This window comes from Copadichromis virginalis, linkage group LG20 (assembly GCF_057382275.1).
Source record: "Copadichromis virginalis isolate Kocher_CV1m ecotype Utaka linkage group LG20, C_Virginalis_male_GT1.1, whole genome shotgun sequence".
Lineage (NCBI taxonomy): Eukaryota > Metazoa > Chordata > Actinopteri > Cichliformes > Cichlidae > Copadichromis > Copadichromis virginalis.
In genome coordinates, this window is record NC_140637.1 from 20681583 (window position 1) to 20742530 (window position 60948).

The 60948-nt window shown below is 38.6% G+C and overlaps 5 protein-coding genes and 1 long non-coding RNA gene across 9 annotated transcripts; 3 read left to right on the forward strand and 3 right to left on the reverse strand.

Moving 5' to 3' along the window:
* Positions 1 to 4642: 4642 nt before the first annotated feature.
* LOC146684708 (transcription initiation factor TFIID subunit 4-like) lies at positions 4643 to 17304 on the reverse strand. The gene is made up of 16 exons (XM_085443760.1): positions 17037 to 17304; positions 16073 to 16873; positions 14399 to 14553; positions 12906 to 13025; positions 11167 to 11322; positions 10916 to 11038; positions 10694 to 10783; positions 9197 to 9424; positions 8899 to 9034; positions 8363 to 8477; positions 7647 to 7816; positions 7421 to 7551; positions 7188 to 7313; positions 6898 to 6954; positions 6674 to 6793; positions 4643 to 6565 (listed from the first exon to the last, which is right to left on the reverse strand). The coding sequence occupies exons 1-16, from the start codon at positions 17302 to 17304 to the stop codon at positions 6398 to 6400; spliced, it is 2964 nt and encodes a 987-aa protein (XP_085299886.1). The 3' UTR covers positions 4643 to 6397.
* A 263-nt stretch (positions 17305 to 17567) lies between these two features.
* On the forward strand, positions 17568 to 21004 carry LOC146684709 (protein LSM14 homolog B-like). Its single transcript, XM_085443665.1, has 8 exons — positions 17568 to 18190; positions 18760 to 18923; positions 19019 to 19148; positions 19248 to 19466; positions 19649 to 19732; positions 19838 to 19999; positions 20453 to 20582; positions 20672 to 21004. The coding sequence occupies exons 1-8, from the start codon at positions 18073 to 18075 to the stop codon at positions 20793 to 20795; spliced, it is 1131 nt and encodes a 376-aa protein (XP_085299791.1). The 5' UTR covers positions 17568 to 18072; the 3' UTR covers positions 20796 to 21004.
* Positions 21005 to 22091: 1087 nt separating this feature from the next.
* LOC146684710 (calcium-responsive transactivator-like) lies at positions 22092 to 31110 on the forward strand. 3 transcript variants are annotated; one of them, XM_085443662.1, is made up of 11 exons: positions 22092 to 22240; positions 22958 to 23034; positions 23128 to 23212; positions 23396 to 23528; positions 23965 to 24213; positions 24977 to 25141; positions 26780 to 26881; positions 27389 to 27481; positions 27578 to 27697; positions 27799 to 27926; positions 29151 to 31110. In XM_085443662.1, exons 1-11 carry the CDS (start codon positions 22172 to 22174, stop codon positions 29175 to 29177), a joined length of 1248 nt encoding a protein of 415 aa, XP_085299788.1. In that variant the 5' UTR covers positions 22092 to 22171; the 3' UTR covers positions 29178 to 31110. The 3 variants fall into 3 exon arrangements, with proteins under 3 accessions (XP_085299788.1, XP_085299789.1, XP_085299790.1); XM_085443663.1 differs by lacking the exon at positions 26780 to 26881; XM_085443664.1 differs by lacking the exon at positions 23965 to 24213.
* Positions 31111 to 31701: 591 nt separating this feature from the next.
* Positions 31702 to 34627, forward strand: mtg2 (mitochondrial ribosome-associated GTPase 2). Its single transcript, XM_085444412.1, has 6 exons — positions 31702 to 32231; positions 32379 to 32526; positions 33215 to 33330; positions 33454 to 33672; positions 33767 to 33905; positions 34037 to 34627. The coding sequence occupies exons 1-6, from the start codon at positions 32001 to 32003 to the stop codon at positions 34408 to 34410; spliced, it is 1227 nt and encodes a 408-aa protein (XP_085300538.1). The 5' UTR covers positions 31702 to 32000; the 3' UTR covers positions 34411 to 34627.
* A 3664-nt stretch (positions 34628 to 38291) lies between these two features.
* On the reverse strand, positions 38292 to 39158 carry LOC146684712 (uncharacterized). Its single transcript, XR_014917186.1, has 3 exons — positions 39075 to 39158; positions 38889 to 38948; positions 38292 to 38620 (listed from the first exon to the last, which is right to left on the reverse strand). It is a non-coding gene; the product is annotated as an uncharacterized LOC146684712 (long non-coding RNA).
* Positions 39159 to 44845: 5687 nt separating this feature from the next.
* Positions 44846 to 54257, reverse strand: LOC146684713 (cadherin-13-like). 2 transcript variants are annotated; one of them, XM_085443972.1, is made up of 20 exons: positions 54128 to 54257; positions 53739 to 53861; positions 53501 to 53647; positions 53268 to 53412; positions 52973 to 53148; positions 52702 to 52830; positions 52435 to 52617; positions 50736 to 51073; positions 50488 to 50630; positions 50168 to 50392; positions 49774 to 49998; positions 49301 to 49422; positions 49022 to 49093; positions 48823 to 48924; positions 48611 to 48667; positions 47731 to 47838; positions 47512 to 47571; positions 46308 to 46418; positions 46127 to 46186; positions 44846 to 45988 (listed from the first exon to the last, which is right to left on the reverse strand). In XM_085443972.1, exons 1-20 carry the CDS (start codon positions 54161 to 54163, stop codon positions 45641 to 45643), a joined length of 2910 nt encoding a protein of 969 aa, XP_085300098.1. In that variant the 5' UTR covers positions 54164 to 54257; the 3' UTR covers positions 44846 to 45640. The 2 variants fall into 2 exon arrangements, with proteins under 2 accessions (XP_085300098.1, XP_085300097.1); XM_085443971.1 differs by having other exon boundaries at positions 53739 to 53876.
* Positions 54258 to 60948: the final 6691 nt, after the last annotated feature.

Consider the following 60948-nt stretch of genomic DNA (forward strand, 5'->3'; position numbering starts at 1 on the left):
TAATTGCTCTGCCATGTTAAATCATGAATTAACTGTGATTAACTACATTTTTTGGAAAGCAACTCAAATTCACTGGCCACACCCAGGTCCGATTACTGCCAGACCTGTTCAATCAGGAAATCATCTAAATAGAACCTGTGTGACAGAGGAGGTGGTGCAGCGCAACACATCATACCACAATCTCAAGAACAGAGGAGGAACAATAGTCACTGACATCTATCTATCTACAAAGCCATTTTTAAGCCTTTGGGACTGCAGCGAACCACAGTGAAAGCCATTATCTACAAATGGAGTAAACTAGCGGCAGTTGTGAACCTTCCCAGGAGTGGATGGCCTACCAGAATTACTACAAGAGTAGCATCAATGACTCGTCCAGGAGGTCACAAAAACCCCAGAATAGCATCTAAAGGTCTAACTTGTTTCATTTAAAGTCAGTGTTCATAATTCAACAACAAAAAAGAGACTGCCCCAGTGTCCGTGGCAAAGTAGCCAAAAAACATCTTGATGATCCACATAACTTGTATGCCGTGGACTGACGAGACAAAAGTTGAAATTTATGGAATGTTTGAGTCCCGTTACATGTGGCATAAAACTAACACACCATTTTATAAAAAGAACATCATACCATCACACCTGGTGGTAGTGGGGCAGATATGTAGGGGGGGGGGGGGGAGCAGAAAGAGGGGGAAATACTTTTTTCACAGCCTTGTGGCTTTTAATTTATTTTCCAGGTTTGTTGAAGAAACACGATACATGTTAAGAAACCGTTTATTTAACAGAAGCTGTTTAGCCGCAGCGTCTGACTCGAGGAATGGCAGTGTCAGCACTGAGCCTGTCTGCCTGTCTGCTGTTTTGGCCACAAATAAAATGTCCAACGCTCACTGCAAAGGTTCCCATGAAATTTGGAACTGATTGTCCCCCGAGGATATTCCTCATATTTTTCCCATTCCCTCTTTCACGATAAAGCTCACATCAGTGGTTTTAAGTAAATTGTCTTACCAACTACGAAAAGGGAGACATTTGAGGCACAATTTAATGCCCCTACTAGAGTTACCTAAATTTAGCACTTTTATGACTTTTTGCCACATGTCATCAACAGGTCAAAACTTGCTTTGCAGCTGATTACAAACTAAACTGGTGTCACCCCTTCATCCTTGGCTATACCTTACTTTAAGTGCTAAGTAGCAAATATTAGCAAGGTGGCACCCTGTTAAACATTAGTATGTTAATACATCATTACAGTATGAGTATGTTAGCATGCTGACATTAACAATGAAACGCACACGTGCTCATTCTTGATGAAGTTTCAAAGTACATGTGAAAGTCATGCATAATCACCTCGGACAGGTGTCCACTATATTTAAACCATATGCAAGCAAGTTCTACTGGGGATCAAAGGAGCCCTGCTCACCACATTTTTAAGTATGTATACTGCACTTCTAGAATATATCAAAATATGTGAAATATATTCGCTCATCTTCATAACTGTCAGTCAAAGACATTATCCTGTGAGCAGCCAGCAGCCTCTCATTATGCAAAATCAAACAAGGCAGTGGAATTGAGTTTGGTGTCCCAGAGTAACATAAGCAAATATAGCCTGACAACTCATATTGGAGAAGACTTAGAAGTCTGCCTATGCCTGGATATCAATACAACAAAGACAATGGTTTGGGCACCTACAGGCATGAGATACCTTGTCTGCAGAGGGAACAGAACAAACAACTCTGTAAGCCTCAAATCCACCAAATCTGAAGGAATACGGGGAAGTGCTTTGGTATGATCCTTCTACGGAAATGTCCATCTGTGTGCGAGTGTGTGTTTTTGTGTATAAATATCCTTAGATCTTCTAAACAGCTAAAGTTATGAAGTCAGTGCTTGTATACAATGATAATACAGCTGTTATCCTTACAGACCAATGTTACACAGAAACGCATTCCCAACTTCCTGTTTTGATGGGTAAGAGTCTCTTTCATTTATTTATTTTTTAAGTAACATGTGGTGATAAAAGATATATATTTAATTAGCGATCAAACAAATTCTCAGGTTCTGCAGCTGTCAGAGATCTCAGTTCTAATGTGGTGCACCAGTGCCCTCCTGTGGAGCTCTGCGCTGCACCTCGGCTACAGCTTGTATCTGCTCTCTTCACTGCTACTTGCTAAAAAGAAAAAGGAATGCTGAGGCATTAAAGTAAGAAAAGAAACAGTGTCCTGGCTTAATAAAGTGCCATAAAGTGAGGAAATGGATGTACGAAAGAGAACGGTAAACAGAATTTTAAGGGGCGAAAAATGTAAATCAGTTTGTGAATCCATTTTCTTTTCTTTTTTAAAATAGATTTTAATTAGTGTAATTACTTATTTAGCTATTTATTTATTTATTTTTTTTAAAAAACGGTTTTTATTAAATGTTTCATGTTATTTCTATATGTCATTTTTATTGATAAACAGTTCATTTTGGAAATTATTATTGTTTTTGTTAAAATATCAAATAATGAATTTTTTTACAAAGAAATTTTTAGATAATTTATTATATTTGTTTAGACATTAATAAAGTAAAGTTTGTAAATGAATTGACTATTGCATAATATTATTGTCCAATAAATCATTAATTCATGAAAAGCATTATTACAATTACTTTTCCCAAGGGGCTACTTAAGTAAGATGAACTCCACTTTGTATTCATTTTATCTCTTTATGAGCTAAATGGTATGGACTTCCACAACAATACCAGTTTTCCATGTGGCCCCTTGGGTTTAATTATTCCCCACATCTGCTCTAGGTCCTCAATACACAAGGACAGCTTCAGGACTGTGGACTGTAAATAAAAGATGGCTGCAACCAAGCAACATAAAAAGAAGACATTTTCCTTTTTTTCGCACATCTATTTATGTGAAAGGAGTCAAGAAAAATGTTGAAGCTTTTTTTATATGAAGGTACATCACAGTGAAATAGTGTAGCATGTAACTTCAAGTGCCAAAGCTGTGTAAACTGTACTGTATCACTTCAAAGTTTGCATGATGTAACAAAACTCTTCTTTAGTTTTCCTGTTGTGGTGAATGAATAGACATTTTTGACTGAAAAATAAGATTACAGTGATGGATCACTAAACCTAAACCTCTTCATGACTTCTGGTCTTAACTTAATCTAAAGACTGGCATTACCTTTACTGTAGTTCTTTAAAGAAGTCAGCAAGAGGTTGGGAGATTAAAAGTTGAAGTTTTATTCTGAGCAAAACATCTTTTGATAACATTTGAAGGTTGGAGGGGAAATTAATTCTTAGTGTTCTACTGTAACAGGCTTCTATTTATGTGATTTTGTGGACCAGGACTCGTCATTCTTGTGCCTAATGGGTGCAGAATATTAGAATTTTTTTAACGTGGAAAGAGAGAAACCACTAAAGGCATGTTATCCTTTTACATCACATTTGTCTTTTTCTGAGAGGACATTTTCCTACCTATTGAAAAGCATGAACAAAAAGCACTGTGAGGAATCATTTTAGAAATATAAAAGATCCCTGAGTTGAGCACGTATTTTATAATTTCTACTTCATGGTCTACTTCTTTGATGCATCTGAATAGGTTGAAAGCTATTTACTATGAGCTGTACACTTTCACACCCAGAAGAGATGGAAAATTCAGATGTTATGATTGGACAAGACATAATGTAGTTTGTCAAATCAATATTATGAATTACAATCAGACCATGAAACAGTCCACCTTCTAACTTCATTAGGACTTGACCACGAAGCTCCCAGCACCAGTGTTTGTGCTGACGTTAATGCCAGAGAAGATTTGGAAGTCTGCAGTCTTGAATCAGCAGAGGGTTGCTAATGTTTTCAAATTTGGATAGGGGCTTGATTTTATGCCTCTTTGGTAATGGGACTGAAAATGTCTGAATTCCAATTCCACATTGTGAACCTGTCAGAAATTAGGACCATTAAGACAGAAATAGTTGTTTATGTTTTATTTGGAGAACTTTTTCTCTCAATCCATTATAAAATAGCAATTAAAAACCTTTTTGTTTGAAAATCCTCTATTTACATATAAACAAGTACCTGTGCAAATTTTACAAGATATTGGCAAGAAAGCATAATATTTTTGTCTCCTTTTGTCACATAATTGTACAAGAAAAATAAGACATTTTTTCGTAATTCAAAATTGTCAAGTAAATCTACAAAGAGCAACTTAAGTATATACAGTAATAAAACTTGCTGATAAACATCTTGTCATAAAATGCTAAAGGTATAAAGACAAAAATTAGTATGTGCACAAAAATATAAACAATTTATAGAAGGTATGTTCATTTGATTGATTAGTTTTAGAAAACTGATCTGTCAAAGTGCAGTTGTTGCTCTGCATTTCACGTTTACCCAAAATAACCTCTATCATTCATAAATAAAAAAAAAGTGTGGACATTCAACTTATTGAAAAAAATGTAATTCACTTAAATCGCTGAAATTAGTAATAATATTAGAATCGATTTTAAAATTGACTTTAAAAATCACATTACAGTAAAAATCCCCCCAACCTGGCTATGTTAAATTATTAAGAGCCATTTCATTTCCAAAATCATAACAACCTAGTCTTACTTAGTAAGTCTTTAGTTCTGTGGGTGATATTAAATAAAGGCATCATAAAAAACAAAAACAAACAAAAACCGGCTTATTTATTTGCGACAATTTTCAAGAAAAGGAGTAAAATTACCATTTTTGTTTTCAGAATTTAAATTTTTCATTTTTCTCTGCTCTTCTAAATATGTGGACCGTGAGCTCGCTTCCACTGCAGAAAATCTGCCGCTAAAAGTTTACACCGATGACTGCAATCACACTGTGATGAATAACAATTTCTTTGGAGAGGATTTTCACTGTGATTCAGTCCTTGACGTAAATGTCGTACTGACATCAGTGAAGAAATGTATTAACGCTACTAGCAGCTGGAGATGGGAAAGGAAATCTCAGTACTAAACAGTTGCAGTCAAAGTTTTGCAGCTCCATCAATAACAGCGTATACCCTCAGTACGCTTTGTTTATCATTTCTACATGCACAAGTGCAACAGAAGTCACATTCTGTTGTTCAGACAAACTACAGATGACGGTGGCAACCTGCTAGCAACTGCAAGGAGATGTTCAGTGCAGCACCATATACTTCTAGGGAACCAACTTCACATTAGCAACAACCTCGAGCAAACATTCACCAATCATTGGCAGAATACATCCTTTTCCCTGGCAACAAGTGGTTACCAAGGGTCACTGACCAGCCTAACTGCTGCCTGAATGGACCATAAGAAATTTATTTCACAGTAGTTGCCAGCAACCTACAGTAAGTACTTGCAACTGGTTGGAAAAATGCGCATTTCCCCCTTCTGACTGGCGATTACCAGATGGTTGCCAACCGATCTCTAGGCTTGTATGTGGTGGAGCGCTCCAGAGGTTTAAAAGGAGATGGCACAAATTTAAGTCAGGTAAAGCTGACAGGTAAAGGGTGGAGTCACGATACCTTATGAGTACATCTTACCTAGTTGCTTTTAATTACTGACGAGCGACATAAAGTATTTAAATTCTCTGTAGAAAATACAAGACCCTAATTAAAAAGACTTCAAAATTTGTGCAAGAACTCTCACCATAAATCAGAAATCCTATGACAGTGAGCTCTAATACCACCTCTACACTGCACACAATACATGACACATAAAATATCATTGATTCCAATCACAGACAAAGATAAAAAAGAAATAAAACAAAACAACAGCCAACCAACAACAACAACTGTATCCCTAAAAAATCCTCTCATTCTACAAATCTGGAGAGAAGTGTTGGATATATAAAATTCCTTGATCAACACATTCTAATCCATATGGCTTAAACTGTTAAGAAGGCAACTCAGCAGATGATAAGACCGGTTAAGATTAATCTCTGTAAAACGATCCACAGGCATTGCTAAAATATAGTATAAATGTACGATAAATTAAAATCTCTGTTAACGACTTAAATAAACAAGAGTGTCTGCCAAGCACTTCAAAGAGATTTGCTGCTACAGCACAGACGCCACTGACACACGTTTTAAATCTGAAGTGTTCGGTTTGGTAAAGACATTGTTCTTTTGTGTAGCATGAGGCAGTGCATCTTCATCGAGTGTGGTTGGTTGTAACTGCAGAGCTGAGAGGCGCACTGAATTCAGGGCCAAGTTCCAATATTTGCTCCATTTCTCCACTGAAAATACAAAAGTCCTTTTCTTTAAGAGGCTTTTAAAAGCCAAGGTCTCTTCAGCATGACTCCCACAGACAGATGCCTCATAATTCAACAGTGGGTGATCAAAGGAAGTACCGGCAGGAAGGGTCGGAGCCGATGGTCCACTCTGCCTCCTTAATGCCACTGAGTGAAACTAGTCATTTTAATGCGGGTGCTATTTGAGGAAGCCTTTATAGAGCAGGTGTGAGTGACTGGTTCCTCTTTCATTCTCCAGACAGAAGAGCAGGTCCCTGAGGTTGACTCTAGTGATGCGCTGTCGCATAAACTGTCTGGAGCCTGTTCCACCTGAGCCTCCAGTCTGAGAGGGACACGACCCTGATCCCTGGAGGGTGAAACAAAGCAAGGACATTCAATTTTTCATCAACTGCTTTTGTGAATCCAGAAAACTTCAAAATAAGCACATTCCTACTTTGGGTTAATCACACCTCACCTCTGCATTGGCACCTCTACCCGGTGAGTCCATTTTCCGCTTTTTCCTTGGGCCGATTGCTGCCAGCGCTGTTAGGTTGGCTTCTCTCTGCCTGATTTGAGCCAGCTCCTGCTGCTGCATCTGAAATACAAGTAGTAACACGTACATTCAACGTACAGGCAAACTCATAACAATGCTTCAAAAAGAAAGCAATCACCCAGGATATTATTTTAGCATATACTTACTTCTTTGGCCTTCTGTTTCAGTCGGAGTTGCTCCGGGTCTTCTTGCCGTGACCGAGACTGAAATAATATCGAGGACATTTTAATATTTCAAAAAGGATATGTAGAATTTATTAAATGACTTGTTTTATTCATTCACTCTCTCAGTTTCCATGTCTGGCATTTGGTGATGGCAGGGAAAATGTATATTAATGACAATGACCCAAGAGCACTCACTTGCCTTCTCTGTATAATTATGCATACAAGATTGTTTCTGTCAGTGATACCGTGTGTCCTTGTTCGAATGCTGTTACCTTGGCAGCTTTCAAGAGGATCTCTCTCTCCTGCTCTTCCTTCCTTTGCTTCTCCATTTGATCCAGCTGCTCAAAGAATTTGAGCTGGGTTCGCACATCGCTCGCCTGCTCATACTGTTCATCTTCCTGGAGTTGGCATGAAAAGCGAGGACAGACAGGAAAATGAAACAAGAGATCTTAAAACACAGTAGTGAGTGGGTCTCCCCTACTCTACAATTGCAATCAATTATCACCTTAAAAGTCAAGTTCTTCTGCTGTGCAACATGCGACACCTTTTCCAGTATGTCTTGCAGGCGCTGCTGTGTGGCATGGGAAATGTAGTTGATCACATCTGTGCCCAACTCACTGACACTGAACTTCTTACCTGTCGCAACAGGAGTGAGTATGGATAAAGCTTTAGACGGTGTCAGCATAGTGAGGAACATGCTGTGCATTTTCTCGACAGTGTACGTCTCTCACCAATGTCCAGAACTATCCGGGTGAGTAAAGAGGTGGAAAGGAAGGTCTCGTCCTTACAGGAACGAGTCACCATGCCAACAAGCTCGGAGTTGGTTGCTAAGATACGGGCACTCTCTTCTGACAAGTTGACTCCTGCCATTGAGGCCACATCGTTGATATCGTCATCGTCCCTGGAGAAGAGACAAAAACAGTTTTCTTACTTTTTGTGTCTTAAGCACATTTATACAGAATAAATACAACATTAAAAAAACCAACACAACACACACAGAGTACTTGGCACTGTATGATGACAAAGAGAGGTGTTATCCTTAATATGGGTATCACAGGTGTACAGCTCTGGCTGTGGTCCCAATCACCTGTTATTATAACCTTCTATTCATGAGGCAACCAATTGGAAGCACTTGTTTAACACAGTTAATGAACTAAGGAGCTGCACAAAGGATAATAAAGTAAATAATTTCTGTTCTGAATTGTGAAAAGCTACTCTAGTAGAGGCCAAGACTGAAAATATGGTGCTGGAAGTCAGTATGACAAGTAAACTTTAAGATAAAAGTAACAACAGCAATAAACTGCATTAATTTATCTTACGGTTGGCACATAAAAAGTTATGACATCACGTAAGTTTCTATGGACACTTAATTCTCTGTGAACGCATATACAGATACTGGTATTTAACAGTGAGTTGGATTTCTTTTTTTTTTTTTGGTCTCTCGTACCTGAAAGTGCCTCCTCCTTCCTTCAGCTTGTTCTTCTGAGCTGCACCGAAGGAAGGCTGACTGAAAGCTTGTATTCCTTTGGGTGCTGGAGCCAATGTCTGCTTCACTGCTGGTACTAAAAATCATAAACAGGAGCAAAAACAAGTTTTCTGTAGTGAATTTAGACTAATGAAAGGCAGCTGCACCTAAAACTATTAGAGCACGCAGTAGAATTTGAATATACACTTGACTCTTGTATTCTTGGACTTTGTGTCTTGCAATTACAAACAGTAGCCACAAGGTGGTAGCACTTCCATAGACGTGTTAAATGCATTAAAGACAGAAGCTAAACTCAAGCGTAACAGCTGCAATTTAGTGGATTTTAGTGATGCTATTGCATTAGTGGACCATGGGGATGTTTTCATGGATATCCATTTGAAACTGTATGAGGTACTAAAGTAATGAAATACAACACTGAGACTGAACATTGAAACTAACTGTACATTGATCAGTAATAAATATCAGTTAAGCATTAAACAAATATTAATATGACCCACTTGTTTGTAGCTGTTTGATAACCTGTGGCTGGCCCACGATGATGCGACTGTGAGTTTGTCCTCTCAGTGTTACCACGGCAGACTGAGCCAGCGTCACCGGTGGCCTCACAATGGTCCCCTGTTGCTGGGGTACTATCTGTGCACATTCAGAAAAAGACTAAGAATGAGAAACCTAAAAGAAAGCACACAAATGAAAGAAGTAGAGACAGGCATATATTCAGAAGCATCCACTTGTTCATACATGTTCATCAATATATTCCGATACAGGTAATAGCAAAAAAAAACAAAAAAACATTACCAGTCCCGGTTTACTGTGAGGCGTCTGTGTAAGGCTGATAACTGTGGTTTTGGTTGTGGCAGGGCTGGTGGTTGTAGTGATGGTGGTGGAGAGAGGAGGTCGCAGCACCACAGCAGTGAGTGCTGTGGAGGCTGCGGCTGCAGGCTGAGGGCTCAGCTGAGGCAGCAGGCTTTGTTGGATGAAGGCCTCTGAATCTGGGGTCATCTGGCGCAGCGCTGGAAGACTTCTCTACAGTCAGAATGAATGAAGTGTGTATGTATTCAGTTCATAATGTGAATGAGTCAGTTAGTTGTGGTTATTGTGCTGGGGTCTTGGCCAGAGTACTCTTTAAAAAGAGAGGCTTTTACCTGGATAAGTAAAGAATATAATAGAAAGAAATCTAACAGAAGCAGCTCTTAGTGATAAATGATTACATTTCTATCATTTCTACACATCACATAGTACTCTAAAGAAACTGCAGTGCATAGAATTTAGTTTATGATGTAAGTGAAGTTCATTATGTAAGTGGAGTTCAGAAAAGTTTTTTTCTTTTTCATTTCTGTTCTTTGACTTTTCAACAAGAAACTATTGCAGAAGCTATATGAAACAACATGCTTTACAGATTTTTAAATATTATGAAATAGCTTTATTGATTTGATTATGAAAGAGAAATGCAGAGAGAATAAATTTGCCCCATCCTTTCTAGATTTTTAAAGCTACCTGCCTGGCTACTACATCACCATGTCAGCCAGCAGAGCAGATATTTCCTCTAGTTTTTCAGTAGCATTTAAGTCCATGTGTGACAAATTGCTATAGCTTTTGGCCTGGTCCTGATTAAGGCTGCAAATCCTCCGCTCACCTGCACTCTAATCTCTGTCATGGAGTGGGTACATGTGTGCGAATGCACACCTAGCAGTAGAAGTCACCAACCACTGGCTTCTTTTTGATACAGTGAATTTTAGGATTAGCGTTAACTGCTGCCTACAAAACAGGTAAAAGATGGCTTGCAAATTTTACTTTCCAAAATGCTGTTAAAAAATTGGTCAAGGTGAAGACCAACACAACCTTCAGATAAAGTTGCATTTGTTTGGCAGGAATGCAAATTAAAGTCCCATGTGACCACAAAGGAGCTTACCTTTATATTGTGGAGCATCTACATTATCAGCTTTCAGCCCAAAATCACATGATAGCAATTGACAACACTGAGTCAACTGTTAAGGGGGAAAATATTCTGCTTTGAGGCTAGAAATAAGGTTTCCATGAAATATTAATCAATTTAAGCAAAAATGCTGCAGTGATCCTAAGCATGCCTCAGAACCATTATTGAAAATCTGTGGGCAGATCCTAAACATACCCAATGGACAAGATGTGCAATAATGTGAGAAAATTCTCTAATCAAAGACAAGAGTCTTGATGGCTTTTAAGTTTGTGAGTAATACAGTGCTCAACTGTAAGTCCCAAAGTTACAGAACAATGTAATAACTTTGGTTTTGTCTGCAGGTGTGTCACTAATCTCACCTTGAGAAAAGGTACAAGGTATGGCTGCGGTGATGAGTTGAGCTCCTGGTATAACCTACTGGTAAAATCTTCTGGCTCTATCTTTGCTTCCTGTTACAAGGAAAAAAGAAAAAAAAAACATGATGGATGAGAATACATCATACATAAATAAACTTTGAAGGAATTTCACCAGGAGAAAGATTAAGTGTCAACCCAGAGAAGGTAAGAGGGAGAGAGAAGTACCAGTAGGTTCTTGACGAGCTCCTTAACATTAGCTGTGGTCTCAGACGACTGTTTCCCGCTGGATGCCAGCTTGATCAGTGTCGACAGAAAATTTCTACATTTTTTCACATTCTCCAGCGTCTCCTGCAAGCACACACAAATATTTTCTCTCAAATATTTACATAATACATGAAAAAAAACCATTAAATAGGGTGTAGGGAAAAAGGTATTTTTTTGCTGTTCATCAATCATGGTTAGCAATTCTCTCTTACAGCTGTGACAGGTGTCGGAGTGACAGGGGTTGCAGTAGCTCCAACGGGCCCCACCCTCTGTGCTACTGCTGTGGAGGCGGATCCGGGCTGCACTGTGGTGGCGGTTCCTAGCGGCTGTCCTGCGGTGGTAGCAACTCCTCCCAGCATGATGGTGTTCTGTATGTGTCAGTGAATATGCACTTGAAATTAGACCCAAGAAAAATGATGAGGTCAGAAACAGCTTTAACACGAGCAGGCCTGTTGAACAGTGCATTTCCTTTTTTTCACATAACACTGGTGTTCTATGAATTTTACTTTTTATATACACAAACGCTTTAGAGCTTACTTTAAAAGCATGATCTGGAAAAAAAAACTAACAAGGTTTAGCAAAAATATATTTAAGGAATTTCCATGGCAATAAGGACATAAAAGATGAATAGAAGCAGCAATGTTTTTAAAAGTGAGCAAACAAGCCAGCCAGAGAGGAACTGAAAACAACTGTGTTGACCTTGTTGCAAAATCCCATCCTTTCACGCCACAGTTAGACCGTTTGGCAGAAAAATTGACCATATAATCTATGAAACAGATTCTGTGCTTGTTTTTTTAAAAACCATCTCACAGTAGGAAATCAGTCCTAACGAGTTCATGGAGGATACATTCAGCTTTTACTTGAGCAACAGTAATAAGAGTCTTACTTTAATATTCTCATATACCAAGAACCTTCTGCACAGCTGTTCTCAGCAGGTGTACAGTAACAGGCACACATTCCCTGACAAATAGAAAAATTATGAAGTGTAATTCATTTCAAATAACAACAACACTCTGCAGACACTTCAGACACACCGCTGACAATTCTAACTGAAGCAAATGTCATGTAAGTAGCAGCATGAGTTAGACTAATTTGGGTCAACTGTGTGAGATTAATGGAAACAGGATGTGACCGAGATCATAGTGAGGACCACTTGTCCAGATGTGGAAGATGAGAGAGTAGTGGTTTTAATCCAGGTCACAAGGGGGTATGAGAAACAATGATAATGAGATTTGTTTGTTTTTTCCTAAAAAAAAAAAAAAAAAACCCTTTAAATTATTCTTAATGTTAAAGATGATTGAAAAGATGCCTGGGTATGGCTATATGTAGGAAATGTTAAAAACAAATTGGGAATGATTCAAAAACTACACAGGAGTTTACGACCAAAATTACATGAAACCATTCAAGGTTCAGAGAATTTGGAAAAATCTCTGCACACAAGGAATGAGGCCAAAATCCAGCACTGAATAGATGTTATGTTTGGGCTGTTAGGCAGACCTACATTAAAAACAGAGATGATTCTGTAGTGAAAAATCACATGAGCATGAGATTGGAAAAGCTTTAAAAACTACAGTTCATAAGTGCATCTACAGGGGCAATTTAAGACAACTTTTTAAGATACTTTTTCCCTTGGTTTTAGTCTATTGTAGGGTCTCAGATCTATAAATTTTTCTAAAAAAAAAAACTTTTTGAAATTTGATCATTTGATTTACAGGTGATTCTATTCCTATTTTAATAATGTTTTACACAGCTTCGCTCTGGACAAGAGTATGCAATGCCTGGGTTCAAACCAGGCCAGGATGTTTGACTTAACCCATTAGGGATAGTGTGAAAAAACAGAGCTTCCCCAGGTAATCCGCAAAAGCATAGGGGGAAAATGCAAACTGAGCCTATGGGTTACACTTGGTGTTATGGAAATGAATCATTTGATTTAAATATAGTGAGAGTTTACCTGCAGAACAGGAGGCCTCTGTAGTGCGGTGGTAGCTGTCACAGTGGTCTGAACTGTGGAACACTGTTTAATAATGGTGGTGGGAGTAACAGGACGAGCCAGCAGTGGTGCACCTGGTGCCTGCAGGACATATAAAAGAAGATGTTACGCTTTTGGCAGACAGTGGAGCAGCAGGGGTTTTTCGGACACATGCTATATTGCTTAATAAAAAATAAATTAATAAATAACAAAAATCAGAAAATATTCAAAAAGTTACATATTAGTAGTAGTAGTATATAGTATATGTTTTTAAGTTGGATGCAACAGTTACTCTGTGGAACGAAAATTAAATCAGAAATACTTGTTTTGTAAATGTTTACCAAGCAGAGGCACAGTATTTATGTTGAAGCAGTAACCAAAACTCAATTATAAACAGAAAGTAAAATAGTGATTAAGTTTATCCTTACTTTGAAGTTACAAGAGAGGTGTAATGTGAAAGAAGTTCAGCACAGCTTTCTTTGCATTACCTGGCATGTCAAAAACTAAAACCCCTGCTAGAAGTGAATGGGTATCACTTCAGTGGTTATCTACTTCCAGTGTTAACGCAGGCTTTCTGCCTCAGGCTCTGTGGACGCTAACAAAAAAAAGGGGGCATTTTACGCATCACGAGTGCCGCCTACTTCGATCAGATGACGATAAAACGGTGATAAAAATCTATAAAGAGCATAAAAATTTAACATGCAATATAAAAGAAAGGAAAATGCAACCCCGTTACAAGTAAGATAGGAAATTAATACAGCAGAAAATTATTAATCTCGGGATTTAGCGCACTGAGGTGTAAAATAAACATTTCTATTTGAGTTAATCATTTTAATGCCGAGTGCACTCTCAGTCCTGCTTAGTTCTAAAATGACGGCTGCATGTTAGAGCTCTGAAACTTTCAACTGGACACATTTAAACATTAAATGGTACTGTCCCAAAGCCTGAAAATCACTTTAGTGAAAATTCAGTGAAAATGTGACAATTTACAGGTGACTTTAAATTAAAAACCCTGAGCACGACCTGCTTCCAACCAGGTTATGTGTTTAGCATAAGTTATCACTGTGAAAACCAGATAAAAAGGAACATATTTATGTATATGTAGCTTTAAAAATGATATGTTAATGTTACTGGTATAGACAGCATTGAATATGTCTATGAGTCACTGTAGATGGGATGTGGATGACCAGAGAAGAAAAAAAAATCAATAAAAGACAACTAATTTGAATTAATATAACTGATGTTGGGAATATAAACAAGTTTACTGGTTTTGCCAGACTGAACTTTATTTCAGTAAAAAGTCACTTGTACTCTTTTACTGTTAAAGACTAATAAATCAAATGTGAATTGGGAGGAATTACCTTTTTTGGGTTCTGAGAAAAAGTCTGAGAACCAACTGTTACAGAAGGTTTACAGAACTGTACAGGTATCTGAGTCATATTTTCTGCGTTTGACTGTATCTAGCAGATCTGTACCTGTAGGGATGTGATCTGGACAGGTGGAGTGCTTGTGGGAGCTGGAGGTCGTGGAGTCATGGCGCTTTGTGACTGCGACTGAGCTTGCATTTGAGCCAAAGCCTGCTGGGGAATCATCAGCAGTTGCCCACTCTCACTGCGAACCAAGACCATTCCTGTACGTGCCAAATATCCAAGGAGTTAAAATATTAAAAGGTCATTATCTTCCTGTCCCAATGAGTCACCAAAAAAAAAAGGATGTATGCACGCATGTATGCATCAATAGTGAGCCCTATTTAGTCCTAAGCCACTCAGCAACTTGTCAAACCAAAATGAGCCACAAGCATGTTAGCAGAGTCTGACTGATATATGTGACAATATTAAAACATTTATTTTGTTAGGAGTATAATGCAGGAGAGAGAGACTTGGGGCAATAAAGGAATAGTTTATACAGAAGAACAGCCCCGTTTCAGTCTTTACAAAACTCTGTCTGCAAAAGAGCAGAGCAATCAGTGATGCAGGGATGAGCAGCGTCTTCAAAGTAAATAGAACTAATAGTAAAGTTAATAAACAATTACCCCACCATTTTCCTGTCTCAACATAACTCTTAAATGCTTAAATACGTATGCCAGTATACCCATATTTATTATTATTGGAATTTTATATTTATAAAAAATTGATATTACCAGAAAAAAACATTATCAGTCAGGGTCTATATGGCAGCATAAATAAAAAAAAAAGTTCAAGTCACAATCCACCATGCAAAAAGCTAAAAACATTCTTGTTCAAGGGGCAATTAAATCTGCCATGGAAGAAATCTGCCATTAATACAGTGGCCTACAACAAAGAACTATATCCTACAGGGAGGCCACAAAGGGGATTTTCCATTCTAAATTGCAAATAGATGCATTTGTCAAAAATGATGTTGTTTGTTTTAGTATTTGTATTTGATTTAGTATCTGTATTTGATCTGGATTCATTTTCTAATATAATAATTCTTTATTTTATGCTATACTGAGCATAAAATAGAATCACTGCACTTTTACAAAACCCTGAAATAACAGTTCACAACTGAGACAAAAATGCTAACCTGAAGACTTTGCATACTCAACACATGCATCCCAGAAAGTTGATTCAGTTCATTTGAACGTGGCATTATCAGTCGGAGAAATGTTTCATTATGCATTCAAGTGACTTTATCAGTCAGTCACTTGGATAAGTGATGAAATATTTCTCCCACTGAAAACAGTGCATCCAGATAGAGGGAATCAACTTTCTGGGACTTCCTTACATGCATTATTGAGCATGCATCAATACATTTTAACACATGCATCCAAACACACATAATGCTTGAGAGATATCCTGTATATTTTATCCAGCTGGTGCTATTATAATAGGATGTAATCGTCTCAGACAAGACAAACTAAAAAGAATCAATAGACTGGAATGGACAGCTACATTGATAAACTATATGAAGAATGTGTTGGCTGAGTTCCACTGAGTCCTGCTTTTAATCTGCTACAGAACCCTGGCCACCTCTAAAGTTGCTACTAAGCTACTACAATGTGTTTCAAATCATCTATTGCCTGCAAAGGCATCTCGGGAAACCGTTAAAGTTAATAATAATAATAATGATAATAATAATAATAATAATAATAATCTTCCACATGCTCTCAGACTTTACAACTCAATTACCTGGAGGCAGCTGAATGTTTTGGATATTTGGGGCGTTTTGTTGAGGCTGAGCGAGTCGAGGAGCTAACACCTGTGGAACAATAGTTCGTATTCCACCGGGAGTTGCAGCAACTGTTGAAGGTACTGAAGTCCTCAAGCCCTGCAAAACAGTCGGACTCCTCGCTGTCGTCCCTGTAGCAACAACTGAAGCCACGACGTGGGCACCAGTAGGCAAGATAACTTTTGGGCAGTCAGTTTTGCTAGCAGGAGAGCCAGTTGTGCTGGTAACACTGACAGACGGTGACGTTAAAACTGTGGTTGGACTGCCTGTACTTGGTGAAGGGTTCATGAAGGTTTGCATAGGTGGCCTCACCAGCGTGATTGTGGGAACAGTTTTCACAGAAGGCTGGGACGAGATAACAGACGAAGTCACAACATTTTGCGCGTTCAAAGTAGCTCGGATAATAGTACTAGGTGTTCCAGGCAGACCTGCTGCGCTTGGTTTGCTCACAGGTCCGTTGTTGAGGAGTGTGACAGCACCGGGCTGCGAGTTGTTGCTGTCAGCGGGTCCGCCTGCGGTTATTTGACAGTTCATCACCACGGCACCTCCATTCAGAGTTTGCGCATCGGTCGCTCCAGGTCTGCCAGCGCCAGCTGTTGCATCTAGTGTAACCATAACAACTCCACTGGCTGCGTCCGACTTGGACTGACTCTGAGTGGCTGTCACACTCGGTCCTGCCGTCGATGTGATCCCTGCTGCCCCATCCATGCTTGAACCCAGGGACCCCGTACTGTTACTGACACCTCCTTGCGCTCCTGTCCCTGCAGCAGCGGAAACACATGAAAACAAGGGGAGTGTCGAGCAACTCTCCGATTCGCTTTAGTTTCGGGACACAGACAAGTGAAGCCAAATAAGCTATAACCAGCTGAGTAACGTGACCAAAATTAGCTAATGTTAGCTAACCGGAGTGCGCAGCTATCTTACCTGCTTTAGCAAGCTCTTGTTGTGAAAGTCCCATTTTGCTACCCTGAACATTTAAACTACTACCTAGAGCTGAGTTTCCGCCATGATTTTCTGCAGACGGGGCCCTAGCGGTTGTGTTATCGCGCCTTGTTTCTGTTAGTTCAGACTCCAGGGATCCATCTAGGTCACTAACTACTTTTTCGTCCACCTCTGTGCTCAAGAAAACATCACCCAGCAAATCGGAGCCCGCCGCCATCTTTTCCCAGCTACGCTCGTTCGTGAGACGCATGCGCCGATTGGATGCATCCTCCGTGACGCGACCTTAACTCGCCTCATGATTGGCTGTTGGATAAAAATAAAACCTGGACCAAATGGTTGCGAGCTGCAGTGCAAAGTGCCACCGCAGTCGGACTATTTCGTTGGAAATAAGCGACATCGCTCACAGAGCTGTGCCTTGTGGAGCATTAGCACATCGAAGAAACTGTCAGATAGTTCTCATGCACTATCACATGATTTCAAAGATGCTTGCATTACACTATTTTACTCTCTGAACAATCCAAAATGGCTGCGTTGATGCTATTTTTCCAGGACACCCGCAGTAACCGCCTAGTGCTCACAGACAGTGATGTGAAACTACCTGGATAGTAAACTTTTGAGAGTGCAGATCAGCACTTAGGCAGCCAGTTTGCACGGTTGTTTATGCATCACAGGACTCAGCCTTTTAACGCCGTGACTGTGACTTTTGTTGCACCTTATAAAAATTATCTAAAAAATGTTTTTATGAAAAAAATATGTACCATAAGCACAATCATAATTATTGATCGAATTCGTAACAAATCATAGATTACGAAAAAATTCAAACGAATGGGTCACAAGTGAGTTAAATCAAGCCGTGGTGATTGGCATTCATTTTATTGCCATCAATGATTGCCAGGTGCTTCAATCAGGTCAGCTGTGTACGCCTATAAATTGTTTCCGGTTTTACTAGGACTCGAAATGTGCCATGTGATGAGTCTTTATAGAAGTTTATAGCAACGGCCCCGGATATTCTCGAGCCATGGCTTCGAAGCCATACATTGGCTGTAAAGTATCACTCCTCTCAAAAGCCCAAAATCGTTATGAAGGGATTTTGTATACTATTGATGCAGCGAACAGCACAGTAGTTCTGGCAGAAGGTGAGTTATTTAGCTATCATCCATCCATCCATCCATCTTCATCCGCTTTGTCCGGGGCCGGGTCGCGGGGGCAGCAGCCTAAGCAAAGAGGCCCAGACCTCCCTCTCCCCAGCCACCTCCTCCAGCTTGTCCGGGGGAATACCAAGGCGTTCCCAGGCCAGCCGAGAGATATAATCTCTCCAGCGTGTCCTGGGTCTGCCCCGGGGCCTCCTCCCGGTGGGACATGCCTGGAACACCTCACCCAGGAGGCGCCCAGGGGGCATCCTTGTCAGATGCCCGAACCACCTCAGCTTAGCTATCAGTGTTCTTGAAAATCTGTCAGCGTTTCAAAAACTTGCTTTTTAAATTTTTTCTCCATTTCTAGTTATTGTCATTTAATCTTAGCTGCTGGCAAAGTTTCTGGGCTGCCTTTCCTCATAACAGCCATCCCTCAAGAGTCTCTCCATCTAAAGCAATGCATTATCAGGGACTTTAACATCTAGTCCTTTTAACTGAATTGGAAAGAAACTGGGCAAGTGAAATATGGGTGGAACTTTCCTAACTTTATCCATTGTTTTTCTTTTCACTAGTCAAGTGTTTTGGAACTGAGGGACGGCCAACAGATAGGCCAACGTCACCCAAAGATGATGTCTATGAGTACATTACTTTCCGGGGAAGTGATATTAAGGATATTACACTGGGTGACCCTCCAAGGTATCACCATGGCCTGCCTCAGGATCCTGCAATAATACAGGTGTACAAAAACTGCTTGGTTACATCCTCCTTCTTCTAAAAACAGACTAAGTATGTATATGTGTGTTTAAACATTAACATATTTGGTTCATCCAGACCTCCAGTTCAGGCGCTTCAAGCATCCAATCTACCGTTGGATCACTCAGCCCTTTAAGGATGCCTGCCTACAACCAGGTTGCTGCTAGCTCTCTGCTTAATCAGCAGTATGTTGCAGCTCTCGGCCTTGGTAAATCAATGACAGCAAGTTTCTAACAAGTTAATTGACTAAAAAAATTAAATTTAAATGGGTTCTTTCTATACTACACACTTCATATCCTTTACCCAGGGCCTTTACTTCAAGGCTTACTTGCTCAAAGAGGTCCCATGGTGGAAAAGGCTGTTCAAACTGTCAGTGTAAAGACATTTAGGCAGAGAAGAGGTGCGAGTGGATCCCAGCAGCAGGAGCAACAAGAAGAACAAGGACAGCAGCAGCAGCGGAATAGGAGGCAGCCCAAGGGGACGAGAGGAACAAATATTCAAACCACAAGGGTCACTGAAGCCACCAGTGAGTAAACAATGTTGCAGCAATGAGAAGGAAATGCTGTTAAAGTACTGTGATGTTTCCCAAGTGAAACAGGTTGATTAACTGTGGAGGAGTATGTATGTTTTGGGGAAAATAATGGGGTATTTTTCTAGGCAGCTACATGCACTTAAAACTAAGTGTAGCTGTTGTGGGTGTCTTTGCAGTGCAATCAGACCCAAGTGGATCCACTTCTCAAGACAGTCAGCAGCAAAATGCTGAAACCAGGCCACCTGCTAGAAAAAGACAAGGTATTAAACATGAACGTTTCCAGTAGACTTGAAAATCAGAAAGGACATCCTTGTATACAAAACAAACTTGAGGTGCACTTAATAAAAAATAAATAATAATCTTAGGACCTCGACGGCGCAGGAACCGCAGAAGAGGCCAGCTGATGGTGGCTAATGCTCCATCTCCCACCCTTAAATTTGACACAGACTTTGATTTTGATTCCTCAAACGCACAATTCATTAAGGAGGCGCTTGAGGAGAAGTTCCAGGAGAGGCTGACTCTAAAAGGTTGGTTATCAGCTGGAGTTGCCAACAATGCACCACTTTTTTTTTTCTTTTTTTTTTTTTTTTTTTTTTTTTTTTTTTTTAAATCACCTGCTTTGTCAGTTAATTCTCTTTGAAGGAATGCTGTCAATTTAAAGGTATGCATTATTAATGTTGTGGCATCTTCATGGAAGTTGTGCTCTCATGTAACTCTGTTTGAATGAGTTAAAGGTGTGGTGACAAAAATGAATGTTTGAATAGAAGTAAATTTGCATTCAGGTAAAATAAGCCTTCTAATGCCATGTTTCTCTCTGGCCTATAGATAGATAGATATAATTTCTTTAGTGGTTGTTTGTGTGGGTTTTTTTTGTTTGTTTGTTTTTTTTTTTTTTTTTTAAATAAATGCAATAGCTGAAAACCAGGGAATTGGTCTGTCCTTCCACTGTCAGTACTTTTTTTTTTTTTTTCTGTTTTCAGATGGGAATTCTGAGGGAAGGGAAACGGAGGGGTTGCAGCTGAGTTCAGGGGAGGATCGTTTTGGTCCAAAGTGCTACTATGACAAAGCAAAGTCTTTCTTTGACAACATCTCATCTGATAATGGGCTCAGGTAATCAACTGACTCTCTTTGTCTTATATAAAAGTTGGTCTTTGTACAGATATGTGCTCATGGCTATTTATGTACATCAATGGTTTCAGACTGACGTGGGCAGAGGAGCGAAAGCGCAATCTGGAGACTTTTGGTGTCCCTGGACGTTTCCTGAGGGGCCAAGGATTCAGAGGTGGATATACCAGAAGAGGACGAGGTGCTGCTCGAGTCTAACTCAAAGAAATGCAACTGGGCGGCTGTACAGATCAGTTTCATACAAAGGCAGTAAAGCCACCTTGACTGATTTCATACCCTATTTCTGGAAGGTACTGGATCCCCTGTAAGAATCTTGCCCCCCTTTTCTTGACAGACCTTTTGATATTTAGTACAGTGAAGAAATCACAAGGGCAATAATGAAGGCTGTATTGCATTTGGAAGAAGTGCTGTGCATGTTTGTTTACAGTCTGTTTACTGGGATACGTGATGGAACTAAGCCATCATTATTACAGCTGTGCTGTAACCAGTCAAAACGTCTGTCATTAAAAAGTTTAACATTATTTCTTTGACATTTGACCTTGTTTTTATGTGGGTAAAATTTACTCCTTTTTTTTTTTTTTTTTTTTTTTTTTTTTGTTTAAAAGGGGGAAACCATGAATGCTTCAGTTTCTACTTTTGTTTGCTACTTGCACATTTGTAAATTCTTGCTTTTGCCTTTTGGGAGTATTAATCAGATTTGTCCATTCAATGTTGCATAGTATTAATATAATGAACAAAAGGAGCTTTCAGACTTAAGACTTAATTTGGTATAATCAAGGGAATGAGTTGAATGTAAATAAAATGGATGTGCTGATACACCTGTTATGAGACTAAAAGACATTTTGTTGCACAAGTAAGCATTTAAAAATTCTTAGTTGTACAATCCTAATTATAAATAATCTGGGATAGTATCTGTGTTCTATGGCTGTTTCTTTGTCCTTTTAAGAAGGATCACTCCTTTAAACAACGTTTGCAATATATTCAAGATTCGATTATATAAACTGGCAATAAAAAAATTTTAAAAAGCGTAAATGTCACACTGAATTATAAGATTACACGTTCCCTGATTCAGCACGTGAGGGGCAAGTGCTGTTGTTAAAAAGTAAACACTCCACAGTGAACGGTGGGATTCTCACATTTCCTGAAATGCTGAAAGCAACTTTGGCTACAGCTGATCCTTAAAGGTTTTGCGCACTGAGCAGCGTGTGCTCCAAGCAGACTGCTTTCTTGAATCAAACGATACCCCGTCTACAGTGAGGGGAAAGTGGTAGGCTACTCACTGCCTGGACTATACCAAAATCTGAGGGAGAGGGATTTGTCCCTTACCATCATATCCCTTTATATGCATGTAATTATTTGCACGCAGATAATAAATAATAGCTTAAGGGAAATCCTGTTTAATGCCATTCAGATAAGACAAGTGTTTTCTAATTTTCCATCTTTCGCGACATGGCTCTGGTTTGGTCAGTACCCCTATTCCTGGTAATGGAGAAACTATGTAACCAAATAGAAGGCTGCGCTCGAGATAATAAATATTAGAATAAAAGCGGCTCTTTTATTTCCCATATGACAAAATGTCGGTGGCGTTTTCATCGGCGCGCCCCAGAAGTAAAGGGGAGGTGACACAGCAAACCATTCAAAAGGTAAAAAAAATCCTAAAACGTCGCGACATTTCTATTTAGATATTCTAGCATGGGAGTATGTGATCCCCCTCCAGTGCAGAGAAAGTAGCCAGTGGTGAATATCAAAGAAATGGCAACTGGTATTGGAACGTTACAGTCAATTGAAGGTGCGAACCAAACAAAGCCATCGCGGTGATGTAGACGAGCGCTCGGCTTAACGCCGGCTGGATCTCTGCTTTCTTGGTGATGCTGTCTGTCATCCTCGCAGATATTTTGAGACGAATGGGTATATTTTTGTGTGAGAAATTGGAAATCAGTTTTATTTCCTCGCAAGATGGTTAACAAGAATTCTCAAAGCAGCAGCTCTGCCCTGGTGTTTAATTAAGTAGGCTATAGATTGAAATTGAAGGCAGGTGTTACAGTATATGTCCTAGGGCACCGCTTTTATCCTTGATTGAACCGTTTAGCGCGAAAGTAAAACGTAAACCCTATCCTTGAAAGCCAGACTTTCAACCGGCGTCCTAAATAAAGACAGTGAAAAATGAGTTCTTCTTTTGGCTCTGTTATATAAAAAGAAAATGAAAAAGATGACCCAGAAAAAAACACTCAAGGGCTGGATAAAGTTCTGAGAATCAAGCACAGCACTGTTTTAATAGAGTATTTGTTAGTTAATAATTTACTATACACTTATAGGACTTCAGATACAGTGGAATGAAGTTGTTTTATTATTTTCCAAAGATGCTGGATGAAAATCATCATTTAATACAGTGCATAATGGATTACCAAAGCAAAGGCAAGACGGCTGAATGCACACAGTAAGTGTTTTTTTCTTTCCTCCCTGACCAATACCTGCTAAATATCAAAGCATAGCACAATTAAGACTGGTTTTCTTCTTCTTCCTCCTCCAGGTATCAGCAGATCCTGCACAGAAATCTTGTTTACTTGGCCACAATAGCTGATTCAAATCAGAACATGCAGTCATTACTACCTGCGGTAAGTGTGATTTGTGACTCCAGTAATGGCAACTATGAAATATAAGTATACACTGTGTCCACTGAGAAAATAGAACATTAATCGAAAACAGAAAATAGATGCATATAAATACAGTGTGAAAAAAATGAACTGCATATCATTTATGACTGCCGCTACTTAAATATTACGTCTCTACACCTTTAGCCTCCGACTTCCAGTATGTCTTTGGGTCCTGGAGGGATGGGCCAGAGTGGGGGACATGCTCAAAGTAACCTCAATGACAACATGGGACCAGCACTGCCCCCGACATCAATGATGCAGAGCCAAATGAGTAATGGTGAGAGTTAATTGCATACCTGTGTTTTACAGATAAGCCCTGAATCACTTATTTCAGCCCAAAGATGCCTCCCGATTTTGTTGTCTGTCCAGTGTCTTGCTTGCTCGTCTGATTCTGACTTAGTTGCATGTTTGTCTGCTGACACAGTACCATGTCTTGTCTGCCACAGTGCCCGCACTTCTATATTGCTTCATTGCCTTTAAGTATCTGTGGTTTTAAGTTCAGCCAATGAGTCAGATTGTTTCACAGTTATGTTACTATATTCCCTCTTCTTGTGAAAAAAATATACACACATCCTTAACGTGCGTTACTCTACCTTTGTTCAACCATGCACGTCTCCTGTGAAGATGAACTGAATGTGGGGCCGTGGTTAACATGACATGGCACCACAGGGGAATGTGTGGTGGCTGCTCTGACTGTGCGTGTGTGTTGTCAGGGCCCAACCATGCCCCCATGCAGCAGCAGTCTGGTCAGGTGCAGTCGGCTATTCCCTCCACCTCCCTCAGCCTGCCAGCAAGCAGCTATGGCAGCTCGGTCCCTGGGTACAGCCACGCTGCGCCCTCCTCCCAGGGCAGCATGATCCAGGGCCCTGGGCCTGGTTATGGCTCTTCCTCCTCTTCTTCCTCCACATCCTCATCCTCTTCTTCCTCCTCCCGCAGCAACCTCAACATGCATTCCAACCAAGGTGAGCCAGGTATCGTAAAGCCCAGTCATCAGGAATTGGTCTCTAAACCATCATGATCTGATAGTCAGGAGTTACCATCTCTCGAGATGCAAGATGCCGTACTTGTTTTTTACTTGTTTATGTGTATTATACAAGATTTGGCATTTAGAGGATGGGAATGATGAAAATAATCTTTTCAAGTTTTCAGGGTGAAATACTGTACATGGTAGCTGTGCCCCTTTTGAGCTTGCATAAAAAACATGCTTGCATGCATATCTTAAACTTTCCTCCTGTGTAACAGACAAATACGAAACACATTCAGTTCATCAGTGAGGTGTCCTGCCTCCCTCCTTCTTCCCTTTGCTTCAGGTTTAACTTCTCCTACTTTTTGAGATGCACCCCTCCTTTCCCTGGATGTCCGTGTGTATTTATCGTACTTCTGTTAATGCGCTGACTTCGCTGGCTTTGTTTACACTTAAAGCAGCATCTTGAAAGCATTTCTTTAAAGATATTTTTTTAAAAGACCCTTGACTGCTGTATGCTATGGATCCCTTTTGGCTTTCCTCTTGTGTCCTGATTGCCTTGGACCTCCTTCTACATTTGTTTGTTTGTGTAACTATACACATTTCTGTCAGGCTCAGATCTGGAAATTCTGCTTATGCTCCAGAAGGCTGTGCATTCTGAAGCATAAGCAGGATTTATCAGCATTATAGATGAAGTTTATCTCTATATATTAATGTACAAGATCTCCCCCTCCCCCCAAATAATCCCACCTCCTCCACAGTCTCCATGATGCACCAGCAGTCTGCCACACCACACTACTCCTCAGCCCAAGCTGGGGGGCAACATTATCAGGGACAGCAGGCTATGGGCATGATGGGTCAGGGCAGTCAAGGAAACAGCATGATGTCTCAGAGGCCCATGGGATCCTACCGCTCTTCTCAGCAAGGTAGGTGGCAAGATTTCTTTATGCTGCTTTGGTATGGCTGTTGTTTCAGTGAGTTTATTTGGACTGATTTGTGTACTTATGTACACTTGTGTGGGTGGTTGTGTGTGAACACCTGAATGTCTGGCGAATAGTTTTCCAGGTCTTCCAAGTGTGACGGTGGTTGCCAGTATCTAAGTTTTGAGATGGATTGAGATGAAAGCCATAGTTGCTGCAAAAGCCCCTGATAAGTAGGTAGTATTGGTAGTATGATGTTCCAAGATTATAAAACGAGAGTGATATTAGACATCTGGAATTGTGTAGGCTCTAGTTGCCTTCCTGTAACTTTAAGAAGTAGCCTGGAGATGTATCACTTGTGTCACTTTAAGTTCCCATCTCTGTAAATCACCCAACTTGCAATGTCAGTGCGTGCCTAATAATAGCTCCACTCTGTCCCTTTGTGTCTTTCAAAGGGTGCAGGCTTTGAAGGCATGTAGTAACTTAGATTTAGAAGAAGCATGTGATACTAATTCCAGTGCAACAGGCCGTACCCTATTGCATTATAGTGTGAAGTGCTTCCAGATAGATGTGTGTTACAGGAATATTGTGTCCATGGTTAAGCTGTGTGGATTTCCCACCAGCCTTTGGTTGTGCAGCAGCTGGAAGGGATATTTTGATTATCTATAGCTAATTGGTCATATCTGGAAGTGCAAAAGACATGTACAGTTGTGGTGAGAAGTTTATATGCACTCATCATGGACATGGATGTCATGGTAATCTGGTGTTTCAAATGATTTGAATGATTTCTCTGAACTGTTCTTGGAATGATTGTACAGCAATCAGTTGTCTTTAGTGCACTTGTTGTTAATTTAATGAAACTGAAACCAAATATTAGTGTGGATGTATGTATATATTGTAACCTGTCTGAACCTGTGTGAATCTGAATTTATTGAATTAAAGATGTATGTTGTACAATCATTCCACCCCAGAAAAATCATCAAAACCCTGAAATTTGCATGGCATCTGCCCATGGTGAGTGAATATAAACTTCTGACCACAACTGTATGTTTTAGATTGCTTTGGTATGAGTGCGTTCTGTGATTCTGCCCATCTTTGTATGGAATTTTTGGCTTTGTTGTAGATTGAAGGGAGATTAGACTATGCTGACTTTTGTTGCAGTTTTCAGAGTACTTGTTATTTTGTAATTTTTTTTATTCTCTAAGATCCAGTTCAGATAAAAAAAACAAAACGGAAGTGGAATCTGGAGTTTCTGCACACCACCACCAAACAAATCCTAATTTTCCAGAATAACAGACCTTCTGTACTTCACACTTTATCTTCAAAAATTGCATATCATGCATTTTTCATTCAACCAAGCAGTGCAATTGTTTCACTTCAATTACTAAATCTAAAATTTGGATAAAAAAATAAATCTTCCTTCATATTATTTTTATTTAATATTATCAATTTAATCTATTGAAAATCATTTTCAGTGACTTGTACAGTACTCTATTTACACATAAGTTATAAAACATCATTACTGTAATATTAATTATTTTTATTTTAAGCTATTTTTAGTTCTCCTGGCCACAGCCATGTCCAACACATGGCCAGTTGGTTTGACCAGTTGTTTAACCAATCATGGTCTTACCTGTCTTGCAGGATCTGCACAGCAGTACATGGGACAAGACGAGTTCTACGGAGAGCAGTATGGACACACTCAGAGCTCCAGCGAGCCCATAAACCAGCAGTATTACCCTGATGGTAATCGTGCACATCCATAAACTTCATACACACAGCTTTCAAACACACAACCCGTATTGTAGGTCATTCCATTTCCCTTTAGCACTGTCCTACAGGCCTGAGCCAGATTTATTGCTGAAGCTCTTCCTCCCAACTTTTCACTGTGGGAGACAAAAGTAATGAAAAAAAAATTGAAAACTCTGACATTGGTCTATTTTCTGCCACTGTGTCTGTGTCCATACTGTCCCCTTTGGTGTGCCGAAATTTCAGATTTCAGAGAGCGATATAGCAGCGTGTCACAGAGAGAGCTCAAACTTCATCTGGGGTGGTTTTTTAAAAAAAAAATGCTTTGTGTAATACGTTGAAGTGAAAAGGCTGGCAAAATAGTGTTCGTGTGAAAATTTGTTGACAGACATTTATTATGAATGTTTCAGCTGCAACCTGCAAATAATAACTTCTCTTTCGTCTGTCACTGGATTTTGCCTTAGCAGAGGAGTTTTTGCATGTGTTGAATCGTGTTCTCTGCAGGTCACGGGGAGTATTCATATCAACAGTCCTCTTATGGGGAACAAGGGTATGATAGATCATTTGATGAATCCTCACAACATTACTATGAAGGAGGTAATAACATTTCTTAATTTAAATTGCATTTCTATATTTTATTGTTTAAATAAATACTTAACTATAGTAATGTGCATCTGATATGTCTACCTCCAGGGAACTCTCAGTACAGTCAACAGCAGGCCCAGTATCAACAGAGCTCTGGCCAGCAGCAAGCCTTCAGCCAACAGCAGTACTCTTCTCAACAAGGCTACAGTGGACAGCCCCAGGGATATGGTGAGAGTGACTCATACAGTCGTTTTTGTGCATCCAGGCAAATTTAAACACGCACATAAAATAACTGAAAACATCCACCTAATTGAACTCCTGTGCTACAGGTCCAGTCCAGGGAGGATCATCTCAATATTCTCAGTATCAGCAGAGTCAAAGCCAACAGTATGGATCCTACCGATCTTCCCAGGGAGGCCCTGGAGCGCAGACGCAGAGGCCGTTCTCCTATGAACAGGTACATGAGATGTTTTAACTTAAAGCAAAATGTATGTATTATTTAGGTATAGACATACTGGCACAAGTCTGTGCACGAAACAAGAGTAATAAAATAACACAGGACCTTGCTAGACCCCCTTTGTCTCAAAGGATTGTAATTGAATTTGACCATGATCTAAAACACTGTTTCCTGTTTCCTTATATAATTACACAGAGCAACAGAAAATCAGATTCATGTAGGACCAGTGAAGTAAAAAAAGATGTTGTAGTGTGTGTCTGTTTTAGTACTAATAGAAACATATACTCTGAAAGCACCATGCAGACAGTTGTGGTCAGACGTTTACATGCATTCATCATCAGCATGAATATGGTGTAACTGTTCATTTCCCACGGTGGAGAGCATGCATCTTTAATGAATAACTTGTTCTTATGTACATGCTTCTTTAATGACTTAAAAACCAAGAATTGGGTGCACATCTTTGAAATAATTTTTGGGTTTTCTGTAATCCACACAGGCTCAAAATGTTATATACAGACTAAAATATATACCTACATCTCCAGTAGTATTTGGTTAAATGTTCTTTAGCAATTTACACCTCAACCAGACACTTCTAGTAGCCATCAACAAGCTTCTGACATAATCCAAGTTCAGTATTTGGCTGCTCTCATTGGCAGAACTGGTGGAGTTAATTTAAATTGGCTGGTTTCCCAGCAGAGAACCTTTTAAGCATAGTCCAAAGATTTTCAGATTTGCAGATTCCAGTTCATTTCATGTTTGAACCTTGGGAATTCCCTGGGTTGTTTCTGAATATCCTAAATAATTTCCTCTCATCTGAGGGTGACATTTTGGTCTTCTTCCAGATCCTGGCAAAGTCGTGACACATCTGAATAATTTATATTTATTTATAATTGTTTGAATTAATGATCCTGAAATCTACAGCTGTTTTGAATTGGTTCTAAGAGACCGTCCCAACTTGATTAAATCTACAATTCTCCTTTTTAGATCTCCACTTTAGAGTTTCCCAGACATTTCCCATTGTTTTAAGTATCGGTCTACATCTTGAAGATGTATGTTAGAGTCATTCCACCAAAAAGAACAGTTCAAAAAATAACTAAAAACCAAATATTGTCTTTAAATTTATGCCCATGATGAGTATATGTAAATGTCCAACCACAACTTTAAGCAGTATATAAATAAATAAATAAATAAATCCAATTAAACATATATTTTTTCTAATTTCAGGGTCAATATGGAAATTATCAGCAATGAGGCAGCACAATGTTTTGCTGGTGGAAGAAAATGTGCGATGGAACATTCAACAGTAATGAACTGGGCTCAGCTATGGATTAGATCAGGCTGCCATCAGATTTATTATCCTCTCATTAATCATCATTCTAGCTAAAATAATTAATCCAGTCAAATGTGATGCTTCCCTCCTCCGTTTTAATTTCAACAGGGTTGTAGCTGGTTGTGGTGCTTGCAAAACCAAGGCAGTTAATGTAACCATTCTATACAAGCTACTAAAAAGGGCGCTGTGGAGTTGTCACATGCACCTCAGCCACATGCACAAATAAACTTGTTCTCTGTCCCCTACCTTTATTGTTTTAAGAGCTTTTGATGTTATTTTATTTTTGGTGCACAGCGCAAGTGAGACTGTGGGAGTACAAAAAAAAAGCTTATTAGCCTTGAAGAGAATATTCTTTGATATTTGATAGAAGACTATAAATCTTGCTCTTATTCCTGGTATAAACACTGTTATATCTCATGGTACATCCTTAAAAAAAGGTGAAAATGTTGGTCGTTAAACCTGACTTGATCATGGGGTTTGTCTGTGTTAGTCAAACTGTGATGTGTTGCTGTGTGGTATAACATTATGTGTTTTCACTCTCTACATATGTCTTGCTGAGGTAATCGACATAATAGATAGTTGACAGACGAAAACTTAACAATGTGTATCATTGTCCATGATAATCTTACATCGTGGTAGTATTTTTGACACTATATTTTGAGTGGCATCGCTCTGCGCCGGCTTATAGCGTCTGTGCAGAGGTAAGGAGCGTTGCGCTCTGATGCCATAAAGTAATGATTTTTACATAAAATTGCATTGCCACTTTGTCTGCACTTTATTTTACAGTGACAGTGTATGTATTGTCTAATATTTTGTATCGTAGCGTGATTCAGGCTGTTTTTAAGAGATGATACTCAAAAAGCCAAAGTAACACAGGAACAGAACAGTAACATGTCCTGCACCTCAACTTCAATAAGTGCAATACACTCAGCTCCGTCAGTCATGTTGAGGTTGGCTCTTACGGTGAACTTTACGTGATTATATGTAGTTTTTTTTTGTTTGTTTGTTTGTTTTGTTTTTTTACATACAGCTGTGACAAAGACAGAGATCGTTTGTCTCAAATTATTCAGTGTTATGTTACAGGAAAAGAACAGAATGTGATAGACTATTTAAGAATATTACTTCTTTATTTACGTGACTTAGAGGCAGATATGTGAATATATCAAACATAAATCTTACTACTTTAGCAGTTTTTTTCTTTGTAATTTTTTTATTGCTATTATTTGTATTAGATCAAGGAATTCATGTAAGAAAAATAATACAATTGTTGCAGCAGTATAATTTTTGTACATGTACAAGAATTTACCTTTTTCATATTTATTATCGATCGATCTATCTGCAAGTTATTTCTTTGTTTATTTAGTTAAAAAGAAATCAGACAACTTTTTTTTTATTTCTGTGGTTGTGAGGGTCCAACTTAGCAGTATTCTGTTATAACATCTTGTTGTAACTCAACTTACCTCAGAGGGGAAGAATAACACAACAACTGTGGTCATTCTGCAGGGGTTATCAAGGATGGGAGATACCTGGCTGTCAAACAGCTGATTAACTATGTACCACTCAACACTGACAATCACAGGCGTCTCTAAATTGGTATCAGTTTCTCATTTTTACTGTGAACCAAACATGTGCGGCAAGTTGTTTTCCAGTTCTACGTAGTGGGTCATCACTCATGGGTGGTATGCCTTGTTAGTGTGCGTGTCGGTGTGTGTGGATGTGCGAGAAGGAGAGTTTGATGTGCATAATCCAAATATGAATGTTATCTACTTATCTATTGTAAGACTGCATCGCCTGATCTTTTCTGCTGTCTTTTGTTACTATTTGCTATACAAAAATAAATTGACATTCACCTTTTGTGTGTCTGGATTTTGTCATCTGAACGTGAGTCAGAGATTCTTTAATATTTCATTGTATGCTCATTGGTCACTTCATTAGGCACACCTGTTCTTCAGATTACTAGGCAATAATTTAGACAACTTAATATGCTCAGGTTTAAGCCAAGCATCAGAATGAGGAAGAAATGTGATTTCTTTACTTTGTAGTTGCTGGTGCCTGGTGGGCCATCTCTAGGGTTTCCAAAGAAGGGTCTCAAAAAGAGAAAATATCCAGTGAAGAGCAATTCAGAGTAAAAATGTCGCCAGAGAAGAATGGCCAAACTGCTTTGAGCTAAGAGGAAGGCAGCTTTTTAAATCTATTCAAAGAAGTAGTAAGGCAATTTTAAAGGCAAAAGGGGGTTTCAACCTGGTACTTGTAAGGTTTACTTAATAAAGTCTCCATCATGTGTAGATTGCAACATGGTTAGGTCACAACCAAACTTCAGGAGCCCTTTTTTTTTTGTTAAGGTAGACACATTTTAGAGTTTTGAGTTGAAAATATGAGTTCTTTGGCGGTTCAGGTATGGGGTTTCCTTTTCTTTTGTAGCACAGCAGGTGGCGGTAGTGGACCGCAAAGCAACGGCAAAGACTGATTTTGACCGGTGGGGCTTCCGTACATGTGTTGGTCGTAGTCGGTAAACGTGTGATGGGTAGTTGCGATCGTTTTGGAAACGCCAAATAATTATACATATACAAGGGAAATCCATGAATGGACGTTTAGATTTTATAAACCCTTACCTAGTTCCCCGATAGTTTCCTGTTTATCACGCTGGTGGAGATGCGTATTAACGTAAACGGTCGACGTGACATTGACAGATCGCTTTTAGCTACTTTAAAACTGTAACCGGTGTCTGTTTGTTGAACGCTATAATGTTGGCAGCGTTGTCTCGATTTAAAATCCCTCGCCGACCATCCTCGGAATTACTTTTAAGATGTATTTTCGAACAAAAGGTCGAAAGAGGTGAGCTGAGCCCCCTCACACTCAGTTCTGTGACTTGTAGTAGGAAAGTCGGCGGTGTCAGAGATGTCAGCACCTCGAGTACACTGTGCACCAAAGTCCGCGGAAACTCCAAGAAAAGGGAGCTGTCTGAAAAGAAACTGGTATGTTAAGTTAAAGCGTATTTTACACGTCTTATTTCTCAGGATATTTGCATATTTACAAAGCATAAACACACCTGTCGTGGAGACTATCAGAGTCGTAAGCATGGTTCACTCTACTGTGACATTGCTTCTTTTTGCGCCTCACAGACCCGTCACTTTGTGGACCACCGCCGTGTGAAGCTGGTGGCTGGGTCAGGGGGTAAAGGGGCCAGCAGCTTTCACAGTGAGCCTCGGAAAGAGTGGGGTGGACCGGATGGAGGGAATGGAGGTGACGGAGGAAGCATCATTATAAAGGGTAAGTTTGATTGGTTACAGGAATGTTTATTTGCACTATTTGCTATGTAGAAGTCAATATACTCTCAAGAGCAAACATACGGTAATTTTTCAATCTTCCGTTGTTCAGTTTCTGTGAGCCTGTGTGAATTGAAGCCTCAGCTTTTTGCTCTTAGCTGGCAGGAGTGGCGCCCGATGTAGTTTTTATGCTGCTGTAGCCCAACTGCTTCAAGGTTCAGCAGGTTGTCTTCCTATCAGCTCACCTCTGACCTCTGAAATCAACAAGGCATCTTCACCTGCTGAGAACTGCTGCTCACTGGATATTTTCTCTTTTCAAGACTGTTATGTATAAATCTTTGAGACCATTGTGCTGGAAAATTCCAGTAAACAAGTTTCTAAAATACTCACACCAGCCCTCCTGGCACCAACAATCCAGTCACATTCAAAGCAACTTAAGTCATGTTTCTTCGCCATATGGTGCTCTGTTTAAACTTGAGCAATTGGTCTTGACTGTGTCAAGATGTTTTATACATTAAGATGTTGCCATCTGATTAAATATATGTTTTAATGAGCACCTGGTGTACCTAATGAAGTGGCCGGTGAGTGTGTATAGACAGGAACCAAAGCCAGGATCAAATGGACAATAAATTCTTCAATAAGAATGAGTTTCTTCATGCTTTTATACGTATTCCTTTTTTGTCTGCTTTCAGCTGACCGCTTTGTCAAATCATTAGCACAAGTAGTTCCACTTTACAAGGGGGAGGATGGGGAATCGGGAGGCAGCAAGAACTGTTATGGTCGGAATGGCAGCCCAACCTACATTCGTGTGAGTCCCTGCATTTCATCATAAATGGCACCCACTTTGATCATGAGTCTGGCCTGACCTTACTTAACCTCTCCTGTGATGTTTTTTTTGTGTGTGTGTGTTTGCTTTTTTAAATCTGTAAAGGTACCATTAGGAACTGTAGTCAAGGAGCCGGGCAAAACCATACTGGACATGACTGAGCATGGTCAGGAGTATCTTGCTGCATTTGGAGGGGCTGGAGGGAAAGGGAACAGATTCTTTCTGTCAAATGAAAACCGTTCTCCAATGACAGCTACTCCTGGAATAACAGGCCAGGAGCGGCTCCTTCAACTGGAGCTTCGTACCATGGCACATGCTGGACTTGTGAGCAGACCCTGTTTCTGAAGAGAAAACTGGCGTCAGACTTTTCATCAATGCAGATGTATTGAAGTGTTTTTATTCTCTTTCATCCCATCAGGTTGGCTTTCCAAACGCTGGGAAATCATCTCTGTTGAGAGCCATCACCAATGCTAGACCTGCTGTGGCTGCTTACCCTTTTACAACTCTCAATCCTCATGTGGGCATAGTCAAGTACAGGGATCATGAGCAAGTTGCAGGTGGGTGGTTTTAAGCAAAGATTCTAATTGTCTATTGTAGGAGAAAAAAAAGGTTATTATTATAGTATATTACAGTATGATAAAGTTGAATGATGTTGTGATTTTTTTTTTTTTATCTTAACTTTATGCAGTTGCTGACATCCCAGGGATTATTCGAGGAGCCCATCTAAATCGAGGCTTAGGAATCTCCTTCTTGCGCCACATAGAGCGCTGTCGTTTCCTCCTTTTTGTTCTGGACTTGTCGGCTCAAGAGCCCTGGACCCAGCTCCAACATTTGCGTTATGAACTGGACCAGTATGAACCTGGACTGTCCCAGCGGCCTCAGGCTATCATAGCCAACAAAATGGACCTATCTGAGGCCCAGGAAAAGCTGGAAACTCTTAAAAGCCACGTTTCCCAGAGGGTCATCCCTGTTTCAGCTCTCACAGGACAAAACACAGAGGAGCTCATTCTCCACCTGAGAGAGTTGTATGATGGCTACATCCAAGGGGGAGGTAATGGGTGAAGGGAGATTCAATGGTAGGAAAAACTGGCTACTTGCTTAATAGAAAATGTGTATGATGAATATTTATATTGGACAATTTAGTCAGTATTTTAATTTCTCAATAAATAAATAAAATAATAAATAAAACATAAGAGTTTGGTGTTTAATTAATGATGGTATTTACACATACAATATTTAAATGTATTATTTTATAAAAGATGAACAGCAAAAGAGATTTTCAATGCTGCCTTTAAGTTTTACTTGATCAATTTTTTTTAAGATATGATTTGTCAGGAACAAAGTTATTGAGAGTTGAAAGTAGATGGAATTCCTTGCTAAACCAGCAGAGGGCATGTTTGTCATGTTTTATTGAACCTCAGTGGTAGTTATGTAAATAAAGCTCCATATAGTCAAAGTAAAGACATCTGAGGGTTTGTGGAGAACTTAGTACAGTTACTGTGGTGAGCAGGGAACTTCAATTGATTTTTACAAGCTCATAAAAAGATTGGTGGTTGTGTATGTGTGTGTAAATCTTTAGAAAGTGGTGTCACTACAAACTAATATTTTGGGGTAAATCTAAATATGACTTGCAGCTTTCTCTCCTGGAGCTGATGTGGTTTCAGAAATGTGTGTTAAATTTTCTGTCAGTGAACGTTATATGAGTTTTGAATTGAACAGAGTAAAATAGCCCATTATTGTCATTGTACGTTGTGGGTACACCGCAGCAACTGTGCAGGAATAAATAACAAACAGGAGAAATATATACAAAATGCTTGGTCAGAGTAGAGACTATGTCCGAAAAGCCCAGGGGAAGAAGGAGTTTGAGAGAGAGATATTTGTAAAATGCTAATTATAAAATCAGTACAGCCAGTTGGATAAACGTTGTTGACTGAGTTTATAATTTATAATGTTTATAATTTGATTATCAAGTCTGGTCCTCCTTTCATGTGGAAGCAATGGGCCACATTCCTAGCTATAATATGGTATAGCTCTTTGTGCACTTTGCGCAAAACAAACCATGTTAATAAGCTATATTCATTTTGTTAGTCTAAATGCGGTTTGTAAATAATTAAAAAAGCTTTTACTTACAAAGCTGCACCTCCACCAGGGGGCGGAAGAATCAACAAAAAACAGCCCTGATGCGCTGCAACTTTTAAAGTTAAATTTTAACAAAGGATTTGATAATGTTTGCAGGCACAAATAATAATTGCCATATAGAGCTGGGCGATAGAACGATAACGATATGTATCGCGATATAACTTTTACTCGATAGAGAAATTAAACTATCGCGATAGACCTCGCCACTCTTGTCCTCTTAAAAAAAAAAAAAAAAAAAAAAAGGTCAGCCAATCCAAATTAAGTAGCGCAGAGCCGAACCAATCACAGCCGCAGCGTCACGTCGCGTGACTTGTTACATACAGCACAAGTGCCAAGCCGCACATGTGTATTTGTTTGTGAAGCAGCCAGCCACCGTACCGCCCGGGTGAATGAGTGTGCCGACTAGAAAAATCAACCGAGCGTGACCGAAGGTTACCGAAGAGAAAACAGATGATGGTTCCAATGCCGGAGAGATTGTCGAACGGAAGAGCCATAGAAGTTCCGTAGTGTGAAGGTATTTCGGCTATTTCAAGTCTGACAAAAAACAGAGTAGCGTGCACTGTAAATTGTGCCGAAAGCAAGTCTGGAAATACAATAAACTGGTGCATGCGTCACACTGTGCGCCACGTTATTGTTTCGGTGAAATGAATTTCTACAATACTGTTACTGTTAATTCTACTCTCTGCAGTGTTTAAATGCTTACATATACACACAGTTACTGTCCCTCCACACATACGACTCGGCTCTGCTTCTATGCCCCAGCTTTGTTTACTTTTTCCCACCGAGGCTTCTAGACTTCTGATTGGCCAACATTTCTGCACGGTTAGGAATCTAGCGCCACCTGCTGCTTTGGCATGTTCATAGCAGCGTTTTCCTTCATTTCTGCCTTTATGTGTGGACGGGATTATTTTTTAAAACAAACGGAAAATCTCCGTTTTCAAAAATACCCGTCTACGTGTGGACGTAGCCTCAGTCTCTGACTGGAAGCGCTAATTCGTCATTCGGCTTTTGTCAGACTAAAGTAACTGTTAAAACTGTTTGAAAAGCTAAGCTATACAACAAGGAGAGATTGAGAATTTCCTTTTAGTTCTCAGTTTATTTGATATTGACAAAAGTTAGTCAGTTTTGTCTGTTCTTCTGTAAAACAAACTAAGATTTATTTTTAGAATTAATATTTTGTTTCTAAGTGGAATTGACAATTTAGTAGTCTGTTTCGTTTGTTCTATTTTGAAACTTAAACGCTTTAGCGGCTGCCTTTTGTGTAGTTTGCAATATTTGCCTTTATTTATCTGAAAAAGTCTCATGTTCCTTAAGTACATCTACCCTGTTGAACTTCATCCATCCATTCGCGTCCGCTTAATGGAAGAACTTATTATGGGAAATAAATATTTAAATAAAAACAAGCTGCTGATTATTTCACATTTTACTTGTGAGCAACGGCACATTTAAATCTTACTAATAGATATCTTTATCGCCTGAAATGAAAAAAACATATCGTGATATGAAAAAATCTTATATCGCCCAGCTCTATTGCCATATCATTGTAACCTGTTTCTGGTCAAGAGATGAATAGACCTTCCAACTCAGGTTTGTTCACCATCATCTGGGGGAAAAAAAAGATTTTTTTTTCTCTTTAGCTAACAACGGTTTTCTTCACGAGCTAGCATAATAAGTGTGTCCTGTTTGGTGTTGTAAGTCAAGGATCAAGTAGACCGGAATTTCGCTATATATGATCTTTTTTCTTAACCAACAAGAGGTTAAGAAGTCTGTAACACCTCATAGCTGATTTTATTTCCTTTTTACTTTATCTCTGGGTAAGTTAATTTAAAACAAAAATGTAACCCAAGCAATTCGATTTAAAACTACAGTTTGATAAATGTATATGTATTGCTTATGCTTCTTATGTCTATTACTTCCTATGTCAATAAGATGTATACAGCACTGAAAGCAGTGTCTGATGTCAGAGTGATGTGTTAAATGACCCAGTATATCATCAAATGCCTCTGGGGAAGGATTAGCTGCCAGCCCGGGAAAACAAGGTCAGGAAGAGCACACTCAGCAATTTCTCCACTTTTAATTAAGTGTAGGGATGAACCTTTACAAGAGGTACTTACATCACTTTCCAGAATAAATTTGTTCTTTTGCTGGTCTCCTCAAATAGGTTATTTGAAAGAGCTGCAAAACACTATGCTTGATAGTTGGTATGAAGCATTTATGCTGATGCTCTCTGTAGTTTCCTCTTATGACCAGACTTGGTCTGGTCTGTTCAAAGGACATTTTCCAGAAGGGTTTGTTCAGATACAGCTTTGTAAACCTAATCAACACTGTCATGTTTCTAGAGAGAAAATGCTTTCTCATTTCAAACAATTCATAGGTTTTCTGTCCTTTTCTAATTGTGCTCTCATTAACTTTAACATTTAACAAGCTAATTGAGGCCTACATAGTTAACAATTATGGCATTGTGTTAACATACACTCCCATTCTTCAGACTTGAAAACTGTTAAAACCTCTGCCTGCACTTGCTGATGATAACAGAAACATTTTTTAAGTTGTATCTTCAGGCATTTTGTTACTAACAGCCTGTCACAAAAACATAATTTGTTCTGATTCCAGGAGTTTATTTATAGGATTGTCGGTAGATTAACGGCATAAAATAACATTTTTGTACTAACAAGACAGGAAAGGATTCACAGAAAGCAAGTAAACTTGAAATTTAACCATAGGAAAAATTAAAACTATGCCTTAAAAACTGTTGAGAACTCAAAATTACAGTAAAAAGCATTTCCCTGTTATGACTGTTGATAACCACATTCTCTATCTAACCACTATCACTGTCTAATGATATCGTAGTGAAAGTAGCATGTGAACCATTCTCATCTCTAAAGTCAAGTTTTCTTTTCCCATAACCCAGACCCCATCATATCATACTATCATCTCACACAATTAAGCTATACTCTGGCTTTGCGTTTTGTTAAGCTAATATTTAGATCAAGAGCAGCCATTTAAAATGCCTTACTTTTCATAATATTGTAATATACACTTATGAGACATATTAGAGACTATGAGTACTGAGCTGGCACTGAGCTCAAAGTTGTGATCTGTGGAGAGCATCCTGCTGGAGAGTATTCAAATTCTGAAAAATATAGACAAAGGGGTGAAAAAGAAGAGATAATACATTAATAACAGAATCTAGCTGTTTAGATCTATGTTTGCTGGATTTATTACTTTTTTGCTATTGCCTTATTTAGTAGAATTTTTAGAGAATATAGACAGAATCCCATTCAAGTCTTGAAAGTTAGAAGTAGAAAGTTGTATGAATTAGCTTGTTTCAGATGACTTAACAATAGCAACAAAAGTCTCTGTAAAAACCTTTCACACGAAAAGGTCTCATATTGCTTTACCCCAGGCTTAGGTTGTCCCTGCAGATGTCTCATTGCCATGTTTGAGGACGCTTCCAGTGGCTGGAAAAATCAAGCATTTAAATGTTAATAGTTTTGACCAGGTTTGCAAAAGTCTTAACACCTGCTTTTAAAAATCTGACAGATTTACTCAGTTATAATAAGAATAATTATTATAATAATCTGTACCATGCGTAACATTTTCATGACTAAATGATTGTGCCATTGAGCCTTCCTTTTGGGACTTTGAAATCAGTGCGCAGATTTCGGATACTCCAGGTACGGCTTTATTCATCACCTGAAAAGAAACCAAACAAAGAAATGTCAAACGTAATGTAATATCCAACGGTGCAATAGACTCACAATACTTGAAATGTGCAATTCCCTTGTATTCTTATTCCTATTTATTCTATTTATCCCTTTTGTATACTCTGTATTTATATATGTGTATATATGGTATATTTCTGCTCACATTCTGTAACTTCTGTCGGTGCAGTGCTATTGGAAACCAGATTTCCTGAAGGAACCCACCTGAGGGATATTAAAGTTTCATCTAATCTAATCTAATCTAAACCATGGCAGTATTTCATGTTTGAAATACAGTTGTCATCCAAGCCCATCATGCTAAGCTGGCTTGATGTACTTTTGTAGTTAATCTTGGAAAAAGACCAAATTCAAATGTTTTGACATCTTCTGTCCAAATTTCCAAACCTATATGTGACTTGGCTATTCTTAATGAAAATGTAAAAAAATAAAGACCTTTGACAAATAAACACTTATTTTCTTGGAACTATGTAGTTTTATTAAAGAGCAGAAAAGAAAACATTACACAAGCAGGAGTAAGTAGCATCTACATGTGCACAAAACACCCGCAAAAACCTTTAAATGGTCTCTCAGTCTAGTTCCGTAGGCTACACAATCAAGGGGAAGACTGCTTACTTGACAGTTGTCCAAAAGACAACCACTGACACGTTGCACAAGGAGGGCAAGACACAAAAGGTCATTGCAAAAGAGGCTGGCTGTTCACAGAGCGCTATGTCCAAGCACATTAATAGAGAGGCAAAGGGAAGGAAAAGATGTGGTCGAAAAAACTGTACAAGCAACAGGGATAACTGCACCCTCGAGAGGACTGTGAAACAAAACGCCTTCAAAAATGTGGGGGAGATTCACAAAGAGTGGACTGCAACTGGAGTCAGTGCTTTAAGAACCACTACGCACAGATGTATGCAAGACATGGGCTTCAGCTGTCGCATTCCTTGTGTCAAGCCACTGTTGAACAACAGACAGTGTCAGAAGGGTCTCGCCTTAACCCTAACCCTTGCCATGTCATCTGCTGGTGTTGCTCCACTGTGTTTTCTGAGGTCCAAAGTCAACACAGCCATATACCAGGAAGTTTTAGAGCACTTCATGCTTCCTGCTGCTGATCAACATTATGGAGATGCAGATTTCATTTTCCAACAGGACTTGGCACCTGCACACAGTGCCAAAGCTACCAGTATCTGGGACCATGGTATCCCTGTTCCTAATTGGCCAGCGAACTCACCTGACCTTAACCCCAGAGAAAATCTATGGGGTATTGTGAAGACGAAGATGCGATTTGCGAGACCCGACAATGCAGAAGAGCTGAAGGCCACTATCAGAGCAACCTGGGCTCTCAGTGGGGCGATTGTGGCTCAAGAGTTTCGTCTTGTAATCGGAAGGTTGCCGATTCGAGCCCCGGCTCCGACAGTCTCGGTCGTTGTGTCCTTGGGCAAGACACTTCACCCGTTGTCTAGTGGTCAGAGGGCCTGGTGGCGCCATGTCTGGCAGCCTCACCTCTGTTAGTGTGCCCCAGGGCAGCTGTGGCTATAATGTAGCTTGCCATCACCAGTGCGTGATTGGGTGGATGACTGAATGTAGTGTAAAGCACTTTTGGGTCCATAGGGACTAAGTAAAGTGCTATACAAATGCATTTACCGTTTACCTGAGCAGTGCCACAGACTGATCAAATCTATGCCATCCCGCAGTGCTGCAGTAATTCAGGTAAAAGGAGCCCCAACTACGGCAGAAATGAGCTTCCTCCGAAGGGTGGCTGGCCTCTCCCTTAGAGATAGGGTGAGAAGTTCGGCCATCCGGGAGGGGCTCAGAGTAGAGCAGCTGCTGCTCCACATCGAAAGGAGCCAGCTGAGGTGGTTCGGGCATCTGACAAGGATGCCCCCTGGGCGCCTCCTGGGTGAGGTGTTCCAGGCATGTCCCACTGGGAGGAGGCCCCGGGGCAGACCCAGGACACGCTGGAGAGATTATATCTCTCGGCTGGCCTGGGAACGCCTTGGTATTCCCCCGGATAAGCTGGAGGAGGTGGCTGGGGAGAGGGAGGTCTGGGCCTCTTTGCTTAGGCTGCTGCCCCCGCGACCCGGCCCCGGATAAAGCGGATGAAGATGGATGGATGGATGGAGCCCCAACTAAGTATTGCGTGCTGTACTTGCTCATACTTTTCAGTTGGCCAAGAATTCTAAAAATCCTTTCTTTGTATTGGTCTTAAGTAATATTCTACTTTTTTGAGATACTGAATTTGGGGTTTTCATTAGTTGTCAGTTATAGTCATCAAAATTAAAAGAAATAAACACTTGAAATATATCAGTCTGTGTGGAATGAATGTAACCATTATACAAGTCTCACTTTTCGAATGGAATTAGTGAAATAAATCAACTTTTTGATGATATTCTAATTACATGATTGGCACCTGTATTTAGGACAGTTTTGTGTTATTTCAGATTTAATGTTTTTTTAACAGGATGATAAGTGTGTAATCAGCTCAAAGTAAATTGCGGTCACTCGTAATAGTAAAAAATAAGTTCAATGGCACAGACGATTAAGACACATTATATTTGGATTTATGTTACAATGATGGCACCTTGTATAGCAACTGCCTGCTCCTTTTGGGCTTTTCACAAGATTTGTTGAACATACAACCTAAAATATCACAAGAACAGTTTTATAATTTGTCCAGTAGTGATAGTTGATAATAAAAGTGTCCAATGCCAATTTTTATTTGGACTTTGTGACTTTTGCAGGAATTAATTTTCGCACATGTCATACTCCTCTAAGTGGCCATGCATCACAGTTGAATGATTTGTGACAGGCTGCAATTCAGAGCCACTCATTAAAAAAAAAAAAAAAACAGCTAAAAAATTGTATTATTACAAAAATATATATTTTGCAACACTTACTGGATTCGTTGTGACAGTTTTAACGTGAGATATTTCTTGCATCTGGTTCTCTTTTTGGTTCCCGACACCTGCTTCAGAAATAGTAATAGTGTTTTAAGTTTTTCCACCAAAACCAGTCACAATTGTACGGAAGAGGATTAGGGCCACTGGAAAAAAAAAAAAAAGAATTCTGACTTTAATCTCAGAATTCTGAGAATAAAGTCAGAATTCTTTTTTTTTTTCCAGTGGCCCTAATCCTCTTCCGTAGTTATGTGTGTAGCAAGTGAAAATAAAATAAAATAAACAATAAAATCAAAGGTGAATCAAATAGACCAATATGGCAAGCCGGGATGGTCCATTTGGTAAAGTAAATCCGTTGGGTATCTTTCTTTGCCTTTAGACAATAATTCTGAAGGCAAAAGCACCAAACGGGACAGGCGAAAAAACGAAAAGCGAAAAGTGCTTTAATTCATCTGATTTTTTTTCCATTTTATAAATACATTCTTAAATAAATACACCTGATATAAACTTTTAAGTCAAAGCTTGAAAAATGTATTTTTGAGCTCATTAACAGCTGTTTATTTGGAGAGATGTAGTCCTTACTGGACAGCCAGTACATGATGCACTACCCGAGATTAAACAGTATCTCCAAAATGTTGTGATTTACAGATTCGCTTGCTAGGCCTCTTTGGGTTTTTATAAGGAAGGGCATCCAGCATTAAAATGTGTTGGATCAAAACATGCTGCTACAGTCTGTAGCGACCCCTTGTGGATATGGGAGCAATCAAGTAGCACTGGAGGTTAAACAGAAATATTTAAAATGAGCTCAACCATAAACAACTGCATCATTAATACTGATTCACATAACACTGTAAGTACTTTTTCATTTGATTGAATTTATGTACAGTTTGGCATTAATACAGTTTTATATGTAATATGCTATTGTTACTTTTGCTAAGGGATCTTACATGATTTCTCCAGCACGTCATTGTGAGCTCAAGGAAATAATTAGATATAAACTTTATAATATTTCAGCCAGTTAGGTGTGCAGAACAGTGGTGATGTAAGACTTTTGCACAGAACTGTACTGCAGCCTTCCCTGTTGAAGTTGATGTGGTTTTAGAGAATTCTGTCTCACATATTCTTGCAGTGGGCATGCTGGGGGGTGCCAATGCTACCCCTCAGCCTCCTAGTAGATACAACTGTGGTATCAATTTCAAACTCCTTGTCGTCTTGTTCTCAAGATATTGCATTCACAGAATTTTCAGAAAACCTGACCTCTGACCTGGAGGTCAAGGTCACCGAAATGCAAACTCATCTGAAATTTTTAGTAGCTGCACCTTTTGTATGAAATTCAAAATCCTACATCACCTCATTTTGTGGTCAAGGTAACTGGGATTCTGACCTTTTTGGGACCTGTACAACTGCAGTGAAAACTCTGGCTGCACTGACTGTCCCAAGTCTGATATTAGATGCATATCTAAAGATGCATGTGTAATTTACTTTTTGTGAATAAAATGTTGACAAGGTTGCCAAAAGCAGCACGATTTTATTAAGTGTGCAGTGTGAACCCTTACAGGAGGTTCTCACCTCACTTTCCACCATAAATTTGTTCTTGTGTTCCTTGTCTTGTCCTCAGACATTTTTCTTGAAAGCTGATTCCATTCCTTACAAGAGTTAATTAATAAATTATGTTGATTCTTCTAAAGACTAAACTTAGGAATGAATATGTATTCCTAAATGAACCCCCCCCCCCCCCCCCCCCCCCCCCAAGGTTTATGATTATGGAAGTTGAGACATGCCATAATCAGTGGCGTAACCAAGCTGATGAGTAAATCAGATGCTATCATGTGAAATACGAACTACAAGCCATGATTCCATAGTTTGTAGACCCACCGGCAACAAACTGAAGTCTAAAATGGTTGTGGAGGAATTTTGTCCCATGTCGTTGGTTCTGTTTTATAAGGTTTGCAGGTTTTTATTTATGCAGAGTTTTTGTAAAGTCCTACCACAACGTGATTCGTTAGTTTTTTTTAGCTATTCTGTTGTAGATTTTCTGGTGTACTTGGAACCATTGTCCTGTTGCGTGACCCTTTTTTGGCCAAGCTTTAGTTGATGGACTTATTATGATTTATTATCAGTATTTTTCTGAACAAGTGGAGCAATAGAAGTTGACTGCTTTGAGACTGCTTCCTTTTTACTTACAGTTGTTTTTATCTCTTTTATGTTCAGATTTCCATCTGTTGCAATAGACTAATCTTTACTAAAAGCACATTTTGGCATCGAATATGTCACCCCAAATAAATAAAGCTTTGTCTACAGAAAAGTTTAGGATTTTGACTTTAACCCATCTGACAAATCTAAAGCTTTGATAAGAAACCTGAGAGTTATTTTACTCATCTTTGGATGTTTTTTAATTAGTGAGAAAAATGTGCAATGACAAAGCTTACAAGAATGCCATTTAGAATGAAAAACTAATTCAGTCAGGCTTGTGTAGAAGCTTCTGACAGATTTAGACATTAATGAAATGTGAGTAAGTCATTAGATATTTACTAAGTTTAGTAAATATAATTTTAATGCACTTCCCAACATTACCTTTGCTGGTATGAGTGTTCAGAAGTATTTTTACTGTATGAATATGGCTTAATATAACTAGGCACAAATACAAATATAACAATTTCTTTGTAAAACCACAAGGAGTCAGTGTTTCACAAGAATTAGATTAATAAACATGATAGTGATAGTTCTATAGTGAGAATCTTGTTTGAGAGGTTCAGATTAACACGTTTATTAGTATTACCACTATACAAACATTTGATGCACATAAAACATGGTTACAATGATCCTTAGAAGCATATTAACTAGTTTATTAGATGCACCCAGATGCTCAGACAGTGTGGGAGAAGGCCGACCATCCTCCTCACCGAAGCAGTCAGCAGACTTACTGTCCTGCATGTACAAACATGAAAACACCCATACAACCACAGATACCCGAGAGCACGCCCACGCCAGCACCTTTTGATAACGTGGAGTCTAAACAACAAAATGAGAACAAGTTTGACAAGTTTGTCGTGCCAAAATGGAAATACCGTGGAATTACATTACAGCGGCAGTCATCATTTATTCTGGAGAAAGCTTTTACTTGCACAAGACACACCTGCATGCCTTTAAGATTCATGCATTCAAGCTTAACTCTGTTTTTTTAAAGGCCTGACAACCTCTAATGGACAAAGAAAACAGTTCACACGCTTGAAATATATTATTTCGCAATAGAAAAAGATAAAAAAGTGACCTTAAAAAACACTTTTGAGAACAGAAGCTCAAGATAACCCAAACGAAAGTAGAAAGCATTACCCTCTTAGTACAATTGATCGTATGTTTCCCAAAGTGCAAATAAGCAGATTTGATAAATACCATATTCACCCCTCTGCATTAGTTTTTGCATTACCCAGTCTTTATTGTAAACATTATGACATGACACTGCATCTTACCATACCATGCTCCCAGACAACTGAATAAATATTTATGACTTTTCATATTGTACCTTATACTTGAGGTCTGGTGACTTTATTGTGAAATGTAAACCTCATTTAATGTGAGTTTCTGCCAGTTTAGTTCATGGCTTTCCTCTTGGACAAGAGTTGCTGTTTGGATTTTCTGTATTGTGGTGACATCACTAGGCATGCAGACTGAGGCCAGAGTAGTGAACTTGTCACACAGATCCATTTCAGGGTCAAAGGAAACATCAGCAATGGAGATTGAATCAAGCTCAAAGTTATGCTCTGTGTCTCCCTCCTCATTATATACACGAGGCAGATAATTGCCCAGTTCCTTTCCTTGTTCCTGGAGAGCATTTATCCTTTTTGGTATTACCTCATTTAGTAGCTGGTTTCGTTGGTCTAGTCCCATATAAATCTTAAAAAGTAGAAACAGGAAGTTGTATGAATTTTCTTTTTTGAAATATTATTATATTAGAATTTAAATAGGAATTAAGGTAAGACAAGACTTTGTAGTTGACCATAAATGACAAAACTGTAGAAAATGTTGCTTTACCCCATGCTTAGATTGAACCTGCAGATGTGCCGTTCCTTTGTTGGATGATCCTCCGAGTGACTGAAAAAATCAAGCATTTAAATAGTTAAGCAAAATTCTTAACACCGGACTATTTAAATATGACACATGTACTTAATGATAACAAGAGTAAGTACAAGTTTTATAAGAAAAATCTCTGTACCATGCGCATAAAGCTTCCACGAGTAAAACCTTGTGCCATTGAGCTTTCCCTTTGAAAAGCTGAGATTATTGACCCGGTTTGTGATGCTCCACGTACGGCTTCATCTATCAGCTGAAAAGAAACCAAACAAACAAATGTCAAAGAATGACAGCATTTCATGGTTGAAATCATTTTAATTATGATTAGGCTTGTCCTCCAAGCCTATCATACTTGGATCATGTTAGAGCAAGGCTGTCAGTTGATACTGTACTTTTCTGTGTTTAAAACCTTTTAAAAATAAAAGAGCAAGGGACTAAAGAAGAACACATTACACAAGTTAAACCAAGTAGCATATATTATGCTACTTGCATACTACTTGCATAATAATATGCACACACAGTGGCTGCTCTCTGTCCCGACAAAACTGTGTTCCCGTCTTTGACTTGAATTAAGGATTTTTATCAGTTATTCAGTGTTTTAATGAGTATTTGGCAGCAGGATTATGTGTATATAATCATCTCCAGTTATGTAATAATGCCAATATTCATCTTTATTATCTATCCTGTAATATGCGGCTGTTGTTACATCGACAATACCTGTTAACAACAAAATTTGTTCCATAGTAGGAATTGCATGCAACAGCCACTTCATTAGGAATAACTGTTCAACTGCTCATTAATGCACATTTCTAATTAGCCAACCACATTCCATCAACTCAGTGTTACTGGCAGAGGGGTGATGGGGAGACGGGTGAACAGCTTTGAGTTGCTAGGATGGCAACAGTAAAAACTACTCGATCCTCCCAGGGTAGGCAGAAGTGCATCTCTTAATGGAAACAGGGAAACCTGAAACCAATGGGCTACAGTCTTCTGATGGCTCCTTCCAGTAAAATAATGTGCAACACCAAAACTGGTTTCTTGAACATAACAATGACTTCGCTATACTCAAATGGCATACTTTAATTCACAGTCTCCAGATCTCAATCCAGCAGAGCATCTATGGGATGTGGTGGAATTGGAGATTTGCACTTCTGCAAAATTTGTTAAACACTATCATATCAATAGGAACCAACATTTCTGAGGTATACTTCTAGCACCTTGTTGAATACATCCCATTATGACGACAAAAGGGTACTTGCAAGGTGTAACTAACAAAGTGGCTGGTGAGTGGAAATTATAAAATAGTTCTGGAAAATTTAACATCAAAAGGACTCATGTTGCTTTACCCCATGCCTGGATTGCCACTGGAGATGTTTCATTCCACTATTTGATATTGCTCCCAGTGACTGGAAAAATCAAGCATTAACTGGTTAATACTTTTGAAACTTCACAGAAAAGCAAAATGTCAAGAACCAGCAAAATCCTTAACAACCACTTCGTCAAACAGATGTACTCAATACTACTACTACTACTAATTATACTAATACTAATAATAATCTCAGTACCTTCCGCATGATGGTTCCACGAATAAATGCTGACCCTGATCCTTCCCCCCGGTACTGTGAGGTTAGTGAGTTCATTTGTGATCCTCCATGTACTGCTTCATTCATCAGCTGAAGAAAAAACCGCAAAACAAACACATCAAACCATGACATTGTTTCCTGGCACAAATGATTTCAATAAGAATCCATTTGCTAAAGTCTATGATAACATACAATGTAAAAAAGCAAGGCCAGCAGATTGTTCTGTGCTTTTTTAGTTTTCAATCAATCTCATAAAAAAAGGACCAAAACCCGAAAGAAATAAAGACTTCGTTTTTTGTTCTAAGGCTAAACAGTTTCTTGAAAGAGCAGGGGACTAACCCTACATCTCAACTGTGAAGCAAATGGGCTACAGCAGCAGCAGATGACCACACTGTCACTCTTGTCAACTAAAAACAGGAAACTGAGGCTATGTTTTACATAGGCTCACCAAAAACAGACAAGAGAACATTGGATGTATTGGCTTCTGTTGTGAAGTATATGATAGGAACAGTTGCATAAACAACATCTAAGCACAGGTTCATCCATCCTTATAGAAATGATTCAATCAGGTGGGGGTGATGTAATGGCGTGGGCGATATTTTCTTGGTATACTTTGGACCCCTTAGGACAAAGTCAACATCATTTAAATGCCACAGCCTACCTGAGTATTACTGCTGACCACGTCTGTCCCTTTATGACCACAGTGTACCCAAATTTGGATGGCTGCTTCCAGCAAAATAAGGCACCATGTCACAAATCTCAAATCATTTCATGCTGGTTTCTTGTAGAATTAAGTCAGTTCTGACAGAAAAGGTGGTCCAGCACTTTCAGAAGGTTTCATATGAAAAGAAATATTACATACCCCACTCACAGATTGTCCCTGGTGATATCCCATTCCCACGTTTGATCCCCGCTGTGACTGAAAAATCAAGCATTTAAATACTTCTGAGATTTGATAAATTTCATGAACAGAAAATTATGATGAGCAAAATTCTTAACTTCTACCTGTTTAAGTATCACAGGTTTACTTAGTGATAATAACAAATAAAACAACAGTAATCATAATATCTGTACCATGTGCATAAAGCTTCCACGAATGAAAGGTTGTGCCACCGAGCTTTCTTTTTGATACTTGAGGAATTCTGTGCTGGTTTCTGAGTCATTTAGAAGAAACGCCTGAAAAACATCAAATATTTCTCACAATGCATGGTATATTACAAAAATGCTCTTTACAAACTAGTTATTACAATAATATATATTTTGTAGCACTTACTGGACTCATTTTCACAGTTTTAACTTGAGATATTTCTTGCATCGCATTTCCATTCTGATTCACAATGGCCACCTTGACAAAGTAATGATGTTTTAAGGTTTTTATACCAAAAACGAGAAGTTATGTTTACATAATTTCAGTCATTACAATTGCTGAAGTAGGGATAATTACTTTTAAAAAGTCAGGCAAAATGAATCTTTAATTTAAAAACCAACAAATATCTGTGTGAGTGAGCATTTGAGTGTGTGTGTAAGTGTGATTTATGATAAATGTATTTACCGAACAGTCTGTTCCTGGATTCTCAGTGTTAGACTTCATCAGTTGTTGTTCAGAAGATAAATCCTCTTTGATTTCCAAGATCTGTTTTTTGCAGGACATCAGAAGAGCCAAAAGTAGCAAACCTGGAGCATAAAGACCACACACACAAATATATGACATACAAAACATGCTAGATGTTTATTGCTGTTATAATTCTGTTATTTTTACTTTAAATAAATATTTAAAAAAAACTGTTTTTCAAAATCTTAACAAGTATAAAAATAAGTACTTAAATCTAACTGAAAAACACCCATCGAAAACTCATTTACATTTTTTTCCTGAAGAAGTCCAAAGCTTATTATTAAAGTCAAAGTTATTTCTTATTGTTAGACCTTTTTTATTATTACATTTGAATCGTTTTTAAATAACAACAACAAATATAAATGAGGATATCTTATTTATAATGATGGAAATATTTGAAACATGTGTCCAACCTGTGATCAGCAGCATGGCCAAAAAAATCATTCCCACTCCCCCTGCTCCTAGTGTGGTGCCAGATGTCCTCACATGACAGTTTGGGGTTTCTGAGTCTAAGCAGCTGCAAACAGTAACTGACAGGTTGTGGAAAGCTGATTTCCCCTGTTGGTCAGAAACTTCTAGCGACAGCTCATGGTGATTGGAATGAACTGTAGGCTCTTTAACCAAGTTGACTGAATAACCTGTGTGTCCAAAATGAATACATAATCAGATGTATAACAGTCATTGTGGCAGTCTATGTATATACTACTTATACTTTTATATAAAGGAGGCTTAGAAGTATATTTAATACAAGTGACATTGTTTTTGTGAGTAATATAAGGTTGAGTATCTGCAGACTCTAAAGCTTACCAGTGACAGGGTCAATCTTCCACTTGCCCTCAACATCTCCATGGAGCTTGAAGGTGAAAGGGCCACTGTAGGGCTCAACATCTGAGTCCAAGGCTGTGATGTTGGCAAAGGATTGTCCGTCAGATTGGCACATTTCAATTGTGCTTACAACCAGGTATGGAGTATGATCATTGTCATCTCTAACATAGATACTAAGAGTTGCAGTGCTTGTCATTTGTGGTTTCCCTGGTGATGAAAAAGTATTGCAACTTGTTTAGAAATGTAATGAGGAAATGTAAATGAATAATTGGCCAAATATGTAAATACTTGTCGATTCATACCATCGTCAACAGCACATATTGTGACTACATAAATGTTGTCTTTAACAAACTCTGACTCTCGATCCAAGGGCTTTGATGTTGTTATGTTTCCAGTGTCAGGGTCCACTTTAATCCAACCAGCTGGATCGTGTCCTATAATGTATCTGAAATGGTTTGTTAGTCATTTTCAAAGTGTCTACTGATGTAGTAATGCTGTATGTTTTTGTCTTGTAGAAGTGACATGTAGTTGTATAGTTGTCAAGACTTACTTAAATGTGTTTTTGTTGGCAACATCAGGGTCTTTAGCTGTGAGTGTTGCCAGGTATTGGCCTTCCTTAACATTCTCAGTGACCACAGTTTCTATGGAAGTCTTGTCAAAAACTGGAGGCTCATTGACATCCTCAACAGCCACGATCACTTGACGGCTGGATGCAACTGCTCCAGCCACGAAGCTCATTGCAGACCCAGTAGCAGCGGAACCAGATATGGTAACTACTTTCCAAAGACCAATGGAGCTGCGTTTTTCCACTTTGCATGAATAATAGGGGATCTCATTCTCTACAGTGATAGTTATATTCTTCAGAGCACCATCTTCATAGTTTAAAGCCTGTAAAAGAGCATAACTGTTGGAGTCAAATTGTTAAATGTTGTCATTGTGTTACTTAAATTTGTAAATCATGGAAATAAAAGGCTGCGAGGAAGGCTGTTTATTTGATTCTGGCTAGGAGACAGGTGAGGAGTGTTCAGCTCCCACCGCCAGTCTCCCTTGCTAGCAAGTAAAAGCTGTTCATCTTGCTTCCTTGCTTGACGTTAACGGGAATAGGTTTCTAAACCAGCGGGGCCTGTGGAAGCGCAGACCCAACAATAACTTATCATATTTTTCCAGGGCTTTTTAAATCATAGCTTTGGTTAAAACTGTTTGCTACCCGATTAAAATTGCTTTTAGCTTGAATAAAGCCATATCGATTTGTTAAAATCCCGAATCGATTTTTAAATATAAATGTACTTTGCCAGAAATGCCAGAATCTCACAAAACTATTTCAGCAACCACAAAACAGCTAAAACAGTAAATGAAAGCAGGTAAATGGATTCCACAAAAAGACTCTCGCACAGAGCGCGGACCCGATGCATCACCCGATGCATCACGAGTGAGATTTCGGCTTTCTTTCACATAAACAGTCAGTGCTGAAAGTCGACAGCTCACAGATTCTGATAGGTCGGGGCTGCGCTTTGTGTTTTTGTCTTTTTTTGCACTAGATTGTAAAGCTGTAGGTTTTGTCCCTCTCCAACCAAAATAGACTGAACCAGCAGCAAAAGAAGATCAAAACTATGCTTCGCCGCTTCACATTTCACTTTACATAAACATCGTCATGAATTCCCTCTTACTTTTGCTGTTTTGCTTCCACTATGATAAAATCACACTTCCTGCACAGCTCTCTCTCTCTCTCAGTGCACTTCAAGAACAGTTTCCCCATCTCAAATCTGTTTTCTGCATGATTTGCTTGCTTATTTCCAAGCAGTCTACTGTTGTTTACAGCACTGTTGGTCACTGCTTTTTCTTATATAAATGACTTCTGACAACAAAGTCTCATTTCTGCTGTTCAATACTGAATAAATATAAACTTTTTAAACTTATGCGAAATTGCAAAACGCTTAGCTGTGTCTAATAAAACCACTGTAATTTTGTTCTGCTTCACTTTAGCAGCATCAGGTATGTTCATATGCTGAGTCATGGTTTTCTTCCATTTTTGTTCTACTTCAAATTATTTTTAAGGTTATCTGCTATAAAAAGCCAGGCCAGGAAAATCTCTTTCATATTTTTCTGTGTTTTATATACTAATTTTTGAAGATAAAAAAGAGCTTATGTTGGTTAATTTAAAAAATGCAACAGGGTTTTTACCACAGAGACTGTTTTGAACTACTTAGATTGGAAAGTTTAGTCTACTGTAAACATAATCACAAAAATACCTTTTCCACATGGAGTAGTCCATCGTTTGTCTCAGGATCTGTAGTTATTCTAAAGTTGTTGTTTGTGTCTCCTTGGATTGTATATTTGGCTCTCCATGCTGGGGTTCCTCTGGTGTCTTCATCATGAACTTGTATACGTGAAACAAGAACATTTGTCTGTCCTTCTTTCACTTTTTCTGGGCCCTTGGGTCACAAAAGAGGAAGATGTAAAATAGGAAATGATTTTCATTGAATAAATTATTGTGACTGAAATAAGTAACTGCTAACTGTTTGCTGTGTGATGACAGGAAGGTGATTATTTCCATCTTCTATATTGATTATGATGGTGCAGGAGCTGGATAGTGGTTTTTCTCCATTGTCTTTGGCCTCCACTATAATGGTGTATTTCTCAGCTGTCTGATGGAGAAAAATAAAATTTTGCTCATCTTGAATGGATGTCAAAAATATTGAATTTAGTTGTACTATTGAAATTTGAGGAGATTCATGTTGAAAGATTAAAATGGAAAGTTTTAATTTTTCAAGCAGTAATTTCTCTCACCTCATGGTCCAGACATCCTTTAAAAGAAATGACTCCAATGCCTGTCTCATCGATCTCTTTGAAGTAGAACTCAAGATCCTTAGGTTTAGGTTTGACTGAAACTATGTTAAGGTCAACTTTGTTATATATCTCACTTATGTCTTGATCTGTTGCTTGAATTCTACCCACTTCAGTGCCTGTTAGTATCAAAAGGAAATAATGATTATTTTGTTTAGATTCACTGTCACAAAAACATAATTTTGACACCGTAGCATTAGTAATTTAAATAATATTTCTTTCCAAATGAGAAAATTACCCTGTGATGTTGACTCTTTTATGGTGAAAGTGTACTTTTCAAACAGAAATTTTGGAGGGTTGTCGTTTGTGTCCAAAATCTCTATATAAATCCCGAGCTGTGTCTCTATTTCATGTTTTTCTCTGTCAAGTGCTTTAAATTTAAGCTGCAATGGAAAGATGAAATAATCAAACCTCACTCCATGCATAGCTTTTACTTTCCATTTAGATATTTTTTTTAAAATTTCTTCTTACCTTAAGAGTTTTATATTGTTCGTAGTCCACCGAACGGAGGACCTTTATTTCTCCTGTATATGAATTGATTTCTAACACTTGCGTTGGTTCCTCATCGACACCTTCTCCTTGTATCATAAAAAGAACGAGGTCCTTCTCAACCTCAATCTGTATCAAACATAAGACACACGAGCAGTGAATTTTGGAATTATCTTTCCTTATTTCATGATATGTGTTACATTTTAAGGCATACACTCACTTTGCCCAGTGAATATGGGAAAGGTCCCTGATAACCTTCATCAATAGTAAAGGAATTAATAATGATCCAGTTTCTTTTTTGACGCAGCAAAAGTTGTGAAGATGATCTGTGGACTCCCCAACACTGCAAAAGATCACACTGGAAAGATTTCTTGCAGTAAATGTGCAGCACAGCATATTTATGAGTATCATATATATTATATATTATATTATATTCTTAGCAGATTTTTAATCTTTAAACACTGGCTATAACTCAGTATAATGTTGACAGACATAATCGTCATAAACACAATTAGTAAAACAATTAGACATATTTTTAAAATATTTGTGTTGAAATTTATGGCAGAAGTAATAAAAGATTACATGTAGTTTTACATACTTAAGCCTTACCAGAATCAAAAGTAGAATTGGGTGTATTAGTTCCATTTTATATCCACAGAACGGCTAGTTTTGAAGTGAATTCGTTGCAGACTACTACTTGAATGCACTTGAGTAGAAACTCAGCTGCATGCCAATGTGAGCTTTGGCAGAGAGATACCGGTGGGAGGGATATCTTTATAAATCAGCTGTATACGTCTAGCCATGAGGTAATCGTAATCTTTATCTGTATCTGTATGGGTGTGTACAGTTTTCACCTTGACTAACAGTACCCGCTTGCTTGAGAACCTATAATGATGCTAGAAAAGAAAAGAAAAAAAAACCCAACTAAAAACCACGTAAAATCACATTTAAAAACATAATTAGTCTATGATATTATATTATGTATTATAATATATTATATAATATAGAATAGAATAGATAGAATTGCATTGTATTGTATTGCATCTGTGTGTCTGTGAGTATATGTATTTGTAACTGTATCTTGGGCAACTTTTATAGGTTCACTTAAATACATTGGAATAGATTATGGGTTTTTGCAACAGGCTAATCACCACAAAATGTCTAAAGGGACAATTTAAGATTTTTTGCTCACTTGTCTGTGTGCGCACACAACACACACCTTGATTTAGATACCTTTTGTGATTGAAGCGGCTATTTACAGAAAGGCAAGCAGACATGGTCGCCCCCTCAAACCACACAACAACAAAAATATATAAAAATATATCTACAATTACCAAATATGTTCTGTTAGCTGACACAAGTGGTGGAGGCATTTTTGCAAGGTCAGTGTTAAATGGCTTAAATGAAGAAAATCCCCCACACACAATTCTCTTCTAAAAGATTTAGAAAAATTACAAAAATGTCCAAATATGAAACAAACGAAGGCTGGCTAAAGATTGTTACACAATACTGATTGTATTTTAATACAGACAATTTAAATGTTGACAATAAAGACTAATACATGTAGTCACAGCACTGATTCAAGGGAATCAAGGACAAATGCGTTGTTTGATTTGCTCCGGATGTCACACATTTGAGTAACCTCACTCCAGAGTTAACTGCATTCCATTTGTAAAGTTGGAAAAGCAACTTTTTAAATGCTCTATGTCAAGGTACAATCAATCATCAATTACCATTAATATAGTACAAGGCCTTTTGTGTGATTAAAACCGCTTCATATTCACAAATAGAACATGGTTAGTGTTCTGTGTATGATTTATTTAGTGAGTCTCAAATGCACAGAAGTAGCTGTACAGATTCCAAGTTTTACAGGTTCCCTGCTGTTTATACGCAAAGCTGTCATAGGATTGTGAAATCTTGGTCGTATGGCTTCTCTGACTTTATGAATTTTATACACAAATTCAGAATTTCCACTTCAAATCAAATGCAGCAAAAAATACAGAGGCCACACATGACTTATTTGTTTCATGGTGGTAACCCGAGCCCTTGCGTGCACAAGTTAGCACATGATACAACATTATTAGAATTGCAAGATGGCAAAAGTTTTGGGAGATCTTGCAAAAGTTCATCTTTATTTTTTTTTCTCCAATGTCACTTGCGGGGCTCTGTACAGGTCAATTATCCAAACTAAGTCTAAAACGAATTATATTTTTAAAGTTTTTGTTTTAATGTTTTTAATCTAGTGCTTGTTAAAATGTTTACCTAAACACATATAGTCCAAGAGTTTGGTTGAGGCTTTCAGCACCTTTTTGTCTTGAAGTGTACCTTTTCTCATTGTGTCCAGATGTTCTAAACCTTAAGAGACCACAACAGGTGTTTCCAAAATGCGCCTGGCATGTTCAGACTTCTAGTGGAAGTCAGTTACAAGTATAGCATGTTGGGGATAGGCTACACAAGCCTTTCAGTGTTTCAGGTCTTACAGATCTTTCCAAAGCTACTTGACAATGCTTTTGTTGCAATTGTGGTAAAGACGGGATGAAGTCATTACAGAACTAAATGAATAGAAACTCATAGTTTTCCATCAGTTAATGATGAATGATTTGAGTGCCTTATTGTACACAATTTTATTTAGAGTTATATAGCTTTATAGATATTCTTTCTCGGCCAAGAAATGGAATGGTGTTTTCTTTTCGGCTTTTGTGGTATCTTCATTTAGAAAGCATTTTTGAAAATTGTACCTAAAAAGCAGCCCAAGAATCAGATTCATTCCCTTCAGGTTTGAGGCATGTGACTTTTATTTATAATACAAATTTAAAACACAAACTAACCCAAGTTCTGTCAGCAGAAGACAAATTAACTTTATGCAAATACTGATAATTTTTGTAGTAAAAATGTTTGTGACTAAAAAAAAAAGAAAGGGATTAAAATTGGGGTAAATAGCAGATTTAAAATACAATTTTGTTCTTCATAACACATATTTTCATGACTAATAGTAAGCTCTACTGTTATTTACATTTTTTATTTGTGTTTAATTTTAAATTTTAATTTTAATTAACCCTGACAGCAGAAGTTGGCAGCTTTTGTTACAAACTGTAACACTGTATAAATATATAAAATCTTGAAACTCTGACCTACTGAAAACTTGCTAGAACACAGAAAAAATAGTAAATAGTATTTGCTGATGCCACAGTCAGTTAAGTCAAATATTTAAGTCAAATGAATAAATCCCTTTAAAATTTGAAACCAAATTAGAAAGAAATTAGTTGTGGCTCAAGACTTTTGCATTTAGTAAAAAAAGAAAGAAAAAAAGGTGAGACTAACATGGTTTATGTCCACTACCCTGCATATTACTACAGTCTTGAGGACAGAAGGAGTTAAGGACTTTTAATCTGTTGCTTCAGGTTCGGATTAATCTGTATCTCTTCCCAGAAGGTGGAAGGGTTGGAGGAGTGGGAGGGTATTGGTAATGTCCACAGTGGCTCATAATAATAATAATAATAATAATAATAATAATAATAATAATAATAATAATACAGTTGTTTTTTTTAAGTGATTTGATTTATTTCATTTAGCCATTGAGCTGAAGGAACTAAGCAGGAACTTGCATACTTATCTGGAAATAATAAACAATTACACCACTCCTAACTTGAGGCCCTTTTCTCAAGAAGTGATTTGATTGCTTATAATAAAAGCTTTCATAGTTGTTTCGCTTTCTTTCTAACTAAGTGACAGAAATCTTTTTATGTATTTTAAACTAGAGATGGACCGATCCGATATTACTATCGGTATCGGTCCGATACTGACCTAAATTACTGGATCGGATATCGGAGAAAAATAAAAAATGTAATCCGATCCATTAAATATCACGAAAGCACCTCACAAAACTTGCAACACGCTGTAACTCACCTCAGAACGTTAGCACGTCGGAGCAGTATGCATCACGTGATAGAGCGGCTGTGGCATGCGGGACCTGTCGGTGGTCTGGATTAGTGATGTGCGATACCACTGATTTCCTTTCCGATCCGATACCAAGTAATATTCAGGGTGGTATCGACGATACTGATCCGATACCGATACTTTGTACAAAACGGATTTTATTTATTGTATCTCAAATTATAGCGTCATAATGATTACAGGACATCAGAATACCTTCTTCTTATCACTTAATAATGCAGAGTTCATCATATAGAAATAAAAAAACTAAAGTTTTGTGCTATTTGAACACCTTGCCTGCCTGGAGGACTAAAGGACTCCGTGAGAGACTCTCACCCTAGCAGCACCTGTCCCTCTCCTCCTCTTCAGTTCGCCTCAACATACGCTCGTCATATTTTGTGATATGATTTACTCTGAGGTGTTTGACAAGGTTAGTGATGTTGCCACAACCATACATGCCAACCCTCCCGATTTTTCCGGGAGAATCCCACCTTTCTCCAGATTTTCCACCCGGACAACAAAGTTGAAAAACCATATCGCAGAATTCATAGTGCGGCCCAGCCAATTCCGGTTTCCAACAATGACGGCAGCGACTTAGTTTTAATATCACTCTTATTTCTCTTTCTGGGTCGCAAAAAAACTTTTAACATATTTTCAGGTGAGAATGTAGCTGTGTAAACTTCAAATATCTGAGCCGACCGACACATCGTCTTCAAACCCCCGCGGTCTTTCACCACTCGGGTTAAACATGATGTACAAGTCACTTTGATAACTTAAAAATGTTCTTGTTTGGCTTTTTCAGTGTTTTATTTGTTCGTGAGTAAATCGGTTTGGCTGAGATTAAAGTTATTAGATTAGATTAAATTAAATTAAACTTTATTATTCCCTCGGGAGGGTTCCTCCGGGGTTTTCACCAGAGGAGGAGCCAGACATTTGAAACACCCGGGGCTTAGCCCTAAAGGGTAGTATGCATGTGGGATTTTTTTTTTTTTTTTTTTTGGGGGGGGGGGGGTGTAGAAATGACTGAAAGATTAATAGGCTCTGTTTTGAGTTTTGTTCAAAAAAGAATGACTTCATATAGGGAAATATATATATCACACATGCAGGACACCTTAAACTAGTTTTTTAATTGAGCAGCAAGACAGAACGAAGTCGGGGCTGTATCAAGACACAGGGACTAAACCCCAATTCAACCAGACCCAGAACTGATCCAGAATTAAAACAGGACTACAACAGTTCAAAAGCAGGATTACTGAGGACTTAACCAAGACATAACCACAATCAGAACTAGATGATAGTAGCACTAAAAATCATCATAGACCTGCGCTACACTTATTTATTTAATTCTACCAAAGTACAATATTTAGATTGAGAAAAGTTTATATAATTATTTAGCCTTGTTGTGCAAACAAGCCTGCAGAACTTAATAAATATAGAATTTGAAAAATAGCAAACCTAAAAAGAAACACTAGGTACGAGATACATGAGTACCTATGATACAGTGATACTTTTAGTAAGCAACCATTTGACTAACATGTGTGTCTCACCTGCTCTTGTTCATCTCTGTTCTGTCCTCATTCTCCATCTCAATCTCTGCTCCTCTCTCTCCCTCTTTGTGCTGACAATCATCAAATATACAGTTGAAACCAGATATTTACAAACTCTTCAGATCAAAACACAAACACTTTTTTAATTGTAACATCAAATCAGACTAAATGTTTATTTTTTAGATAAATATAAAAACATATTTGTTAACTTTAAGAGTAAAGAGAGAAACTGTCTGTGTTTTTTAATTGCAAATGGCACCAAATTGTATTCAAACTGAGCCACACTTATGGAGCTCCACGATTCTTTTCCTGGTGTTTTGGTTGACATCTCTTGATGTTCCCATGTCAAAGAAACAGGCTCTGTGTTTTACCTTATATGCATCCACAGCTGTGCCACCAATTTACTCACATGGACTCTACTAACCTATCAGAAGCTTCTTCAGCTCAGAATGGAATCGTCTGGAGTTTTCTTATTAATTAACAATAAACTTAGTGTATATGTACTCCTAAATTTAATGAAAGTGATAAAAAATAGACAGCTCTGTCTCTCTTTATTCTGACATTTAACTAATTCAAAAGATATTTCAATATTTATCTAAAACAAAAGTTTACTCTAAATTGATGTTGTACAGTAAAAATGTTTTATGTTTTCTCCCTAAAGTGTAAATATCTGGTTACAAATGTGAATATCCTGCTGTGTACTGAAATCCCTCTTGTTTTGCATAGAAATATACTGAACAACATACAAAGCATAATATATAAAATAACATTTACCTGAGTTTTTTCTTTGAAAGAACCCTCTAATGTCCATTCTTATATTTCAGTACATAACTGAAACCGAATTAGTCGGGGAGGGTAAGAACTGAAAATATGAAATAAACACACGTAAGCTAAGACTCTCTAAAAAATAGCATTTGTTCGGCTTTTCATTTCGCCATTTGTTGATTCACTTGAAGAGCAAGTAAAATAATATTGGTCAAGTGATCAGTTTGATATCAATCTTTCGTGATGCACCGTCATATTTACATTATTTGTACGGTACGAATGATTTGCTTTGGTACCTGCTCAAACTTAAGCTCTCCTTAGTATGGCTGGCTCCGTCTCTCCAACAGCGCACTCACGGGCAGCAGCTCCCCCCGCCCCCTCGCTCAGTCGCTTAGTGCCTGAGCTTGGATCATACCAATATCAGGGGGGGATTCACGCACAGTCGTAAATTCCCACAGTGTGCACTATGTGCTTCGAATATTGTGTGTACTTTTTGTTTTATACAGTTGTCAGCCAGGCATCTAACTATGAAAAAATTACACTCCAAAATACCCCGGGCTTCTGACAAAACAACCCGGGCTTAAGCCCCGTAAGCCACCCCCACGCTCCGCCCCTGGTTTTCACACAGCTGAATAAACGTCAAACAGAAAACTGATTAAACAGAAGAGTTTACGTCAGTGTCCGGTTATATTTTAGACAGCAAGGAGCAGACGGCAGAGTTTCACTCCACCGAGGGAGCTCGTGACGTACTACCCGGCTTTCTTTAGACCGCGAAGGCCGGTCCTCAGGTGGAAGCAGCCTCTGAATTTGGACACCCCCGCTGTTTCCGGGCCGGCCAATAATAACGGTGACATTTAACGTATTTTATCCGATAAATAAACCCTGTAAAATATATTTATCCGCCCAAACAGCCCTTTTGAATGTCTCCCTAATTCTGAGGTCTCAAGGTTGGCAAGTATGGCCACAACACCTCACTTTTTTTGCCACATTTATTGCAAACCACGGCTCAGCTGTTTGTGGAGGTAAAATACATCCGCACAATTACGCTCAGCCATTGTTGTGAGTGCGCACGCCAAGGGGCTGCGAGACATTTATACAGCCGTATTTCGCACATGACTATGAAAGGCGGAAGAGGAAGTAGTTCCTTTGAATGTAGGCAATCCGAATGTTATAGTTTCTTTCCAC

Bases quoted from the DNA above. Each gene is read 5' to 3' on its own strand.
- LOC146684710 (XM_085443662.1), top strand. From the start codon at position 22,172: ATGTCGGTGGCGTTTTCATCGGCGCGCCCCAGAAGTAAAGGGGAGGTG. The intron at 26,882-27,388 runs GTAATCGTGCAC...TGTTCTCTGCAG, and splicing joins CCAGCAGTATTACCCTGATG to GTCACGGGGAGTATTCATAT. The intron at 27,482-27,577 runs GTAATAACATTT...GTCTACCTCCAG, and splicing joins ACAACATTACTATGAAGGAG to GGAACTCTCAGTACAGTCAA.
- LOC146684709 (XM_085443665.1), top strand. From the start codon at position 18,073: ATGGCTTCGAAGCCATACATTGGCTGTAAAGTATCACTCCTCTCAAAA. The intron at 19,733-19,837 runs GTATTAAACATG...TAATAATCTTAG, and splicing joins ACCTGCTAGAAAAAGACAAG to GACCTCGACGGCGCAGGAAC. The intron at 20,583-20,671 runs GTAATCAACTGA...CAATGGTTTCAG, and splicing joins TCATCTGATAATGGGCTCAG to ACTGACGTGGGCAGAGGAGC.
- mtg2 (XM_085444412.1), top strand. From the start codon at position 32,001: ATGTTGGCAGCGTTGTCTCGATTTAAAATCCCTCGCCGACCATCCTCG. The intron at 32,232-32,378 runs GTATGTTAAGTT...TGCGCCTCACAG, and splicing joins AGCTGTCTGAAAAGAAACTG to ACCCGTCACTTTGTGGACCA. The intron at 33,673-33,766 runs GTGAGCAGACCC...TCATCCCATCAG, and splicing joins CCATGGCACATGCTGGACTT to GTTGGCTTTCCAAACGCTGG.
- LOC146684708 (XM_085443760.1), bottom strand. From the start codon at position 17,304: ATGCGTCTCACGAACGAGCGTAGCTGGGAAAAGATGGCGGCGGGCTCC. The intron at 9,425-10,693 runs GTGAGATTAGTG...TTCTGACTGTAG, and splicing joins ACCTTGTACCTTTTCTCAAG to AGAAGTCTTCCAGCGCTGCG. The intron at 6,566-6,673 runs GTGAGGTGTGAT...TTCACCCTCCAG, and splicing joins GTAGAGGTGCCAATGCAGAG to GGATCAGGGTCGTGTCCCTC.
- LOC146684713 (XM_085443971.1), bottom strand. From the start codon at position 54,163: ATGGAACTAATACACCCAATTCTACTTTTGATTCTG. The intron at 48,925-49,021 runs GTAAGTGCTACA...GATGTTTTTCAG, and splicing joins AAACTGTGAAAATGAGTCCA to GCGTTTCTTCTAAATGACTC. The intron at 46,187-46,307 runs GTACAGAGATTT...TGATTTTTTCAG, and splicing joins GTGGAAGCTTTATGCGCATG to TCACTCGGAGGATCATCCAA.